Raw genomic sequence first — 72,089 nt, 5'->3', positions numbered from 1 at the left:
GGAAGCCAGTGAAGGTATTAGAGACCAAGAAATGACTAAACAAAATATAAAGAATGAAAAAGTAGAACAAAAGTGAACATGTTATAAGAAAAACAACTTATTTGGAGAACATATCAAAATGAGAAAATACAAGAATTATTAGACTACTTGAAAGCTGTGACAAAAAAACCCAAAAAAACTCTTGACACAATAATGCAAGAAATAATCCAAGAAAATTGTCCTGGAGTGATAGAACATGAAGGGAAAGTAGGAATAGAAAAAATCCACTAATCACCACTTCAAAGAAATCTTGCATGGAAAACATAGGAATATTAGTGCTAAATTTGTAAATGAAAGAGTTAATTTTCTAAGAAACAGACAAAAAATTCAAATATGCTGGAGTTACAATTAGAATTATACATGAGTTATCAGTAGCCACAATAAAAGACATAGTTCCTGCAATTACATACACACATACACTCATACTCACAAACACATATATTGACATCAGAAGAACTAGTCATGTGACCAAAAATATCATATTCAATAAAACTATCTACAGCATTAAATGGATGAGGAAAAGGATATTCAAAAAACTTGCAAATTTTCAGGACTTTGTTTCAGCCAAATTTGAACTTAATAGAAAAATTTAGCATATAAGAGTCAACATAAAAGATTAATTTCAAGGGACTCAACAAGGATGACTTTCTTATGGTTTTTTACATGGAAATGTATACTATATGTTTAAGATTTATATCAGTAATTGCATAGTTTAAAAAAAAAAAGTTGGGACAGACCTGAGTATGATCTGACTCTAACAAGCAAAACTGTCTAAAAAAATTTTTTAAATAGTAATTATGTTATATGAATGAGGTACAAAGAAAGAACCAACATAAAATTAGTGGGGGGAGGAGGACTGGTAGTTCTGAAAACTTACATGGGGAATAGGTCAAATAAGGATATATCTATATAAATATATAAATAAATATATATATAAACATACAATACATATATAATACATTTATAACATAAATATATATATATATATTTACCTACACATATGCATACATATAATTATATATGTATGTGAGGGATAGAAAATCCTATCCAAAAATGACTACTCAGAGATCACTCATAGAAAGGCAGAATTATTTATTAGAATCTCGAGAAGCAGACCCCATCCTGGTCTGTGAGCCAGATTCACAGCAGGAGAGAGCCACTCCTTTGAAGATGCTCACAACTTTTATACATTTCAGACAAAGAACCTCCAAAATCCCACCCTCCATAGGTTGTGATTGGTCATATTTGGTCAGTGGAATGCAGCTGGCAATGTGATTTATAATCTCTTCGGCCACGTATAGGTTAATCCCTATTTGGGCAAAGTAATGCAGCCTAGGCCTTCACATGACTGGGGCCTATAGGCCTGATTTTATGTTAGCTAGCAGTCTCTGATCAATATGTGCTTAGTCTGTAAGTTCTTCATCATAGCTTACCCCACACAATGTATATTATACATATATATATACACACACACACACACACACACGCACACACACACACACACACTGTGAAAGGTATAGCACCCTCCAAAATCTATAAAGAAATAAGGAGGGAGGGAAAAAGATAAGGTGGGATATAGAAGAGTATCTAGATTTATGGCAGTGTGATAAGGTTTGGAGACTAATGGGAACAGGATAAAAAGGGAGGGAAATGGTGATGGGAAAAGAAAAGGGAGTGATCTTTAGATGAAGGGAAATTAAGTATTGGCAAGACAAGTAAAGGAGTAGAACTAAAGTAGAAGAATTAACAAATTAGGGAATAAGAGATACATACAAACATAATAATAATAATTTTCTAATAATTAATTAGAAAAGGATTAGTAATTGTTGATCTCAAAGTCAAACTTAAATCAAGAGAGAAATATACATTATATATGCATATTAATATTGTATTAAATGTATGTCTACATATATATTAATACTTATATATATATTTATATGTGTGTATGCAAGTAGGCATAAGTATGTGTATATTTAAATTGTATGTGTGTGTGTGTGTGTGTGTGTGTGTGTGTGTGTATAAATACACCTGTGCTCAACTGTAGCCTGCTTGGAGGAGTTGAAGGGAGATGAAAGAAGATAAAAAAGAATAAAGTAAAAATGCACAGCACAGAACAAAGGAATAATCTACAATGAAACAAAGAAAAGGTAGACAATCTTGAATATATAATCTTTGCTATTATTATATAAACTTTCTTGAAATGGAAATTAATTGTTACATATTTTGAATCCTTCCTAATGTTGTGCTGGGCACATGAAAATATATTTTTAAAATTTTCCTTTTCTGTCTTTCTTTTTTCTATTTTGTATTTTTCTTATTTTATATTTAGTTTTAAATTTTAAAAATTATTTGTATACTCAAAACAAATAAAAAGACATTTTTGCTTAACTTAATTTTTTAAAAATTATTTTTAAAAAGAACACTATCTACCAGGTGAAACAAAACTGTACTCTCATGTAAGGATCCTTTAAATGGGCGGCCACAGTGCAACAGGAGATTGAATGGCCCAGAAGTAATCTCTGTGGATATTAGGACTGCCCTTTGGGTGGGATCCTGGCCATATTGAGATAGCTTCGTAATGGGTGATGGCTCTCTCGCTGGTTGGCTTTGTGGTTGGACCTCACAGGCCCTTTATAAAGCCTACTGCAGACAGCAAGTAGCTCTCTTTAACCTGGCTCCCTAGCCTGGGGTAGCCAAGCCAAGCTGATGGATAGCGGAGAGAGGTAAGGAGTTTGGTAGTGAACACGTGGATCTTCAGGCCAGGTGTTCACTAAGGAATTAACAAGTCAGGGCAGTAAGTCAGGGCATTATGTGAGTAGGTATAATAAAGGCTTTTAAGATTACATGTGGCTGTTCTTGAGTGTGCTACTGGTTATTAAACTATAGATTCAAGAAATCATGGCCAGAGACCTTTGAAGGCCTCAGAGGAGGCGAACTGGGTAGAGTTGACACTGCAAAGGTCAGTGGTCAAAGGTACTCTGTTGGGCCTAGGACAGAGTGGTAATAGTAACGGCTAGGAGGGCATGTTACACTCTCAGACTGTCCTTCTAGTGCTGATGTCTGCTGCTGATCTCACCTTAGTTACCACTAATAGCTAGCATGTCTATAGCACCTATTATGTGTCAGGCAGGCCAGGTAAATGACACAGTTTTTAGAGTGCTGAGGTCCTGGAGTCTTGAAGGTTCATCTTTCTGAGTTCAAATCTGATCTCAGCTACTTTCTATCTGTGTGAACCTGTTTGCCTCAGTTTCTTCACATACAAAATGAATTGGAGAAGAAAATAACACACCACTCCACTATCTTTGCCAAGAAAACTCTAAATAGGTTCATCAGCAGTCAGGAATGACTGAACAATATGTTCACGACTGACCAACCAGGTTCTGTGCTAAGTATTTTGCAAATATTTTGTTGGATCTTTGTTAGCTAAGGCTATGCCCCAGATGATTGAGTAAGGGACAGGACACACTGAGAAGGTTCCAGGGTGCAGGCTGATGCCTCCCTAATTGAGAATGAAGAAAGGCCAACATCAGATTTCTCCCAGGGCAAAACTGTAAGTGCTGAATGTATCAGGCAAAAACTAACATTTACACAAGTTTTTGGCTTATAAAGACACCCTGGGAATATATATGTGTGTGTTGAAATTCTAAACTTAAATCCAGATAAAATGAACAATTCCATGTATGGAATAGGAAAGTTATACATGAAAATATCAGAACTCTATTAATTATATTTTATTTTTCTTCTTAAGTGTGTGCTAATGTATGCAAAGCCTTCTGGAAGCCTTAAATTACCTTAAATCACAACATATTGATAATGATCATGACATTGTTTTGATCTGATAAAAGCAGATAGATAGCTGGACTAAACACAAAGGCACTATAACTTTTAGGAGATTGCCATTTGATTATATAAATTAGTATTATTAAATCTCCAGGTATTTCTTCCCCCTACCCCCATATTAACTATATAATCTATTTTGTACTTCTGCAAATGATTTTTGGATCTAGAGTTTATATTGATTTCTATTAAATTTCATTGAAATGGACAGACATGAGATAGCTCTGACCAGATTATTAAATTTAAAGCATCATTTATTAGCCAGCCGATGACTGACCCCACTAGACAGGCTAGTAGAGATTAGCCTCGAACCTTTAGTGAGGTACACTTTTAAGTGAGTTTACCACATCCTGGTATAACCTTGCGGTTACAAATTTTGGGAATCACTGACACGGTTTCTTGTTTACAATGGAGAAATGTCTGGAGGAGAGTGAGTACACTGTCAACATGTTTTGCAATGTTGTGACTTTGTTAGACACACACTTCTCAGAAAGTCTAGGGTCTCATGAACCCAGGCTGAACATAACACTTCCCTTTAATTTAGTTTAAGCAACATTTTCCTATAAGCCTGAGGCCCCTTGACTCAGGGATAAGGGGGCCAGTCTTTTGTCCATTTCATCATCATGTTAGATTCAACCCAATTATTCCTGTCTATCAAGGTTTATAGCTAAACCAGTTAGTACTGTGTGGGATGGCAAGCCCTAACTCAAAACGACTACTCAGAGATTTCTCAAAGTGAAGAACAGAAGCTGTATTAGGATCTTTTGAGAAGAGAATAGTCACTCACTGGAGTCTCAGAGAGAAGAAGGCCAATTTCACAAAGGCCGAGAGATGACTTAAATAGTCAGAAACCACAGGAACCTGTGACTCTCCCCTCATTTGCTTAATTTTCAATGACTGCTTAGATGGAAGTAGGGAAGGTTTGCTAAATTCTAGTCAAGCCAATATTGCAGATGTGTTTGAGCTGGTATAAACACTCTATTGTAAGGTTGGTACAAAGAATTATTTTTCCCAAACCCATCAGACCTTTATAAACTAAAATTTAGATTATAGGTTCAATCTACCGTAGTTAATGATCTTATAAGAAACTATATAATCCCTCACAATAAGGATATTTATTTAGAGGTAAGACATCTGAGCCAGAGGGGTTAATGGTTTCTAAAATAACCAAGGAAACTTAGCTTACCTCAGGCTTCCTCAATCAACAAATAGAGAGAGCTAGTTTAGAGACTTCTTGAATATCTCCAGGCCATTAAATAATTAGTCAGCTTCTTCTCTAAGCAGTTGAGAGAAGGTCAAGGGGTTTATCTCAGGTATTTCTTCTAGAAAAGCAAGTCTTTTGCTCTTCTTCCCAGAGCCTTAATGATTAACAGACCCTTAGTTCTGGATCTTGAATTATCGAAGTGATTATTCTGAGAAGTCCTCAGTTTCCTGTTTCACTCAGTACCATGAGTTGAATTGGATGCATGCCACAAAACAGCAAAACTTCTTACAGAATTACAGAGATAGCAGGGCCATTAGAGATTGTTTAGTCTAATAATCTCATTATACAGAGGAGGAAGCAAAAGTCCAGTGAGAGGAAAGGACTTCTCTAGGTCACTCATCTATTTAGTGGCCAGATCCAGATCAAACTACTGGTCTCATGAAGCCCCAAACAGGAAGATCAGTGTCTTTCTTTCATGCTGAATTTTACTACATCGTCCTAGGACTGGATTTAAGAAAGAGTTGAATCTAAGCATCCTCTAAGCCTGCAGTACCTTCTCTACCCATCTCCTTTCCTCAAAATTTAGGGATTAATTCCTGGCTTCTTTTACCAAATTTTTTCCTCTCTCCTTCCTTGGTTTTATCTTCTTCCCACAAGGTCCTTACTTGGGGGAGAGCCACTAGTTGACCTCTTTCATATTCTGGATCCAAAATCAATTGTGCTATTCTTTTACATTTTTAAGTTCAAGATTTCTTTTTCTTTTGTCAGTCCTAGTCAGTAGAGTCAATAAACATTTATTATATGTCTATTATAGACATATAGTAGCTAAAGGGCTGAAAATACCAAGACAGAGAGGAAAAACCAATCCCTGATGCACTCTAGGAGTTCACTAAGGGAAACAATGGGGCAAACAAAAGCAACCGAATATCTACAAACAAGCCATATACAGAATAGCAGGAGATAATTAACAGAGAGAAGGCATTAGAATTAAGAGGAATCAGGAAAGGCTTCCTGTAAAAAGTGGGATTTTATCTGAAATGTGGAAGAAGCCAGAGAGTCCAGGAGGCAGAGAGGAGAGCACTCCAAGACATGGGGAAAAGTAAATGAAAATATTTGGAACTGAGAGATGGTTTAAGGAGCAGCAAGGAGAACAATATTACTGGATAGAAGAATGTATGGAATGTGGTGCAAAGTGTAAGAAGGCTGGCAAGGTAGGGAAAGCTGGGTTATGAAGGGCTTTGAATTCCTAGACCTATCATTTCATTCATGTAGGGAACTTCTAGGGCAGGACTTCTCTAGTAATGTCTAGTTTCACATTCTCTGAAACATTGGGATCTAAAGAGCTTAAGAAGGTTAAATGGCCATGGTCACACAACCAGCAGGCATCAGAAGTGAGACTGGAACTCAAGATCTATCCACGAAGAAATCAATCCATTTCTTGCTTTATGAGGTTTTACTAGTTTTGAATTAAGAAAAACAGGCAAGCATTCAAAAGAACAAACTTAAAAGGTAAAGTAAGATAGTAACCAATTCTTCAGCATTGATTCTAATCTTCCTTTCCCTCTTTGGGTACTTTTAAAAATTATTTTTCCTTTTTAATTGTGTTTTGTTTTTCCTCCTACTACTTATAAAGACAATTGTAAGCATTTAATTTTTACAAGATTTGGAGTTTCAAATTTTTCTCAGTCCCTCCCTCTTTGTCCCTCTTATTAAAATGGTAGCCAATATAATATAGGCTAACATTTGCTATCTTGTAAAGTATATTGCTATTTTAGGTGCAATTGTGAAAGAAGAAAAAGATCAAAAGGAAAAAAAAAACCATGAAGTAAAGTAATGGAGTACCTAGAACCAATAGTAAAGTAAGAGAAAAACACACAAAAGAAACTTTACTTTTGATCTGCATTCAGAATCTATCAGTTCTTTATCTGGATAGTCATAGCATTTTGTGTTGTCTGTAGAAGGAGCCAAGTCATTCCTGGTTGATCAACATACAATGCTGCAGATACTATGTACAAGGTTTTCCTGATTCTGTTCATTTCATTTTGCATCAATCAATTTTTCCAAGTTTTTCTGAAATCTTTCTGTTCATCATTTCTTACAAAACAATAATATTCAATTACATTAATATATCACAGATTGTTAAGCCATTCACCAATTGATAGGCATCCCTTCAATTTCCAACATTTTGCCATTGGGAAAAGGGTTTTGACTATAGTTCCAAATTGCTTTCCAGGATGATTGGATCAGTTCCCAACTTCAACAACAGTTCATTCATGTCTCATTTTTTCCCACATCCTCTCCAACATTATCATTTTCCTATTTTGTAATATTAACCAATTTAATAAATGTGAAGTGGTACCTCAGAATTGTTTAAAATTGTATTTTTCTAGTCAAAAGTGACTTAAAACATTTTTCTTGACTATAGACAGCTTTTATTCCCCTGAAAATTGCTTGTTCATATCCTTTGATCATTTATCAATTGAGAAATGGCTTGCATTCTTATAAATTTGACTCAGTTCTCTATATGTTTGAGAAATTAGGCCTTTATTAGAAATATTTGCCATAAATATTGCTTCCCAGCTTTTTGTTCTCCTTTTAATTTTGATTGTATTGTTTTTGTTTTTTTATCTGCAAAAGTTTTTTTTAGTTTAATACAATCAAAATGATCTATTTTACATTTCAAAATGCCTTCTATCTCTTATTTAGTCATAAACCTGTAACTCACTTAGCTTCTCTTTAAAGATTTGGATGGATATCAAGGGTTAGTACTGATATTACTGAATTGTCTGTGGTATCTTTTAGCAAGATGCAGTTTACTTCTTTATCTCTTTTAATTAAGTCTATATGTGTTTTTCCTTTGTCTAAGATCAAGCCCTCTACCTACTTTTTAAAAAAATTTCAGCTGAAATATAATAGATCCTATTTCAGGCCCTTACATTTACTTTGTGTGTGTCTCTCTTCTTCAAGTATGTTTCTTGTAAACAATATTTTGTAGAATCCAAGGTTTTTTATTCACCCTATTATCCACTTCTGTCTGAGAGTTCATTCTCAGTCACGATTATTATATATTTTCTTCCATCCTATTTTTCCTCCTGTTTGTCCTCTTTTTTTACCCTTTTTCTCCTTGACAATGTTTTACTTCTGCCTTTTCTTATCTGCCCTCTTTTCTGTCAGTCTCCCCCTTTTAATTTTCCCCCTTTTATTTTCCTGTCTTGTAAAATAGATTTCTATATTCAGCTGAGTGCTATATTATTCTTTCTTTGAAACAATACTGATGAGAGTAAAGTTCAGGTGATGCCAATCATCCACCCTTCCATTTTCCCCTTCACTCTAATAGGTTTTTCATGCCTCTCATGTGAAATAATTTATCCCACTCTATCTTCATTGTTTACTTAGTATATTTCTCTTTCTAATCTCATAATTAATTTTATGACATTCCCTCAAATTAAGCTGACATCTCTATGTTTATTTTTTCTAGCTATTTTATTAGTGGTACAATTTTTAAGAATTACAAACAGCATCTTTCCATGTAGGAAAACAATTCAGACCTTTTTATTTTATAGACTTCTCTTTGGGTCTTCGAATTGAAGATCACATTTTGTGTTCAATCTGGTCTCCCCATGTAAGCTTGAAATCCTTCTAGTTCATTTTTTCCCTTGAAATATTATGTTAGTTTTGCTGGATAGATAATTTTTGCATTTAGTTCTAGCTTCATTGCTTTCTGGAATATTATGTTCCATGATCTCCATGCTGCAGTTGCTATGTCCTGTGTGATCCTGATTGTGGTTCCCCCATATTTGAATTTCTTTCTGGCCTATTGCAGTATATTTTCCTTGACCTGATGGTTCTATAATTTGAATATAATGTTCCTTGGAGTTTTCATTTTGGGGTCTTTTTTCTGAGGTGACTGGTGGATTCTTTCAACAACTATTTTGCCCTCTTATTTTAGTATATCAAGGCAGTTTTCCTTGATAATTTCTTGAAAGGTGCAGTTCAGATCCTCCTTTTGATTGTACCTTTCAAGTAGCCCACTGCTTCTACCATTATCTCTCCAAGAGCCCAGGTCAATTACTTTTCCAATAGGGTATTTTAACATTTTTTTCCTATTTTTTTATTCTTTTGAATTTTTTTGATTTTTGCTATCTTATAGAGCCATTAGCTTTCACTTGTCTGATAACTTAAAAGAAGTTATTTTCCATAATTAGCTTTTGTACTTCCTTTTCCATTTCACAATTGTACTTTTTTAGGGAATGGTTTTCTTCAGTGAATTTTGTATCCCCCTTTCTATTTGGCCATTCTATCTTTTACGTAGTTTTTTTTCAAGCAATTGACTCTTTTTTCCCCATAATTGTCTTGTAGACCTCTAATTTCTTTTCCCAATTTTTCTTCTATCTCTCTTATATGATTTTAAGAGGTTTTTTGAGCTTATCTATGAATTCTGAAAGTCAAACCATGTTCTCTCTTTCATTGGGGTTTTCCCAACAGGTGTTTTGACATCATTGTCCTTTTCTGAGTCTGTGTCTTGATCTTCCCTGTCATTAAAATAACTTTCTACGGCCAGATTATTTTGTTGTCATTTTTTGCTCGTTTTAAAATCTTTTTTCTTTTCAATTTAAGCTCTTCTGTCAGGCTCTATCTTAGGCTTCTTGTTCCAAAGCTAACAGACCCTGATTGTTTACCTAGTATTGCACTAATGTTGCCCTAAGCCTATGGGAGACCCTTAAAATTGGTGCCTTTCTGAGGGGTTGGGGTCTGGTAGCTTACCTGGAAGTGAGTCAATATCCTAGTTCGGTGTCTGGCATGTGTTGAGGCCAGTGGGGTGTTTCTGTGTTTCCCTGTGATTCCCTGAAACTATACTGAAGCAAGTGTAGGTCTCCCCAATGGAGTCTGTTTGTCAGGTCACATGGTGTTTCTCAGAGTTGGGGTCTGCCCATTCCTACATGTCTATGCATGGAACACTTCCTAACTTGGACTATGATCCCCTTTTACTTGAGTGAGACAGATCTTTCTTGCCAATCTTCCCTGTTATGTGGGCTAAAAGAGTTTCACCCCATCTTTTTTTGTGGTTCTGTCATTTATGAATTTCCAATAAGCCCAGGAATGAGATGAAGATGCCCATTATTACCACTATTATTCAATATTGTACTAGCAATGTTAACTTTAGCAATAATAGCAATATATTAATGTACAGTTTGATCATTCCAAGGACTTTACCTTCTGGGATACAAACTCACTATTTCACAGAAGCTGCTGGGGAAACTGGAAAGTAGTCTGGCAAAAAATAGGCATTAACCAACATCTCACACCCAAAACCAAGATAAGGTCAAAATGGGTTCATGATTTAAATATGGAAGGTAATGACATAAGCAAATTAGGATGGCAAGAAATAGTTTACCTATCAGACCTATAAAGAAGGGAAGAATTTCTGAGCAAACAGAAGCTAGAGAACAATAAGAAATGCAAAATGGATGTTTGATTATATTAAATTAAAGTGTTTTTGCACAAATAAAGTCAATGCAATCAAGATTAGAAGGGAAGCAGAAAGCTGGGAAACAATTTTTACAACCAGTGTTTCTGACAAAGGCCTTATTTCTAAAATGTAGAGAACTAAGTCAAATTTATAAGTATACAAGTCATTCCTCAATTGATAAATAGTCAAAAGATGTGAACATACAATTCTTAGAAGAAAAATCAGTCATTTCTAATCATATAAAAAAAATGTTTTAAATCACTATTGAAATTAAAACTATTGAAAATTAAAACAATTTAATGTACCACCTCATAACTATCAGGTTGGATAAGATGACAGAAAAGGAAAATGATAAATGTTGGCAAGGATGTAGGAAAATTGGAACATTAATTCATTGGTAGTGAAATTGTGAACTGATCCTGAAGAGCAATTTGGAACCATGTCCAAGGATTATAAAACTCTGCATATCCTTTAATCCAGCAATACCAATACTGGATCTGTATCCAAAGGGATCATAAAAAATGTTAACGGACCCATATGCACAAAAAATGTTTATTGCAATTCTTTTGTGTGGAAAAGATTTGGAAACTGAGGCATCATCCCTCCTATCAGTTGAGGAATGAATGAACAACTTTTGTATATAAATGTAATGTAATATTATTGCTGTACAAAAAATGATGATCAGACAGATTTCAGAAAAAAAAAACTAGAAAGACATACATGAACTGATGTTGGATGAAGTGAGCAGAACCAGGAGAACATTGTACATAGTAACAACAATATTGTACAGATGATCAACTTTGACTTAACCCTTCTCAGCAAAACAATTTGTATTTGTTTTGCTATTTCTTTTTCATTGAATGAAACTGGATTTGCATTGGATGAAATAGCTGCCAAAAAAAAAAAAAGGATTTTATATATATATATATATATATATATATATATATATATATATATATATATATATATATATATATATATATATATTGGCTTTGACTTAGCAGTTTTTCAAAAACACTTCTTCACATAGTGGACAGAAACAATTGTACATATTCTGAGGTTCACTTTGGAGTTTCATTAGTAGATCCATGAATCATACTCATAAGAATTGTGCTCTCACTGGCCAATCTCACCTTCAATTCTATTATATTTGGCAATTATGAGGTCATTGATAACTCCCAAAAGAGCAGTTTCAGCTAACTGATGAGATAGAGTAACATACTATAGAGGGTTTAACAGCAACAGTAGAGATACTGAATGCAGATGGCTTTTTCAAGGATTTTAGTCAAGATAAGGGAAGAGAGATATGGGACTATGCCATCAGGAATGGTCAAATTAAATGAAGTTCTACAATTGCATTCCCAGGGCTATGTCCTTGCTCCTGCTCTATTCTTTATAAGCAATTTGAATAATAGATGACAAAAATATCTAGCATCACTTGAAACAATGGATCCAACTTAACACAGTAGAATTTAAAAGGAAAATATAAAGTGCTAAAGAAACTGAATTGAAAACCATAATTTTACAAATATAAAATGTAAAAGTTGTGGCTAGAATATAAAAAATTCATGTAAAAAATTAATGTTCTGAAGAACTATAAGCTTGATGTGAATCCATAGTGTTATAGAACAACCGAAAAATATAATTCAGTTCTTGCCTTCATGATGAGAAGAACATTGTTTCAAATAACTCTATATTTAGAATATAAGGAATAGGTTTGGGCAACATGTGTTAGGAAAGACATCAACAACATCAAGAGTACAGAAATGAAGGGGACCAGAATTGAAATGAAACTGGAACTCATCAAATGTTTATTGAGCATAATATAATAATATATGTAATATAGTATAATAATAATATTATATAATGTCACATATTATATAATATTACATAATAATGTGTTAGCTTCTGGAGACGACAGCTCGATACAATAATGTATAATGATTCATCAAATATTTATTGAGCATAACATAATAATAAATAAGGTCCTTTGCAGGTAGATGGTATAGTAGACTTAGAGTGAGGAAGACTTAAATATAAATCTGGCATCAGATACTTCTAAGTAGTGTGGCACTGAACAGTCCACAATTTCTGCTTGCCTCAGTTTTCTCAACTGTAAAAAGAAGATAATCAAAACACCCAGCTTCTCAGGATATTGTTTAACATAGAGCTTGGCACATATGAGGCACTTAATACTTGTTTCATTCCTCTTTTTCCTGTAGAAAACCATAACATATAAATAATGGCTAACAGAATTATCTATTGTTTTTAAAAGAATTATGCAGTATTAGAACTGATGAAAATGCTGGACTTCATCCAGCCCAATCTCCCTTCCACAGCCCTTTTTTTTAATCAATGAAGGAAGTAAACTTGACTTTGATTTCTGGCAAAATTCTAGAATGTGTTATTAAAGGGATAATCAATGAACATCTAAAGAAGGAATTATAGGCTTATAGATCAGAGGACTGATGCTGATAACTTGGATTTTATATTTAGATGTAGATATTTTAGATTTTAACTAAAGAGTTGACAAAAACTCCTCAGGCTACTCTTATAAAGGGAGACAGTAAAACAGGTAAGATGGTTTTGAAACTAGTTGAATGGGCAGATCTAAAGACTATTAGTCATTAATAATTCAATATAATCTTTGAAGGAGATCAGAAGAAGAGTCCCTCAGTCTTTAACATATTAGTCAGTAATTTAGATAAAGGCACAGATGATATCTTTATAAAATTCATAGCTCACTTAAAGTAGGGGATTAGAAGGAGATAGTTGACCCATGGGGGGACAGAATCATCATACAAAGACCTTGGACTAATAAGCTAAATTTTTATAAATATATTATTTTCACATTTTGTTTCAAATAATCCAACTTTCCAAGATGAGGGAAGTGTGTTTAGGTAATGGCTATTTAAAAAATTTAGTAGATTAAAAGCTCAGTATCAACCAAGAATGTGATATGACAGCCCCCAAAAAGCCTGAAATGATTTTGAACTATGTTAGGAAGGGCCAAGCATTCTGAGAGGTAATTACTCACAGATTGATTCATGGTCATATTGTTTCTAGAATTGTATTCTGTCCTTGACACTACATTTTTGGAAGGACATTGATGATGTCCAGTGAGGCTGGTGAAGGCAGTGAGGTGACACAATGGAGTCAGGGAAACCTTGGTTTAAATCCTACCCTCAAACACTTAGCAAGTCAACATCTCCCAAATCTGTTTCCTCATCTATGAAGTGAAGATAATGATACTTTCCTAGATTAAAAAATATATGGATAAAATTAAATAACTGATCCTGGGCAAATTACTTAAACTTTCTCAGCCTGTTTCCTCATTTATGAAATGGAGATAATAGTAGCTTCCCAAAAGATAAAGTGACATTTGTCCACCTTAAAATGCCATCATTCTATATAAAGAAAAACTGAAGGAGCTGGTAATGTTTAGCCTGTAGAAGCAAAAATTCCACAAAATTATGTGGAAGTGTATTCAGGCTTGTGCTTGACACAAACTAAGAGGTGTGAATACAAGTGACAAAGAGACACATTGTAGGTTTGATATCAAGAAGAGAGCATTTAGTCCAAGTTTTCACATCATCCATGAGTTAAGTCCAAGGTCACAGTGCTAGTAAGTATCAAAGGCAGGGTTTGAATTGAAGTCTTCCTGCTCCAAGTCCCACATTCTGTGAATCATGCCAGGTACTTCCCTCACAATTGTAGCTGTCAGAAGGTAGAATGGTCTGCTTGAAGAACAGCAGATTTCCCATTACTGGAGCTCTACAAGCAGATGCTAGATAACCACTTGTTGGCCATTTGGGGAGGAAATTTTGTTCAAGTACAAGTACAAAGCTGGTCTTTGGTCCAACAGACATTGTTCTTATCATTCTTTGTCCATCATTCTTGAAGAGAACCATGACACCAGAAAAGTGGTGCCATGATTTGCAAGAGAAGTGGATTTCAAATGATGGTAGGCTGTGCAAAATTACCAATCTCACTTTCTCTTGCAGAGTTTTCTAGGTTCAGGGGCAAGATATAAATCAGTATCACTTGGTCCCAAAGATAGTGAGAGACTTTGGCCTTTTTATGATATGATCTTTCCCAGGTCTCAGTTTGACTGAGGCAATACTCTTTCAGTGATTAAGGCTTGTGATAAGAAATGAGGCAAAGAATGACCTATTTTATCTTATCAAAATGACTTCCTAATAATTAAATCTACCCAACAGGGAGGATTCTGGGGAAATGGTGGAGTAGGTAAAAAAAAATTCTAAGCTTTCTAGATTTCCCCCACAAATAAAACAAAATTGTATCTCAGAGCAAACATAGACTAGTGAAAAACAAACAAGACTGGGTCAGAACAGGGGTTATCCTAGGATAATCTGAGAAGACCTGAAGACCCCTGAACTAGCGTTTAATAGAAATGAAGTATAAAGGGTATAGTACTCTGCAAAATATATAGAGAAATAAGGAGGAAGGGAATAGGATGAGGTGGGATATTGAAAGGTATATAGAGGTATGGTAGTGGAACAAGGTGTCTAGACTAAAAATGGAAAGGGGATATAGAGGGAAGGAAAAAGTGACAAAGAATAAGATAAGGCATAGAAAGAAATCCCTTAGATTAAGGGAAATTAGATAAAAGTTGTGTAGATTAATGGGAAAGGGATAAAGAGGGACAGAAAGGATGGGGGAAGAAAACAAGGGGAGAATCCATGAGTGGAGCCAAGGCAAATTAAGGAGTAGAAATAACTAAAGTAGAAGAGTTAGCAGGGATAGGAAATAGGAGACATACATAAACCCAATGACAAGAATCAGGAGTACAATTTATTAGAAAAAAAGTAGGGTTAGTAGTCATTGATCTCAGACAAAGTCAAATTTAAAGAGTCAATCAAGAGAAATCTACGTTATATATCAGCCATATCAATATGGCTTTAAATGTATGTTTTTGCATATGAAAATGTATATGTATATATGAGAATATATGTGTTTGTGTCTAGGCTATGCAATTAGGTGAATGTGTATAAGTGGGTGTATGTGGAGGAGTCTATGTATGTGTGTATATATATATATATATATATACATATATATATATATATATGTATATATATATATATATATATATACAGAACACACATATATGTCTACTTACATACATATATACAGACATATATCCTTGCTTAACTGTAGCCTGTTCGGGGGAGACGGAGGGATGAAAGGGTAAAAAAAAAGAATGAAATAAAAAGTGCTCAACAGAGAACAAAATAACAACCTATAAGAAAGTAAAGATAAGCAGTCATGAATAAAATATCTTCTATTATTATATATGCTTTGTTGAAATGGAAATTTATTGTTATATATTTTGAATCGTCCCTGACATTCTGCTGCATATGTGACAATGTTTTATTTTGTTTTTCCTTTTTTTTGTATTTTGTTTTTTCTTATTTCATATTTTTGATTTTAGTTTAATTTTATGGATTGGATGGATTTGGGTTTGAGGTCATAGGGGATGGTGACAGAACTAAAGGAAAGGGAATCAATTTAATTTTAAATTTAAAAAAAAAATTAGACCTGCCCAACAGTGGAAGCAACTCCCTGGGAAGTATGAGAATAGCTATTACTGACCACTCCCAGGAAGCCTCTCCTTGTGCCTGATCTTTGTCTTACAGGATTGGGGTACAGATGAGATAATAAGAGTGACAGTCATTTATGCACTCATTTTTTGCATAAATATGTTTTGGGAACTTGCTAACTTTGGGAATGGTGGATAAGTCCTTAGATTCTAATCCCCAACAATCATTCTTCTGACTACTTCTTCCTAGTCTGTCCCATATGGTATCTGCCTTCTTCTGGCCTTCCTGTTATAGTGGATGCCCCACTATGTGTCCATTCCCCACTTCCTGCTATATATTTATGTCTCTGATCCTCTCCTTCTCCCTGTCCTCTCTAGAATAATATTGTGTGTGTGTGTGTGTGTGTGTGTGTCAATTGGGGTTAAGGTTTCCCAGGGTTACAAAGCTAGGAAGTATTAAGTATCTAAGACCAGATTTGAACTTGGATTCTCCTGCCTTTAGGGCTGGTATTCTATCCATTTTTCCATCTAGCTGCCCCCAGGCTCATATGTTTTTCAGAACTCCGCTGGTTTCCTGTTCCCAGACTTCAATTGGGGCCCAAATAAAGATGGGTTGGTCTTTGGCTTAAGAATGGGCTAACCCTATGCCCAGGTAACCTACCAACATGAGTGCTATAGGGGAGCTCTTAGGATTCAGGAGGAAGGGGTAAAAATCCCCCATTAGCTCACTGGCCTAAAATGGAAGACAAGTGTAAGGGCTTTGTCAATTATGGGAGGAGGATCCCAAAATCAGCTGAAAGGAAAAGGGACAAAGCCTTTCTCCTCTCTGAAATATCCTAGATCTTCTAAAAGACAATGACCATTCTGCACAGAGTTATGAATAACAGGTAAAGCAGGTAAAATAGATATGAAGGAGTAATGACAGTCTTAAGGGGAGAGAGAGGTATTTTTTCTTGGCTTTGTTCAAGACTCTTCTGGGAATAGGTTCTGGATACCTCAGAGACTCTTGCAGTTCTCTCCTAGGCAGTCAGTCCAGGGCCTAGAAGGAAGAAGAGGACAGTGAACATCTGGCACTTTCCTTGGTGCAATATACCCATTAAGAGGAAGCTTGAGATAGATGGAAAAGAATCAACTGGGGCAACCACACCCATCAATAGAGCTTTGGGCTTTGGAGAAAGGGTGGAGCTGTTTGGCTAGGGAAAGTGGAGTTGTGGAGATCCTTGATAAGCAAGACCTGAGGGTTGATTGGCTGAGACATTAATGGGCAGGAAAAAAAAAAAACTGAAGTGGGTCTAAAACTTTATAAGAATTCAGACCAACAAATCTCACATCCTGGCATGCCTGTGGTGTCATGAAGATGTGGGGTAAGTGATGGTTCAGATGGCATGGTAGAGAATGGGTAACTGGGGAGGGACTGTTAACAAAGAATGGGACTATCAGAATAGGACTGAGGGAATAAAGGGATAAAACAGGACATTGGGAACAAGGGAATGGCTAGATCAAGAGGACAGAGAAATTTGGAATAGATAGATTTGGGCTTGAAAGTCCTAGGGAATGGTGATGGAACCAAGGAAAAGAGATTATAAGGAATAAGAAAGCAAATTTAGGGTGCTAGATTAGGGGAGCTATAGACAAGATCATAGTGAAGTAGTAGTAAAAAAAAAAAGAAAACAAAAAGTTACTAGAATTGATAATATGAAATAGATTTGAGAGAGCTTAATAGTTCAATTGGCACAAAGAATTTATGTGATAGGCAACCACTACAAGTTAAAAAGGTTTGCTATTTCATTTTATGTGAATAGCTCATGGGTTCAAACAAATACAATTAGACAAGGTAGTCATATTGAATGAACAATTTGCTTTAGGGGAACATCATTTTTTCTTTGTTATTCTTCAAATTTTTTTTCCCAATTTTATTTTATTTGAAGAAAGAGAATAAGAAAAACAGAAAAAAAGAAAAGGAACACAAAACAAGATGAGAGAAAACAAAAGAGAGCATTGTCATGTGCCCAGCAGACTATCAGGGAAGATTCAAAATATATAACAAATACCAGTTCAAGAAAGTGTATTATACTACATTATATATAGCTACATTAGTAGACAAAATTATATTCACGAGTGTTCATCTTTACTTCCTTGTACATTGTTCTTTTGTTCTCTGCTATGTACCTTTTTTACTTTATTTTTCCCTCTTTCATATTTCCCCACCCCCAAGCAGGCTATAGTTAAGAAAGGACAAATATATACACACACATATATCCTCACATATAGACACACACATATCTTTCGTATTCCTGCTGACCTTTTGCTTTAATTCTGGTCCTAATTTGCCTTGCCATTATTTAACCTTCCCCCACTCATGGATCACTCCCTTGTCTTCTTCCCTCTCCTTTGTTTCCTTGTCTACCTATTCCTCTTCTCTTATTTCTTTATAGATTTTGGAGGGTGCTATATACTTCATAGTATATATGTTATGTTGTCTATTTAACTCATTCTTGATATGAGGTTTTCAGAACTATGAGCTCTTCTCCCCCCTCTAATGTCTCTGTGTCTATTCTTCCTCTGCATTTCATTTGTATGACAAAATTACTATTTTTACCTTTTCTGTGTCCCAATCTTTCTTTTGAGCTGTCATATTGTTGATATCAATCTTAAACATATGGCATTCATTTCCCATGTAAAAAGAAACATAAACAATTTGTCTATATTGAGTTCTTTGAAATTGATCTTTGATATTGGCTCTTAAATGTTAAAATTTCTATTAAGTTTGAGTTTGGTTGATAGAAAGTCCTGAAAATCTGAAATTCATTGTTTCTCATTCAATATTATAGATAATTTTACTGGATATGATATTTTTGGCTATAGACCTAGTTATTTTGATTATTGGCAAATATGATTCCAGGATTTGCAGTCTTTTATTGTGACTACTGATAAGTCCTGTACAATTCTAATTGTAGCTATAGCATATTTGAATTTTTTTTCATGTTTCTTGCAAAATTTTCTCTTTGATCTAGGGGTTTCAAAATTTGGCAATAATGTTCCTATGTGTTTTCCACAAAGGATCTCATTGAGGTGGTGACAGGTGGATTTTTTCTGTTTTTATTTTCCCCTCATGTTCTATAATTTCAGGATAATTTTCTTAGGTTATTTCTTGCATTACTGAGTCAAGGCCCCTTTTTTGATCACAACTTTCAGGCTGTCAAATTCTTATATTTTCTCTTCTTGATCTTTTCTCCTAATTTGCCATTTTCCATATAAGATGTTTCACATTCTGTCCTATTTTTTTTTCATTTTTTATAATCTGCTGGTATATAATCTTGGTCTGTCATAGGTTCACTGGCTTCCCCTTGCCCAATTCTAATTTTTTTACATTTTTTATTATATACATAAACATATGCATGGGTACTTTTTCAGCACTGACCCTTGCAAAAATTTCTGTTTCAACTTTTTCCCTCCTTCCCTACACCCCCTTCCCTAGATGGCAGGTAGTCCCATACATGTTAAATATGTTAAAGTATACGTTAAATACAATATATGTATACATATTTATACAGTTAGTTATCTTGCTGCACAAGAAAAATTGCCAATTCTAATTTTCAAAGAGTTATTTTCATTTTTGAGACTCTGTCTCTCCTTTTCTAGTTGGTCAATTTTTATAATCTTGTTTTTCTTGGATGGTTTTTATTTTTTTTCTCAATGTCTTTCATTTAATTTTTTAAATTCTTTTTTTGAGTTCTTCTATAAATTCTCTCTAGGCAAGAAGCCATTTGTACTCTTTGGGGTAGAAGCTTATTTTGTACTTCAGTGTCCTCCCCTGAAAATGAACCCTGGTCTTCTCTGTTCCCATAGCATGTTTCTATGGTGGGGTTCTTTCTTATTTTCCTGTCCACTTTTTTAAAAAAATAAAAGGTATTAGTGTAAGAACCTCTAATCTTAGGGTGGGGATGGTGTCTCTGGCTTAATTTCAGCTATTCCCTCTGTCAAGAACCCCAAATCAAGAGTTCCACCCCCCTGCAAGTGCCAAATCCAGCAGCTTTACTGTTCCAGTGCCTCTGCACTCATGGGTGTGCTGGTTTCTTCTTACCCAAAGTCACATCCTGAAGCATAGCCAGCTGGCATTCCTAATCAGCTGAGATTTCCTTAGTCTTCCCAGACTCACACCCAGATTCCACAAGCAGTTGAAGAGGTGAAAATTTCTATGTTTACTTCTGAGGCTCCAGCCACACCCAGCTTGCCCCAGGGCTCCCCCTTAGTGTTTTTGAGGAGCTATCCCAGAAGTGATTGCACTTCACACAGGTTAACCCAAGCCCTGGATCTTTCTTCAAATATTCTTTGATTGTTTCAGGAGTATCCCTATTCTACCCTGTCTTCTTGATTTTTCAGGAGTCTATATTCACCTTGGCATGCAAATTTATTGTATTTGTGGGGGAAATCAGAAAAGCTTGAAATTTACCATTCTACTTCACCATTTTCCCAGAATCTCACCACAAGGAGAGCTTAAAAGCTGTCCTAACTTAGATGCACCTTCTGAGAAATTTTGGGGAATTGCTCTGGAATGGCGTGCTACCAACTATTAAGTTGTATCATATGGTCTATTAATGGTCCATCACTGACACCTTGATTCAAACTCAAAAAAATATATATCAATTATAGTTATGGTCCCAAGAAATTTTTTCTCAAATAACCAAGTTCCACATCAGAGGCTTCAAGTCAATTCATATCTAAAAATATAAACAATTTATGAAACCAATGACCATTTTCCCAACCACTGACCTTTTACATATTCTTGGTGACTTACAAGGCTAGAAAACAGAATAGGGTTCTTATAACATATTTTATATAGCAAAAGAATCCACAATCATTTATATAGCCAATACTCAGGTTAAAATCTTACTTTAGGCATTTAAGAAAGCTGTAGATCATGTTGATTAAACAATGGATATGCCCTAAATAAACGTTAAATAATGCCAGGATGATTTGCTGAAGACAGATGACAGAAGTAATGATTTTGAAATACTCATTTTCAAGCAATTTGCAACTAATCAAATTAAAAACATCTTACAAACTTCTCTTTTCTATTTCAAAGTACCTCATACCAAAAAAAAAATGCCACCAAAAAAGTGCTAACAGCAAAATTTTGTAATTTGTGATGGATGTCTGTGTCATAAAAAAAGGTCTCATTCTCAGATATAACCAATACTCCAGCATCCCAAAGAAAAGTGGGGTAAGCATTTTACACACAACATCCTCAGAAAAAGACAAGCGTATGTCAGGATGTCCCCTAATTTAAATATTATTAAAAAGAGATCAGTGCATTTTAATGCACTGAGATATTTGGGTTTTCAGGGACCTCCACTGCAAGTTGAACCTAAAACATAATGGAATGACCATCCATTTCAATTTTTCTGTTCCTGTGACAGATTCCATAAGAGATTTGGTGCCATTATGAAGTGGTAATGAGATAATAGTAAATAGATTTGAGAGAGCATAATAGTCCAACTGACATAAAGAACTTATGTCACAGGCATATGTCACAGGTTACAAAGGTTTGTTATTTTATTTTACATGAATAGCACACATACTCAAATATGACTAGACTCATACTGAATGATCAGTTTGCTTTTGGGAGAACCAGACATTTTATAGCTCAGGGGAGACAGAGGAATTGGGGTAGGGGTAGGATGTAGGAAGTAACAATGATATACTATAATGCTGGAGAAACTGAGGCAAGATAGAGATTAGAGAGTTTTTAATATTTTATTAATTGGAGCGTTTAATTGACTGGACAGGACTCTAGTCTCAAAGTATCCAGTGATGAATAGGGGAATGAAAAACTTTTATAGCTTTTCAGACAAAGAAAAGAAGAAGAGCGGGAAAAGTTAGAACCGTTTGGTTTTGTCAGGGTGGGGGGAGGCTATAAATTCTTACTAAAAGCCAGAGTCAGAATGTTTAAATAAACAGAAGTAAAGATGTCAGTGAAGTATCCGAGATAGTCTTATCTTTTGGAATATTTTAGAGAAGCAGTGTCATAAATTCTTGAGGGCAGAAAGTCTGCCAGGAAGTCTGATCTGCTTCTCATCTCCCATTGACATTTTATAACCTTAGAGCAAATGCTCCTCAGCCTTAATGAACCAGGGAGGTTTTACAACTTAAGGGACTGAGGCAGAACAGTTAAGGAAACTGAGATAGAACAATTCAGGGAAACTCAGTCAGGACAATAAGGTAAACTAGTGCAGGGAAACTGAGATAGAACAGCTCAAGGAGACTGTGGCATAACATTCCATACTCTCTCTCCTAAATGTTCAAATCTTTGAACACCTTCCTCTTGATACCCAGGAGGTCTTAGCACCATAATTTTGACCGACTCCACTTGGAAGCGGATGAGGCGGACCAGAGTAGAAAAGATGCAAGGACCTATGGCAAGGGCAAGAAGAAGGAGAATCAAGGGTCCTGCAATAGATGTATCAAGTGTTGTTAGCCAGGGGGAAGAATTAAACAGTGACTGGTACCAGTTCTTTCCCTGTCCCTGCTCCAGTCGTCTATTCTCAAGATTCTTACGAACCAGGGCTAGACTTTCTCTGATCACCCCAGAGTTATTAGCATAAAAACAGTATTCCTCGTTTAGGGCAGCACACAGGCCTCCCTGTTGCAGAAATAGTAGGTCAAGGCTCTTATGGTTTTGGAGTACCATCTCAGTCAGGGAGTCAACTTGGCTTTCCACTTTCGAGATGGATGTCTAGATCTGAGTCAGGTCTGTAGTCATTTGTGCACTTAGCTCAGCATACCCAGAACTGCCCTTCAGAAGGGCTTCAGTGCTGAAGGCGTTAGTGCCTGCCAGCCCAAGCCCTACTAAGAGGGGAAGGAACGGCAGAGCCCGTTTCTGTCTGATTGTCTCCATGGGGGAAAAATGGGACTGGAAGTGGCTCCATCTGTCCCCTCCTGGAAGAACAGAGAGGCTGGGGAATACCGTTATCAGGACCCAGAACGAGTCTGGCTTTCTGAGGAGAGTGGCAGAATAAGCACACCTGGTCAGGCCATCCCTGCAGGCAAACCATGAACCTTCAGGGGCTTGATACCAAACTGCAACATCTGATGAGGAAGCTGAAATATTAATCAAAGAACTGGGGTTACAGAACTGAAGGAGAGGGTTAGAAAGACTTGTGGAAGCAGTCACCAGGCAGGTTCCTATACCTTGGAAATTCCCAAGAGTGATTTTAGGCTGCTTCCAGGTACAGTTAGACTGAGAAGTGGTTCCATCCGCTTGGCTTGGCTAGGCTACCCCAGGTTAGGGAGTCAGGTTAAAGAGTGCCAGGTTAAAGAGAGCGACTGCTGTCTGCAGTGGGCTTATAAAGGGCCTGTGAGGTCACACACACAGCCAACCAGCGAGAGAGCCGTCACCATTAGGAAGCTATCTCAGTATGGCCAAGCTGTTGATGGCTGTACCTCAGTATAATCTACTTCCCATCTTTCCCCAGGGACATGTCCCTTAAGCCTGATTCCCACACGGGCTTCCTTAATTCTTTGCATATTTACTCTAGCGCAAGTGTTACATCTATGAATGTAACTTCTGATCAATTGGCTAACATCCTTTATATAATATCTGCCCAATAACTGATACATTTTCTTTTTACCCAAATGAGTGAAATCATGCAAGTCCTTCACCAGCATCCTACTTAATGCTTGTGGAATAAAAATCTTGTCCTCTATGTACCACCAAGCTCCCTCCCTCTGACCTCCCCTCTGAGAAGCGAAAGAATCCTCTGAAGGGGAGTATGCAGGTACTGGAGGAAGGGGAGTGATTGCCAAAGGCAAGGAAGGGGGGGGGGGGAGATGGCGGCTTGGCAAGCTGCTGCATCCGCAGCCCGATTCCTCACTGCTTCCATTGTTTCACCAGATTGGTGAGCGGAGCAATGAATAATAGAGACAGAGAAGGGTGACCAGATAGAATCCAGCAAGGAAAGTATCTCTGCCTTATTTTTAATTTCCCTCCCAGCTGATGTCAACATGCCCCTTTCTTTGAAAAGAGAGGCATGGACATGAGCTGTTGCAAAGGCATAGTGGCTGTCAGTATAGATATTAGCTGATTTGCCTTTTGCTATGCACAAGGCTTGAGTTAAAGCCACGATTTCTGCTTTCTGGGCAGATGATCCGGAGGGCAGGGAAGAAGACCAAAGGGTAGAGAGAGAAGGATAGTCCACCACTGCTGCCCCAGAAACATGGGTGTCCCCCACAACAAAACTGCTCTCATCAGTAAAAAGGATCAGGTCAGGGTTTTTCAGCAGGACATCAGAAAGGTCAGGCCTTGCTGACTGAGACTCCTCAAGGAGCTGGAAGCAGTCGTGCACGGGGACCGGGTCAGAACTAGGATCTGGGAGCAAGGTGGCAGGGTTCAGGGCAGACGATTTACAGAAAGTGAGGTGAGGATGGTCGAGAAACAGGGCCTGATAGTGAGTAATGCGAGTGTTAGAGAGCCACCTGTCAGGGCCTCAACAGAGTGAGGGGCGGAGATAGAAAGAGACTGGCCCAAGGAAAGCTTGTCAGCTTCCTTTACTAGGAGGGCAGTCGCTGCTATGGCCATAAGACAGGGGGGCCATCCAGCTGCTACCGAATCCAAACGCTTAGAGAGATATGCAACAGGCCATCGCCAGGGCCCAAGAGTTTGAGTCAAAACACTCTTCGCAACACCTCTAGCTTCTGCCACAAAAAGATGAAAGGGCTTTGTGATATCGGGAAGAGTTAGGGCAGGGCCCTGATAAGAATGGTCCTGAGACAATCAAAGGCAGCTTGCTCCGCAGAGCCCCACACTAGGGGACCCTGTCCAGCTGTGACAGAATAAAGAGGTTTTGCTATCTCAGCAAAAGAAGGAATCCATAGGCGACAATATCCAGCTGTTCCCAAAAATTCCCGAACCTGTTTCTTAGTAGTGGGGACTGGAATAGATAGGATAGCCTGAATACGTTCAGAAGACAGGGAACCGTCACCAGACTTGAGAACATACCCCAAATAGGACCCTTCAAGAAGACAGAGTTGAGCCTTTTTAGTGGAGACCCTGTAACCTAAAGATTGAAGAAGTTGCAAAAGGGCACGGGTTGCCCTCAAGCAAAGAGACTCATCAGGGGCTGCAAGGAGAAGGTTGTCTACATATTGGATCAGAGAGCAATAAGAATGCTCCTTGTGGAAGGACTGGAGGTCCAGATAGAGAGCTGCTCCAAACAAAGTTTTGTAGGAGAATTTTTAAAGCCCTGAGGCAGTCGAGTCCAAGTAAGCTGACCTGAGAATTCCCCTTGGGAATCTATCCATTGAAAAGCAAAGAGAGGTTGACTGACAGGTGCAAGGGGTGTGGAAAAGAAAGCATCCTTTAGATCTAAAACAGTATATACAGTATGTGTAGGAGGTAACAAGCTGAGTAGGGTATACGGATTCGGAACTGTGGAGTGAATAGTTTGAACCCTTTTGTTAACTTCCCTAAGATCCTGAACAGGGCGATAGTCCGAGGACCCAGGTTTCTTAATAGGAAGCAATGGGGTATTCCAAGGAGACTTACAGGCTACTAAGATACCAGCTTCTCTCAATCGGTTAATGTGAACAGAAATACCTAGGAGGGCTTCCCTAGACATAGGATACTGCTTAACAGAAATAGGAGAGGCAGTAGCCAAAAGCTGCACCACCACCAGTACATGATGAGCAATTATTTTCTGGAGAATTATTTTCTGCCCACACTTGAGGGAAATCAGCTTGCAGCTGAGAAAGAAGAGGGGAGTGAGCAGGACAGGGCGATGCAGCAGGGGAAGCCACTAAGATATGTTCAAATTGGAGAGGCAGGGTAATAAGAAGATGTTTTGGACTAGGAGGGTTTAAGGTTTAGAGAAGCCTGGTCTTCAGAAAAGGAGATAGTTGCCTGAAGTTTTCAAAGCAAGTCTCTACCAAGCAATGGGTATGGGCAGTCTGGCATAACCAGGAATGAGTGGGTTACTGTGCCACGTCCTAGATGGACTGTGCGCTCAGTAGTCCAGGGATAAAAAACAATTTTACCAGTAGCCCCTTGTATAGAGATAGATTTTAGAGATACTGGACCCAAAGATTTTGTTAAAGTGGAGTATGTAGCTCCAGTATCCACCAGGAACTCAACAGGCTGACCCCCATTTTGTAAGCATAACCTAGGTTCTCGGGGGTCTAGAGAGAGAGAAAGAGGACCAGGGCCGCCTCAGTCTGTCCCATCTAGAGCAAGGACATTCCTGGGATGATTTCGGTTTGGGCATTCGTTCTTCCAGTGCCCTGTTTTCTTACAATAGGCACACTGGTCTGAGCCTAATGACTGCCGCCCACGGGGCTGGGAAATATTCCCAGGGAAATTGTTTGCTTCTCTCATGGCTGCCACTACTGCCTTGGCGCACTCTTTACCTGATGTCTTAGCTGGTGTGTCTGGAGTATTAAAGACTTTCAGGGCTATCTCGACTAGTTGAGATATATTCATGCCCTCAAATCCTTCCTGCTTCTGTAATTTTCTGTGTATGTCTGGAGCAGATTGACTAACAAATGCAATATTCACAGATCTATAGTTCTCGGGAGCTTCTGGGTCAATTGTGCTATAAGTTCGGTAAGCTTCATACAACCTTTCTAAAAATGCTCCCGGGGATTCTTCTGCACCCTGAGTAACTTCAGAAATCTTGGTCATGTTAATAGGCTTTCTAGCTGCAGCTTTAAGACCCTGGAGAAGGTATCTGTGATAAGCAGAGAGCCCAGTACAACCCTGCTGGGAGTTGGGGTCCTAGGAAGGTCTTTCAGAGGGAATACTGGCTTCAATCTGAGCACGATGCTCTTCTACAGATCCTCCTCCAGGTCCCAATACAGCTTTCCTGGCCTCCCTTTTAATTTTGTCTCAATAAGTTCACAACTTAAACAATTATCAGTTTGCTTTTAAAATACCCAATACATAGAAAAATATCCAAAATTGCATATTGTCCTTATCAGAAACCTTTTCAAAAGGACAAAGAAAAAACCCATTATTTTTGAGGCTCTTTAAATAATCTCAGGATGATCCAATATAATCTTTCTTAAAATAGCAATTAAACTTTTAGTATGGATCACATTTATGACCCATATTCCTCAAACAATAAAACCCATTTTGTATCAAGAACTCTCTCTCTCTCTCTCTCTCTCTCTCTCTCTCTCTCTCTCTGTCTCTCTCTCTGTGTGTGTCTCTCTCTCTCTGTCTCTCTCTCTCTGTCTCTCTCTCTGTCTCTCTCTCTCTGTCTCTCTGTTTCTCTGTCTCTCTCTGTCTCTCTCTCTCTGTCTCCCCCCCCCCCTCTCTCTCTCTCTCTCTCTCTCTCTCTCTGTCTCTTTTTTCATCCTTCCATTAAAAACTTTCCTTTCCTTCTTGCAACATATCTTAAACAATCTTCAACAACTTTCCTAGAGTTCCACTGTTAAAATAAATCAGTGGGGGTGGGGGGAGTGAGTAGAATTTTTCCCTTGGAAGACAAAGAATCCTATTCCTCCCTCCCCTGACCTCTTTCTTCTTATTCCCAAATACATTTCCGATACCTTCTCATTTCTTAATGCAAACCTGCATTCCTCTTTCCTTTGTCCTTCAAAACCTTTAACTCAAAACTCCACAAAACTCATACACGCAACAGGTTAACAAATAAAAAAATCAGTCCCAGAGTTTGAGAGAGAAAAGAAATGCTTTTAAGAATGGAAGTCCTTCTGCCTCTCTCATCTCCCTTAGAGGCAGAACAGGTTTGGGGAGAACCAGGGTTGGCTGGACAGATCCCGAAGCATTTCATTCAACTCCACCTCTAGAAGGCGACAGAGAGAGAGAGGGAGAGGGAGAGGGAGAGGGAGAAGGAGAGGGAGAGGGAAAGGGAGAGGGAGAGGGAGAGGGAGAGGGAGAGGGAGAGGCAGAGAAATGGGAGAGGGAGTAGGCAAAGGGGCAGGAGTCAGCACTTCTGTACTGGACATACCAAGCCCCAATGTGCCGGCAGGAAAAGAAATGGAGGTAGGGGAAGAAACAGAGGCAGGGTTAGACGGCGGCAGAGAAAGAGAAGGGGAGAAAGGCCCAGGTGGTGAAAGGCCGGGTTCAGGATTTCCAGGCAAAGGAGGATACATATCTGAACCCAAATAAGGTGGGGGAAGGGGATTATCTGAGGGATCTTCCAAAGAGTCCTGTAGGACTTTTTTCTCTGTTTTTGTTTGAGCTGCTGGCAGTTTGCAACTTTCCTTGTCTGTCCTCAGGGACTGTGTGACCAAAACTCGAATACCATTTGTCATGGCCACAGCCCTCAGCCAGGAAGGGGGGTAAGAGACAACTTGCAGCCAAAAATCAATATAGGGGTACTGATCTGGATAGCCAGGCTCACCTGCGACTACTCGGTGCACTGCCTAAGCTATTTCCCTATCAAAGGAGCCTTCAGGGGGCCATCCTACCCCAAAAGAAGGCCAGTCCTACTGGCAAAACAGTTTCAGTTTAGCCATTTTCCACGATATTCCATAATCATGATATTTAAATGTCTCAGAAAAATGACTAAGAAGACATTCAAGTGGAGTTATTGTTTTTGAAGCAGAGTTCCCCATGATAATGTGGCTGAGTTGATAGATATAAGGCTAAACCACCAGAGGAAAACTAATATGCCCACCTGGCAGTTACTATTACCAGTCTATCCTAGGCCCAACAGAGTACCTTTCACCACTGACCTTTGCAGTGTCAACTCTACCCAGCTCACCTCCTCTGAGACCTTCAAAAGTCTCTGGCTACGATCTCTTGAATCTATAGTTTAATAACCAGTAGTGCACTCAAGAACAGCCACATGTAATCTTAAAAGCCTTTATTATACCTACTCACATAATGCCCTGACTTGATGCCCTGACTTGTTGATTCCCTAGTGAACACCTGGTCAGAAGCCCCCGTGTTCACTACCAAACTCCTTACCTCTCGGCTATCCATCAGCTTGGCTTGGCTTGGCTACCTCAGGTTAGGGAGCCAGGTTAAAGAGAGTGACTGCTGTCTTCAGTGGGCTTATAAAGGGCCTGTGAGGTCACACACACAGCCAACCAGCGAGAGAGCCGTCACCATTACGAAGCTATCTCATCATGGCCAAGATCCCACCCACAGGGCAGTCCTAATATCCACAGAGAATACTTCTGGGCCACTCAAATCTCCAGTTGTGCTGTGGCACCGCCCATTTAAAGGGCCCTTACAGAAAATTCCTATCTTTGAACAATTGCTGTTTCTAACAGAATAGTCTAACCTTTCTGTCCCTTATGTCCAATTACCAAATTTCTCAATCACAGTTCTTAAAATGTAAAACTTAAAAGATTAACAGTTCCTAAAACTTAAAAATAGCTCTTACATTAACAAAACAGACAAATCACATAGAACATAGAACATACATCACTGAACACAGAACAAAACTCACACAGAAACTGCAGTCACAACATTAACAACACAGAAGACAGAAAACAACCCAGAGGATATCTTCCAGCGTCCCAGAATGATACCCTACTCAGAATTTCGATGCCTGTCGGCATATTATTATTCTGAGCTTACAGATGCTATAGCATAACCAGACAGAACAGGCAGACCAGGTGTCTAAACGACACAAAATTTACTCTCCCAAGAGTCGAATCAATCAATGGATCTGAAGGCGTGTCCATGGCTGAAGAGCTGCTTCTTTTCCCAGAGACTCTGGAGAAATCCAGAGGGCTGATTTTTCTAGGAATAGACTCAGATCCTGAGCTGCCCCAGGCCTTGATGACCAAGAGGTCTTTAATCTCTAATCTCTAATCCCGTCCTCAGTCTCAATTATCTAGCGGGGGACCTCCAAAATGTAATGCTGGAGAAACTGAGGCAAGATAGAGATTAGGGAGTTTTTAATATTTTATTAATTGGAGAGTTTAATTGACTGGACAGGACTCTCGTCTCAAAGTATCCAGTGATAAATAGGGGAATGAAAAACCCTTTTATAGCTTTTCAGACAAAGAAAAGAAGAAGAGTGGGAAAAGTTAGAACCATTTGGTTTTGTCAGGATGGGGGGAGGCTATAAATTCTTACTAAAAGCCAGAGTCAGAATGTTTGAATAAGCAGAAGTAAAGATGTCAGTGAAGTATCCGAGATAGTCTTATCTTTTGGAACATTTTAGAGGGGCAGTGTCATAAATTCTTGAGGGCAGGAGGAGCTAGGAGCCAGAAAGTCTGATCTGCTCCTCCTCTCCCATTGACAATTTATAACCTTAGAGCAAATGGTCCACAGTCTTAATGAACCAGGGGGGTTTTACAACTTAAGAGACTGAGGCAGAACAGTTAAGGAAACTGAGATAGAACAATTCAGGGAAACTCAGGACAATAAGGGAAACTAGTGCAGGGAAACTGAGGTAGAACAGCTCAAGGAGACTGTGGCAAAACTTATATTCAGATATTGAGACTGTTTGGGATAGTTTGGGAAAACTAAGTTCCTGTTAAGTGTGTCTCAAAGGTTGATGTGACCATCTTTAAAGATTCTAACTTAGTCTCAAAGAGGATGATCTGTTTAAGGGTTTTATCCTCACATCATTGAGACAATAGAGGCTGGATAAGAGTTTATTAAGTTTCAGACTCTCATCATTCTATGCAAACAGAGAAGTCTGGACACTGACCTGATCAAAGCTGACAAACTCATTTTTAGCAGTTCCTGAGAATAAGCTGGTTCCTATGCATCAATAGAAAATGCTGGGGCTGGTCCTAGGTGAGACATGGAGGTTACGGCATAGAAGTTAGGGGGAATAAGGTCAGAGGGATCAGGAAAAGAGCTATAGAGAATAGAGAGTGTGCTACACTGCAACACACATTGGCCTGAGCCCTGGGGTCTAGATCTGTTTCTATTGCTGACCCACTTTGACAGTGGAAAATACTCTTCCACTCTCTGATCTTCAATTTCCCTATCTATAAAAGGAGAGGAGTCAAATTATCTAATCTCTAAAGTGTCTTCCAGCTCTAATATTCTGCACTCTAGAAGTTGCTTAATGAGAATGTGGGGCTAGATATACCCAAAGATGCAAGATACCCGTTTCTCAATTTCCTGCTTTTGAGTATCTTTATCTGGACAGAAAATTTTACATTTTATTCTCCTATCTCTACCTCATGGCAGAATTCGTTTTCAAATGTTATAGGCCTAAGAATTTCCCATAAGAATTCATTTTCAAATGTTATAGATTTAAGATTCACCTACTAAGAAACAGGTGAAACATTAATGGAAAATTGGTAGTGTGAATGATTTCTAACAATAACAGGGCAGGAAGTCAGGTGTCCTTCCTTGCTCCCTTCCTAATATGTTAAATGATCCTGGAGAAATTATATAATCTATGTTACAGTCTCCCTATGCATTAGATTTAAGAATTCATTAGTTAGTTGTCATCTTGTGAGAGTTATACATGATTTATTACTTATTATTAATTGGACAGCAAAAAGGAAGTAGCAATTTCTTTATGTGTGGGATGGTGTGCTAGACCCCCTTACCCAAAATGACTACTTGGAGGCAACTTCAGATACAAACAGAAAGCATTTATTTGGTCCTTGCCAGGAGAGGTCCAAGCATACCAACTGAGCAGTCTAGCATGGTATGTGGCACACGGCAGAAAACAGGGAGTGAATTATATAGCAAAAAGACTTGAATTCATTGTATGGAGTGAAAAGGAAGTAACTATTGACCAATGGTCAGCAATGCTGTCTACTTTCTGTTGGGTCACATAACTTCCTGAAGCTTAGACATAAGGTCTGACTTTTTTTGTCCTATGGCCCTCTGAGAAGAGGGATTACCAATCCTGATACATTTCTTCCACTAGGCCATCCTTGCTATCTCAGCCTTCAGGCCTATCCCTCTCTTCAGTATCAACTGTAACCCACCTTCTACCATTTAGAACCAACACCTGCACATCAGTGGAAGTTTTCAGGAACCATTTTAGCTAAGAAATCTTGAACTATTCTAGTGATTAAGTGTATAAGCAAATAGGTGATAGCATAATGCTGCTTAAAGCAATGAACAGGAATAAGAGACCCTGCTTCCACCAATTCCCACTATTTGTTTTGGAAACTCTGTCATCACAGACCAACAGATTGGCATCTGGCATCCAGTGTTATCTGTGGAACTACAATACTGTCAAGGCCAGGTGGACTGAGGGCCATTATCCCATCATTTCTATGTTAATCAGTCCAACCCAAAGTCATTTGGGATAAAGAGACAAAGGTCTCATCTTCTGGAGCTGCTTCAGGCTGATAAGGGGCGTAGAGCTGGCTCTGCATAGGGGGGTCCAAACTGTGGAGGGGGGACAAATTATTTATAGGTGGCATAAGCAGCAAGGTAGAGGGGTGCTGAGTGTTAGAATCAAGTATCAGACAATTTCAGGTTGATCAAGTAGTTGGAATTTCATAGTTTGGAATCTGGAAGAAACAACTCACAAGTAGATTAATAATGCAAGGACTAAATATGAGCAAAAAAAAAAAAGAAGAAACAAAGGTGGAGTTAGTATGGGGGTTACTAGAGAACCCCAGGAACTCCAATCAGAGAAAGGGGAGAGAGGAAGAAGACTATGAAGAGGGGGAAAAAGATGAAGCTATCATGAATGTCTCTCCTTCAGACAGCTTTTCCTAGAATAAATACCAAAAACATTTCCTCAAAATTCCTGCTTTTGTTTTTTCAAAAGCATAGGGGTAAAGGGTGGAACAGCATGTCCTTAAGTGAGTATGATCTCCTTTAACAAAAACTCTAGAGGCTTTTCAGATTAACAAGGGAATACTTTTACCTAATTAGTACAGGTGTTAACAAAACCCAAAAGCAGTTTGAATCCCCTGCCAGGGGACATATGAGCAAAATCCATCTGCCAATCCTCCACTAAGTAAGTACTCCTCTTCCAGATAGGATTCAGGACGTGGGATTTAATAGCCCTTTCAGAATTTACTTGCCTGGAAGCTATAAGGAAGTGTAAAAGTCAAGGGTTGGGAAATTAAAGGTGCCATGGTCAGGAGCATAGACAGCTGAATATGCAAGTCTGTTTCCCTTGACCTGAAGTGAATCCCTCTTCTATTGTCCTTTACAAAATATAACAGAAACCTCTCTAAGTTCAAAGACAGCTTGTAGTAATTGTTCCCCTGCATATATACTGGGGGAGTGTTTTGTTATCAAAATAAATAAATCCCCTTTTTTCCATATAGCCCCCATGAGCATGTAAAACAGGAAAGGCATATTTAGAGTCACTATAGATATTCATTCTCATTCTTTTCCCCAATTCTAAAGCTTTGGTATAGGTAAAAATGCTCTGAACCTAATAGGAGATTAGAATCTCCAATGATTGGCCTAGGGAGAGCCTAGAGATTTCCTCAATTGGATGGTTATGGCAGCTACTGCTTTAAGGCAGGAGGATCACCTAAAGACACCAAGTTTCTTTGAAAAATAAACAAAGAGCCTGAAATTGGTCTCAGGGACTGAGTCAAGACCCTTAGGACCTGGTCCCACCTTTCAACTGTAGAGTACAGGCTAGTTCCCTGGAGGATCTTGGGGTTAGCCAAAGTCAGGATAAATTAAAGTCCTTGGTCTTTAGGGGGAGAAGTGAAGGAAGCTGGAAAACTGCCATGAGGCTTGCCAAAGCTCTCTCCTGGATTCTGGAGTCCTGAGTCATCAACCTCTCTCCTCCTCCTCCTGCTACCAAGTGACTCTGCCTATCTCCCTCTCCCTCTAATCCTTGCCTTTGGTTATCTTAACACAAATATTCAGCAAGCACCCACAGTAAGAAGAGCCATTTATCCAAACAAATGCTAATAGAGTCATTATCTCAATCGAATAGATAATTAGCCTTAAGTGCTCTGTTGTCTGATTCAAGCATAGCTTTTTTGGAATTTCAGCCCTCTATATTCATCAATATATAGAGTAAAAGGCTTTAGGTAGGGTTAAGATAGGGGACAGGTCAGTTTAGCTTTCAAGTGCCTAATAAGATTGTCTACTTCCTCTCAACATTGAGCAAAAGGAAGGTTGGAGGTAATTCATGAGCCAAACACTTAATAGATTTAGGTAAATTGAGCCTTCAGACAAAGAAACTCTGCTCTAGGAAGCTAGAAAGTTAAAGGTTTTTTATGGCAATTTCCAGAGAAGGTTCCAGGACTGGGCTACAGATCAAGATATCATCTACATACTTGTATTGTGCTCATGGCTTCTACTGACCACTTGCTCTGATTATAGAAATTTCTTATAAGAAGAAAAAGCAGAGACATAAAATTGATCCTTCAGGGCCTCAGCTTGAGAGCATATACATGACAGGATAAAGCATCCTTAACTGTTTGACAATCAATTATGCAGTAACAATTCTATCGCATAGCCAAACTCAGGAATAATCATGTGGGTTTTTATTCAAAGAAACACAATTCAGAAACTGAGTCAGATGGATCCCTCCTTAAGCAGAGGCCAAGGTTGTCCTTTCAGCTCTTGTCCAGATATCTACCTGTAACAGTTCAGGAAGGCATCCCTCTGAGTAATTTATAGCATTTTCCTCAAGTGTTGGGTTACTGACTTAATGATTTATCAGGCAATCATATCCAAATTCAAAACTCAAAACAATATTAGTTATAGCCCCAAGGGATTCCATCTCAATAGCAAATTTCACCAATACACACATATATACACATATATATTCACATTTATTATTATATTCCTCATACAAGGAGACCATTTAAGGAGAATTAAATATTAAATAATTTTGCTGAAGACAGATGGAGACCTTGGTAAAAATAATCATTTTTGGAGAAGTTGCAGTTTAACAAACCTCTTAAAAGTTTCTTGCATTGCTAAGTAGTAAAATCTTTGATAAGCATCAAAAATTACTTTGCCTTCAGGCAAATAACTATACTTATTGATTGCTTCAGTCAGAATAAGATCTATTAAAGATCTCAACTTTAAAAGGCCAAAGTCTCCCAGTACATCCAAAGACATCTCCAAATATCCTGATCTTTACCTAGACCCTGGACCTAGATAGTTCTAAAGGATAAAAGGAGGTTGGTGACTTTGCACAGACCTCCTTCACTTAACTCCTATTTACTTGCATGTTATGGCATCACCTCACTGAAGTCATGGTCTTTTTTGAGAACAAAGGATAAATAATAGCAACAACAATCTTCTCACTCAACTTCCTTTCAAAATCTCCCAAACATTGAGCTTGCCCTGGCAATATATGCATATACCTCATTATCGATGTAAATTAATTTATCCACAGTATTCAAGATTTCTCCATTTGTTATAATGGACATTACATATGGATTTTGTGGTACTGGCTGATCAAGTACCTGTGTCTTGTATTAATTGTTAGAGCAAAATTAGTACAAACAGCAGAGAATTGATCCATACTTTGTTGCATGTCAGCTTCAGAGACTACACTGACTGCACAATTTTTTGCAAATAATGCACCAACTCTTCTTCCACTTTAGTTGGATGGTAAGTTCTGTGGAATTCTTGTTTTTTATTTAACAATGTCTGAATTTCCCTATCATTTTCATCATACCAGTTTTGATGTTGGTGAGTATTCTGACCCAGATGAGCAAATGTCCATTCCTTTTCTGCTCCACTATTGCCAATTGTGTTTTCTCAACTTTCTCACCAAGTTGGTAACAAATTGTTCTCATTCAAAAAAGGGCTCTCACCTGTTGCCATTAAGTCTTCTAGTAATCATTTTGCCTTGGGATCTTTGCTTTTGTTGAATGCAAAGATTTATCTTGAAGAGGATAAGTCTGTGATCAGTCCAGCACACTGTGCTACACATTGCTTTCATCACTCTCATATCCTGTCTGTCTCTTCTTACAAAGATATAGTCTTTTAAATGCCAATGTTTGCTGCAAGAGTTCATCTAAGAAGTTTTATTACATTTAGGTGTGTTAGTGCTGAGAAGATCATAAGATACTCAAGTTTTCAATAGTAAGTAAACGTGACTGTTCCTTATCTGACTCCATTCTACCCAAGTACTCCCTGCCATGTCTGGTAGTCTCAGCTTACTCTATTAATAAAATCATCCAGAATTATAAGATTGTCTTCATTTGGCACATTGATGATAAGAATATCCAGATTTTTCATAAAATTTTTCTTTGATCTCATCAGAATTCATCATGGTGGGAGCATAGACACTGATGATGGTGACATAGCATTTACCTGCAAGTGGCGATCACATTGTCATAAGCCTGTTGTTAATTCACAACAAGCATAGAAGCTTGTTGACTAGAGTAGTTTTAAAATTTATAAACTTAAAAAAGAAAAAGAAAATGTTACCATGTGCATAGCAGAACATAAGAGAAGATTCAAAATATAAAGCAATATATTTCCATATAAAGAAAGCCTATGGAATAAATATTTTACATTGTGTTCAACCATATTAACTTTGATTGCAAAACCTACCCTAGTTTCATGGTGTTCCTTTCCCTGTGGTCACTCCAAAAGCATATATTCAATTCTGACTTCAGCAAGCTGGCCTTCATTTGCCAACCTTTTTTCACTCAGGGCTGTTATTAGAATGTATTATCAGTTGAATTCTCTCACAAGAGTTTTTCATCTTTCAAATCTCCTGGATTTTGTTTTGTTTATTTATAAATATGTGCACAGTCCATGTACCAGTGGTGAGTGGAATCATTTTTGAAAAAAATTTTGTATGTTTTTATGTTTTGACTTCTGGGTGATATCCCCTGCTCTACCTTGGAAACCAGACTAGATTTATTTTTTTATTTTATTTTTATCACATAATCTCATTCTTTTTTTTTTAATTTTTATTTAATTTTATAATTATAACTTTTTTTTTGACAGTACATATGCATGGGTAATTTTTTACAACATTATCCCTTGCACTTACTTCTATTCAGATTTTTTCCCTTCCTCCCCCAACCCCCTCCCCCAGATGGCAGGCAATCTTATACATGTTAAATATATTACAGTATATTCTAGATACAATATATGTGTGTAGAACCGAATTTCTTGTTGCAAAGGAAGAATTGGATTCAGAAGGTAAAAATAACAGTTTACACTCATTTCCCAGTGTTCCTTTTCTAGATGTAGCTGATTCTGTCCATCATTAATCAATTGGAATTGGATTAGCTCTTCTCTAGGTTGAAGATATCCACTTCCATCAGCATACATCCTCGTAAAGTATCATTGTTGAAGTGTATAATGATCTTCTGGTTCTGCTCGTTTCACTTAGCATCAGTTGATGTAAGTCTCTCCAAGCCTCTCTGTATTTCTCCTGTTGGTCATTTCTTATAGAACAATAATATTCCATAACATTCATATACCATAATTTACCCAACCATTCTCCAATTGATGGACATCCATTCATCTTCCAGCTTCTAGCCACTATGAAAAGGGCTGCCACAAACATTTTGGCACATACAGGTCCCTTTCCCTTCTTTAGTATTTCCTTGGGATATAAGCCCAGTAGTAGTATGGCTGGGTCAAAGGGTATGCACAGTTTGATAACTTTTTGGGCATAATTCCAGATTACTCTCCAGAATGGTTGGATTCTTTCACAACTCCACCAACAATGCATCAGTGTCCCAGTTTTCCCACAGCCCCTCCAACATTCATCGTTATTTGTTCCTGTTAGATAAACAGACAATTTTTAGGGCTCCTTTTCAAGCATCATGAGGTAAACAGTGTGGTTCTTAAAAAGATGCTCAGACACTAAAAGGATTGGCAAATCCTACTGCTGCTTCCAGTGAGAAGATGATCCTATGACCTGAGGTTATGATATACAGGGTTGTAATTACAATTTCAAGCATATTTATACCTGCTGCTTTGTCATTTGTCTCTTTGTTTCTTTGAGATAGGTAAAAATAGTGAAATGGAATGGGTGATATCTTTTGATTAGTACATAAATTGTATTTAAGTGAGGTAAAATTGTATGAAGTCATCATCCTCACTCTCTCTTCCAGAGTCATCACAGTCCAGTGGCTAGCCAGATAGAGTCATTTTGACTGATGATGACTCAAGAAGCAGTGGGTAACCATTGCATCTGCGTTGTCTAACCAAGTTCTAAACACTCCACAGTACCTGCTTCAGTTTCCTTCCTAGCCATAGGAACAAGTTATTCTCATGTGCCCATTCCACCAGGGAACATCTTTATTTGCTTGGGGTGGATCCTTCCCTAACTCACTGATGGGTTTCAGACTCCTCAGTTATCCTCAGCCAGGTTTAGTCATCTGCTGAAATGGTTACCGGGGTATAGTCACTGTGCATACTATAGCTTCTTGGAGACACAGGTAAGAGTTAGTTGGATCTACCAAAGGTAGAAAGTAGTCCTGAAAAGGGCTCTGCAGCCCTCATAACAGATGTACTAGACATCCCTGAACAAATTCTATACCCAACAGTTTGTGGGGCAGTAGATAGAGTGCAGGATCAAGGGCCAGAGAAATGTGGGTTCAAATCCGCCCTTTGACATATTTGAACTATGAGACCTTGAGCAAGTCACTTTAACTGTTCTGAACCTTGTATGGGAGTTAAAATTGTCTTACCTACAATAAAAGAGATTGAGCAGAAATTTGAGTCAATGGAACTTTATTAAAGTGTTCATGATCCCCTCTAATGAAGTGGACCTTAGATCTTATTCATAGTCTTATTCATAACCCTATTAAGGTTAGGTATCTAGTCATTCCAGAACAGCTAAACCAAATACAGAATAGTTCCATTAATTGATGTGTGATATGTAAGCTAAAAATAAGTAATATGTCAGCAGGGTCACAAGTTGGGTGAAGCAGGAATATCTTCATATCAGATGAAAAAGCTTCTCTTTAATTTGGGCAAGAGGAAACAGTGAAGCTATCACAATCAGAGACCTTAATGGTCAAGTGCTCCTATTGGACAAGTTATTGGTTTGGAGGTACAAAAATATTTTGGGGGACTTTCCATTTAGCTGTCACCTCTGCCAAAATGGGCTTAATCACCACACTATCATAAGGCAAAATGGTAGAGGGCCTATGGTTAATTTCCTATAGTTAAGCAAATGAACTTAGAATCTGAGCTCACAGGTTTGAGACCTTATATACAGAATTTTAATATGATTCTATCAAATTGATTAATAATTATTTTAATAGAATAGGAGTCCAAAATTAATTACATCCCTAATTTTGTTTCCTCATGGAGAAAATGTGGATAATAATAGCTCATATTTTACAGGGTCGCTATGAGATGGAAATGAAGGAAGATCTTTGAATTTTAAAGTACTATGGGAAGAGTCCTGAAAGGGTTAGTGCATTAAGACAACTCAGTAAAGAAGAAAGGACTTAGAATCATAGAACATGAGTTTAAATTCTTCTTCAGACATTTATTGGTTATGTGACTCTGGACCAATTGTTTAATTTCTCTTCGATTCAGTTGGCTTATTTGTAAAATAGGAATAATCATAACTCATCCTTCACAGGATGATTGTGAGGATCAAATTCTATAGTGTATATATATATATACATATATATACATATATAAAATTTTCAGTTATTATAATCCCCATTCTGTAGATGGAGAAACTTTGATTTAGAAGCAGTATTCAAATTTAATCATGACTCAAAGTCAAGAAATATTTCCATTTCATTTTAACCTCAATAAAAATAATGAGGAGCCTAGCCCAGGGCAAACTAATTTGTAGGAAGGGAATGTCCCGGCCCTGGCCTTTCTGCTGCTTTCCATCTTCAAGACATGAACATTTTGTCCACAGGTGTCCTGACCTTTGCCTTCATCCTAGCCATTTCTAGTTGCCATGGCTATTTTGACCTTCTTCAGTGTTTCCAGGACCCTGAATATGAAGCTATTCTGAAAACTGCCCAGGAGGGACTTGGTACCTCTGCCTCTAAGAAGCATATCCTGGTGGTAGGAGCTGGGATGTCTGGATTGGTGGCAGCTAAGACCCTTCAGGATGCTGGACACAAGGTAAGGAAGCAAATACCCATCTACAAACATTTATCAACTACCTACTATTTATCACAGTCAGACTGTGAGTTTCCCCAGGACTTCTCTGACTTCCTAAAAAGGTGTGCTCCAATAGTGTGACATAGCAGCCAGAGAAAGAATACAATCCTATCTATGGAGTTCTTTCTTTTGCTCCCCTCTCCAAACTATAAACTCCCTAAAGGCAGTACCAGGATCTTCTTACTCTCCAAAGACATGCTCTATTTTCTCCCCAGACCAGGGCCAGGATTTGATTCTTCTCTTATTATTTTTGATCACTTCTCTTTCTTTTTCTTTCTGTTTCTCTATCTCTGTCTCTAGCTCTCTGCTTCCTTTCCCCATCCTTCTTTCTCATCTCCAAGCCTACACATAAGTCTATAGTATAGATAAGGTTAATTAAAAAAAAGAACCAACAATGCAGGGCCACAGTGTCAAGTAGTTAAAAATATGGGTTTTTATTCCCAGCTCTTGCTGTGTGACTTTAGGGTGTTAGGGGTCACTTGTTAGTGGTGGCTGGGATCTAATTCTGACCAGCCGAATAGAATGTGTCATGGAAGAAGACATGAATGATAGAACGAGACAAGAGGCAACTCTATGTTAGTGAATATTTATGATTTATTACATTCTCTGTAATATATATATATACATATATATGTATGTATGTTTTCTAAGCATAGCAAGATTATTGTAGATTAAAGAAAAGCATACATTCATTTGCAAGCAATACCTGCATCTATAACTATGTTTTATAACCTTCAGACACTTATATCTGATTGTCAGGGTCATGGTAGCTCCAACTTGTCTGCTAGCTTAACTTAGAAAATAAAATAACAGTAAAGTCTGATTTGCAACTCCTTAACTCTGTAATACCAGCTATAGAGGCTGTAAGAACCAAATACTCTCTTAACTTCTAAAAGTGTGCTGCGACACAGAGCTGCAGAGATTGTGAGACCCAAACTACCTTCCTGTGCAAAATACCTTTTTTAACTCTTTACAGTCCTTCTAGATTTCACACTTTATGGAGTCCTTAACGTTAGGGAAAATACTTACTCTTCTGAGACTCAGACCTCACATATCTGAGAAGAGAAAAACCAGAAATGGCCTAAGCCCTATTCTCAGGAAACAGTCTGAAGAAAACAGAACAAGAAGCAAACCCAAACTCTGTCTGGGAGAGAAAATGTGATCTGGGGAAGAAAGTGAAGGAGCAGACCTGTTTTCTACTGTCAGAGAACTCAATTTCAGGAGACAAAGAAGTTCCAGTTTTCTTTTTTTTTTTAAACCTTATATCTTGTGTCCCTCAAATATTCTCATTGGGCAAATTTGAAAACACTTTGAAAACTAAGTTCTTGAGTGCAAAAAAACAATTATCAGACAGTAAGATCTGGGGTATGGGGTTAGATTGGATAGCTTCTAATGTCCCTTACAATTCTAAGCTTCTGTACAGAAGAGCAGTGTTTTGTTTTTTGCGGTAAAGGATGACTTCCTGGAGAAGATAGTCCTTGGGTAAGAGTTTTACAAGCAGAGGGGAACAAGATGTAAGTAGAAAGACATAAATACTTGAACTTCTCCTTATAAGTAAAGTTTTAAAGTCAGTTTTTTCTCTGATTTCCAACATATATCATCACTTACCATCTTCTAGATCTTCCCCCAATGCTTACCCTAAACCAAACGTACCACTACCACCTTGAATCTGCAGATTACTGCTAATCAACCAAAGTCTTTCATTAGTGAAGCTTCTCATCTTCAACTTCATCTTGGAAGGTCAGGATCTTCCTGCTTTTCAAATAGGGCAATTGAGGTCCCCAAAGAAAAATTGTCTAAATCAGTGCAAAATCAGAGCTTGAGCCCAAATCCCATGATTCCCAAAACAATGCTTTTTCCTATATCATATCTAACCACATTCTATATTTCTTATGAAAATACACTCCTTAAGGGCAGAGAATGTCTATTTAATGTTTATGTCCCCAATCACAAACACATATAATAGGCACTTAATAAATATTTGTTGTATAATTGATTAGATTAGTTCATGCTGACATTAAGGGAATGAGGACTAAAGGAAATAGTCCCTCATTCTGGGCTTTCTCTTTCTATTCTTATGTACTTCCAAATAGGATTACAGGACACAGAAGAGTTTCTTCCTCCCTATAACATCGTTGTTCCATCATGATGGCATACCTTTATCTCAAGCTGGGGAGAATGGAAGGATGAGAGGGTATGCTGTGGGTAAACTCTTGTCTTAAGGAGTCACTCTTCCTGCATCTAGGTGACAGTCTTAGAAGCCAATCACAAAATTGGAGGAAGAGTGACAACATTCCGGAGCCCAAAGAATGACTGGTACATTGAACTGGGTCCTATGAGGTTGCCAACCAACCACAGGTAAGACCTGAGGTAAAGGACTAAGGTATAGACTGAATATAACAAAGATGACAGGCTTCAATTTAGACATTTCTTCCCAGTAATGAACTTTCCACAGTCCTACAAATACTCTTGAAAAAGAGATTAATGTACCTATCTGGTGAAGGAGAAGATTAGTTCAGAGATGCCATAATACCAAAGATCCCAAAACCAACTTAATGGCAGAGACATTGCAAAATACTATGGTGTCCTTTATATATTGGACCAAGGCTATCCCTGCTTGCAAAAGGGTTGCCACCAGGGTCTGCCCAGAAGGCAAGTTATACCAGGTGGTCCAGATTTGGTTTTGAAAGTGAGTTGAACAGAGCAATGCATCTGAAGATCAGAAAAGAGTCAAAGAGTCCTGGAGGAAGGAGGTAAAGGAATAAAAGAGAAAGAAGGGATAAGGAAGAGGGATGAGAAGAAGAAGAATCAGACACAGAGGAAGTGAGGGCAGCAACGGGAGTGGTGGTGATATAGATAACTGGAGAAGAAATCAGAAAAGGGAGGTTTGAGATTGTAATCCCACAACAGGAAGGAAAACACTCTTCCTAGTAACTTGGTCTAGTTGGGGAAAAAATCAAAAGATCTAGGTCTTAGTCCCAACTTTGCCAATTTACTGACTTTGTGACTTTGAACTAATTAGTTGTCCTCTCTGAACTATGGTTTTCTGATCATTAGACAGCCATGTGTCACACTGATAGCACAATCTTGGACCTAGAGATAATATTCATTGAATGCTGGCCTCAGACACTTTTTACCTGTGTCACCCTTGGCAAGTCACTTTATCTGTCTCAAGTTACTCAGCTATAAAATGGGAATAATAGCAGTAGCTAGTGGCACATAGCAGGTATTTAGTAAATGATTGTTAAAATATGCACCTTTCTCACAGAAGTGTTGTGAGAAAAATCCTTGGTAAACAATCAGGTAATATATAAATGCAAGTTATGCTTGAAATCTTTGAATATCAGAGCTGGAAAAGAGGACCTTAGAAATAATGAACAACCCTCTTTTCCCTCATCTTATGGGTGAGAATACTAAAATTCCAAGAAAGGAAATGACTTGCTAAGGTTTACTGAGGGAAATAATTAATGAAAGATGTTGGATACAAATCTAGTCTATAAGTTTTCAGAACCAAGGAGAGTTACTACCTGCAGAATATAATAGAGAAGGCTGTGCTGTGTATAATTAGTGTCTTTTAACTATATCATGAAGGGTTTGCACTAAATAGCCTCTAATTTCAGTCCTTCCAGCTCTAAATCTATGGGCCAAAAGATATTGCTTGCAATGTTTAACAATCCTTAAAGTTGTTATTATTATAGTTAGTTGTTATTGTTATTGTCTTGTGATTTCTGACACCATTCTCGAATATCACTTACTCCAAGTATTTTCTTTTCCATTTCTGTTCAAATTATTAACTCATAGAAACTATAGTTTCCTACCCAACTTCCCTTCACCTCTTCTTATCTCTCTCCCCTCTACTCACCCAATGAATCCATTCCAATCAATCGCATAGCCTAAGGAAAAGGAAAGAACTCTGGACAGATAGCAGGCATGGGTTCAAAGTTCCAAACCACTAGCTTGTTGTGTGGCTTTGTGTCACCCCCTTCCCTTTTCTGGGTCTGAGTTTTCTCCTCTGTACAATGAAGAGGACTGGACTAAATGATATCTAAAGTCCTTTCCACCTCCAAAAAGTTATGAGTGTATGGTACATTTCCTTAAATTAGACATCTAGAAGAGAAAAGAAATCATTCTAAAACACAATGAGTTTTCACACCATCCAGAGGTTAGAATTCAAGAAGAATATATTTATCAGAGCTCTTTGGAGGGGGCAAGAGTGGTGGTTTTGATATTCCTTTCTGGGGAAACCTTTACTATGGTTGAGCCACAGGAAGTGACTGTAACTAGTGGGGCTCTCTTCTTTTTGTATCCCAGGCTGGTCCAATTCTATGTGGAGATGCTTGGTCTGAAAATGAACACCTTTATCCAATCTAATAACAACACCTGGTATTATATCAAAGGCCAACGACATAGAACTTCAGATGTGTTGGCCAACCCCGACATCCTGGGCTACTCTGTAAAACCTGAGGAGTCAGGCAAGATGCCCGGTGCACTCTTCAAAGAAGCAATAGCTAAGGTGAATAACAGACCACTAATTCAGCCACCTCCTAATCCCACACCTGTCAATCAGATGCTAGTTTTCTGGGGAAGCTAGCAGTCTAACCAACCATAACCTAACTCAACTCATTCCTGCTTTCCCATCAGGCTTCATCTCCAGGATAACTGGGTACTTGCGTGCATTTGGGTCCTATGTGTCTCATGCCTACATACTCCAGAGCTCTTGACATTTTTCTGTGATTATCCCTCTTGAAATAAGTGGCTCAAGCCAGAGGGCATCTATTTCTAGAAGGCCCTTAGAAAGTAGACCTTTGCTAATTTTTTAGGTTATATGACAGATAGCTATGAGCCATAATTATAATGCTCTGAATTCTCTGTCCTGATGTATAACTAGAACTGGTCCTGTTTCATCCTTTCTATTTTTCCTTATCCCTAATTCAGATCTTCCAGCTACTTACTCCATCTGCCATCGCTTCCCTCCCATTCAACTCTGCCATGCTCTCTCTTTTTTGGAAAGTACAGAGAGGAAGTGTTCAGGCCAATGGCTGTAATAAATCCCAGGTGTCGTGGCCACTCCACTCACCCATAATACTTTTTCCTTCTAGGTGGTGGGAAAACTGAGATATCATAACTGTAGTCACCTGTTGTCTATGTATGACTCCTTCTCTACCAAGGTAAGGGTTGTGGGAAATGGGAAAGAGGATGTGGAATTCTCCACCTAGTTCAGTCCATATCTTTTCCCTTGTTGTACCTCTTTTCTCCCATTTCCTGCATCTCCTCTACTTCCTCTGCTGTTCACCCAGGCCTACCTTCTAAAGGAGGGGCAGTTGAGCAGGGGAGCTGTTCAGATGATTGGAGATATCATGAATGAAGATGCAAGCTACTACAAATCTCTCTTGCAGTCCCTGATAGATGAAATTACCCACTTCCAAACAGATGGGTAAGTAGAACATGAACATGAAATTCACATGGGGATTTAAGATATGGGATACCATTGTTACCATTACAGGAGCCAAATAGGCTCAGGATAACTCTGCTTTCAAATATATCTGCTACTTTTCCACTATTATATTCTATTACAGTTTCATCCCCAGCCTGGAAAAGCCTACTATGTGCCAGACTGTGCTAAGTGCTTTACAAAATATTATCCCATTTGATTTTCGCAACAAACCTAAGGAGTAGAAAAAAAGAGATTCTGTTTCTCCCCACATCCAATACAGCTCCTTGCAAGAAGTCAAGGGATCTTGAGTGGGGCAATAGTAACAATAGAAAATTGTGTATAAAGGCATCTGCTTAAACAAAGCACAATAGAGGTCCAAAGGAAATGTCATTATACAATTGGAAAAATGTTGAAAGCTTTATGTAGGGGTTGGCATTTTAAATCAAGGAATAGGAATGAGAAGAAAAGGGAGGGAGAATATTCTAGGAAGGGAGATTATTCCAGGCAGGGAGATAGCAGAAATAAGGACATAATAGTGGAAAGGGGGATAGGTATTTTTGGAGGCAGAGAATTGTCCTGTATGTCTAGAGCACAATATGTGTAAAGAAGGAGTGGAGAAAGTTAAGTTGTAAAGCACTGAGATAAATCTGAAAAGTACCAGGAGTATTCTTAGCAACATAGGTATCTTAATGGCCTCATGCATGGTGGGCAATTGTTCCCCCTTCTTCATAAGCACTAAGCATTAGAGGGTGATGGACATGTTGGTAGGGGACATAACAATAAAAATTGTGCCAAGTTATGGCTAGCCTTGAACACCAGGATAAGGTCTAACAGGATAAGGAATCCTGAAGTAAAAAGATGAAGAAGGGGGAACAATTGCCCACAATGCACGAGACCATCAAGAGATCAGAGATAAAAGGTTCATAAGATTTAGATCTGGAAGAGACCCGAGAGGCCCAGCCAGGACTCCTAATCTTATAGAGGTAGAAATTGGGGCTCAGGGGTTAAGTGACCTTCTTCACAAGATTACATTGATAGCAGTCAGCAGAGAATGTATTTGAGCACAAGTCTTTGACTCCAAAGTCAGTACCCTTTCCACTGCTTCAATATTCCAGAATTAGGGCAGAGAAATGGCTGAGATTCTCCTTTCAGCTACCCCATATCTGCATCTTTTGCCAGTACCCCAAGCTGACTCCCTCCTTTCCTGTTACAGGAAAACCTCTGATCCAAGGGTATTTAACCTTTTCTGGTATGGGGAAGCCTACTTATGCCTCTTCTAAGAATAATAGTTTTAAATGCACAAAAGACATTTGATTGCAAAGAAAATCAATTATATTGAAATATGTCTATCAAAATATTTTTACATAAAGTGTATGGATTCCAGATTAAGAATACCTATTCTAATCAGTTACAGGTTTTTCCTTTTCTGGGTTTATTTGTATTTTAAAATTCAAGTCTTCCTAGAGCAATGCTTCAAACCAAGAAACATACTGATGATAACAGCATTTTAGGCTCTATACCAGGCAAATTAGGAACATTAAGGGACCTTTGAGATCTCCTCATAGGTGGCCACATCTTTTGTTTCTCTAGACGAGACTCTCACTATCCCTGTCCTCCTTTTCTTCTTTTGGGACAGCTTTGTTGAAATCACTGGTGGCTTTGATCAGCTCCCCAATGCCCTCTACCACACCTTGAAACCTGGCACTGTCTCACTGAGGACAACAGTGGAGAAGGTAGAAATGCTTGGGCCTCAGATCAAGATTACCTACCAGAGGGGAAGATCTTCCTCAGGCAAGTCCATCATCACAGGCGACTTTGCCATAATCTCTTCATCAACCAGCGCCACACGCCTCATCCAGTTTGAGCCACCACTCTCCTTGGCCAAGCAAGAAGCCCTCCGCTCCGTTCATTACACCAGTGCCACCAAGGTGATCCTGGCCTTCAAGGAAAGCTTTTGGGAACAAGATGGCATCAAAGGTGGGACATCCATCACAGACCTGCCCACTAGATTCATCTACTACCCCAGCCATAATTTCTCTGGCAACATAAGTGCCCTTTTAGCCTCCTATACTTTGGGTGATGACTCCACCTTTTTTCTGGGAATGAAACATAAGAAGTTGGTGGACTTGGTGCTGGGTGACTTGGCAACTATCCATCAGAGGTCTAAAAAGGAGCTCCAGGATTTATGTGAGACATCTGTGGTGAAACACTGGTCCCTAGACCCATTCACCCTGGGTGCATTTGCAGAATTCACCCCTTACCAGTTTGTTGACTATTCAGAAACACTCTTTGAACCTGAGGGAAACATTCACTTTGCTGGTGAGCACACTTGTCAGCCCCATGGCTGGATAGACACAGCAATCAAATCTGGGATCCGGGTAGCTCAGAGGATACAGGCAGTCATTGATGCTAATGCTAACTATGATACTGATGTGACTTTGGATGAGAGATCAAATTTCTTTCAAGGAAATCAATGAAAAGTTCTAAAGGGCCTGCTTTTCAGAGAGTGGTCCTTGAAAGGTTAGAAGAAAGAAGGAAGTAGAAATGAGAGGTGGGAACTATGTGATATAGTATAGCGTAAGGACTGGCATACAAAGAAAATAAGTCGTTAAAAAATATTTATGGGAAATTGCCCGTAAGTTTACAGGCAATTACCCATTACTAATGACAATGCTCAGTTCTAAGAAATCAAGAGTTAGAATCTAATCACATAAATAAGCACAAGGCATCTTAGAGGCTGTCTAGTCTGACCTATACCTCCCTAAAAAATCCTTTTTCTTTCTCCCAAAAGTATCAAGGGGACTGAGTTCTCATCGATGGTCTCTGTGCACTGGGTTTGAAGACAGGACAGAGCAAAAGCTTGACTCTCTGGCAGAATTCAGTGATAAAAGAATTGTGTAAAAAGGAGAGGGTAGATCAGTAAGAACTCTTCTAGTGATCCTGAAAGCAAATGATTGAAATATAGCTACTCCCCAGGCCTAGAGTTTAATGGCAAACATCTTTCCTAGGATCCATTCTGCCTAACAAATGTGAGTTGAGAACAACTTAGTAAAGCTCCTTGAGGAGTCTTCAGCTACTTTGTGTGACCTCAGAGCAAAGAGATAAGGATAAGAGATTTTAACATTTCTTTGCCATGGGAACAATGACAAGTGTGGGATCTAAATCTATCTGGCCATTCAATTCACCTCTCCAGCAGGAAAAAAAAAAAATCATTATCTCATTAAATGACATGGTATAATAAATCAGCAAATATGTCTTCCAAGGAATGAATAAATCATGTCTTGCATATATGTGCACTGTTATTTTTTTCAAATGTATATAATTACTGGTATGATCAATAAAATACAAATTGATTTAATCTCATTAGTGACTTCAGTCAATTAACAAGCATTTATTAAACACCCACTATGTACCAGGGACTTTATTGTGCATGTGGGGAGCGGTGATATAAGGACAAAAAATAGAACCACTTCTGCCCTCAAATAAATAATGTTGTAACAGGGGAAACATATACACATATAAGTACAAAATGGTTGGTTGTTGTTGTTTGTTCTCTAAGTGGATCAAAATTACATTACTATGTTAGACTCAAGTTACACTATATTTGACTGCTCTGAAGAAACCAATAGAAGCTTGGAAGGCTCTACCACAGATAAGGCACATTTGGGATGGAGATGTCCCTGAATTTGTGCATCTCACATTTCTTTTGAGCTACTGAAATTTTGCTTTGCTTGTAGAGCACAAAGATGGTGCTGTAGATCTTCAGCCACTGAACTTTTGATAAATTATTTAACTTTAAAAAGCTATAAGCCAAGACTAAAGTGAAGGGATAGTTAGTGTGTGATGTTTTGTTCACAGATGATTGTGTACTCACTGAAGCTTCTTGTACTAATTTTGGTCTAACGATTAACATGAAGAAAGTAAAAATTCAGTGACTTATTTTGATGTCCTTGTTAAAGTCATCTAAAATATTTCTGAAAACATCATGCTAAAAATCATCTAGTTTCACAGCCTAAAAATGACTTTTAAATTTTAAATTTTCCCTGACAACCATAATCAAATGCAAAGCCTTTTCTCTTCTATCTTCATAATGCATCTCTTCTTCACTCTTTGTCTTTCCACTCAGGAGGTTACCACTCTAGTTTTTTCTCTCCTCATCTCTTATGGCAGCAGTCTTAATTGCATTCCCAGCACTGTCTCCAGTTCATTCTCCACATTGCTGCCAAAATAATCTTCCTGAAACAGAAAGCTAACTATATTATACACCTGCTCAAGACAGAGGCAGAAGGATTACTGCAAGCATTGCATCAAGGATTGATACATAATTAAGCAAATGATAAACATTTTTGACTAGAACAGAAACTGAGAAAAAGGAAAAACTATCCGGATTTAGACTCAGAGTGAGTGTTTTGATTCAGAGCCAAGTTTTCTAGTTTCTAGTTTGAACTTCTGATTATGGACAAGTCATTTAACTTCCCTGGGCCTTGGTTTTTTCATTTATAAAATGAGGAGGTTAGACTCATTGACCTCTTAGGTCTTTTCCAATTCTCAGTTCCTGACCCTATAATCTTAGGAAACACGGCTCAAAAGAAATATGGGAATTCTATTATGAAAGATTTTAAATGCCAGATGCAGGAAAATCTCTCTTACAAATGACAGGAAGGAGCCACTGAAGATTTTTAAGCAGGGGAGATCCTCCAAATGTTTTTGAGTATGAGGATGCTTTGTTTAAGGTACAATAAAACTGAAAGATAAGAATAATAGTTACACTGTTAATTTATAATTGATTGTGATCATATAGATGATCAAAAGCTACTCTAAATCCCATCTTTCCGTAGGCTGACTCCATGCCTGGATAACATTCTCTCCTTACTTTTTCCTTCCTCTAGAATTCTTCCTTTGAGGCTCAGTTCAAATGCTATCTCCTATATAATGCATTTTCTAACTCATTCCTTCTGCTCCAGAAAAGACTTTGTTTCCACTGTGTAAATATTTTGTATTTGGGGTATAGGTTATATTTAGGGAAGACTAGCACCTCTGGTGTGAGGGCTGCTTTCCATATTTGGTGGATGATCCACCCTGATCCAACCAACTCTCACATGTGTCTTCAAAAAGCAGTAACCTTATGTCAATAAGCTATTTTGGCAGATGGGCCAAACTAATTTGAGAGTAATGAGAGATCACACACCTGTTGGTAAGTTAGTGGGTGTCTATCCCAACCATGTGATGACTTCGCCTGTTGGAATGGGTAGATGAGAGCTTTATATTCCAATGGCTAGGAAAGTGGCTCAAAGAGGTGCTATGAACATTTAAAACTTGGTTAGATCTTGAGGACACTAAAGTCATCCACTGCATCCTAAGTTGTTACCAGTTTGATGAGCTCAAAGAAAAATTTTATGAAGACCTAGAGACCCTCATCATCAATGTACTGAAAGTGGACAAGTTTATCATTCTGCCTGACTTTAATCCTAGAATAGGTCCAGACTTCCAAATATGGCAGGCAGTCCTTGGGAGGACTGAAGTAAGGAACAGCAGCAGGAATGTTCCCTTTTTGCTGAAAATTTGTGCATCTTTTGATCTTTTCATCACCAACATTGACCTCCATTTACCTAAATGCAATAAAACTTCACGGATGCATCCTCATAGCAAACATTGGAATGTAATAGACCATGTCATTGCAAGGAGATGAGATGGACAGGATATGAGTGGTGGTGATGTATGGCACAGAATGCTGGACTGATCATAGACTTATCCTCTCTAAGATAAATATTTGTCTTCAACAAAAGCAGTGGGCTTAAGAGAATATGACTACCAGAAGACCTAATGTCAACAAAGTTCTTATCTGTTTTTCAGTCTTGTCAACTTTTCCATGGAGTTTTCTTAGCAAAGAAACTGGAGTGATTTCCCATTTCCTTCTTCAATGGGCCTCTATTTTACAAATGAGTGACTAGAGAAAATGGGGTTAAGTGACTTGCTCAGACTACATATATAATAATCTTCTGAAGCAAGATTTAAATTTGAATTCAGATCTTCCTGATTCCAGGCCTAGAGCTCTGTCCATTGTACCACCTACCTGTCCCTAGTGATCTGGAGAGTAAGACTTGAAAGAGACTCTCAAGACAGCTAAGACTCATTCTAAGACAAAAATGGAATTTATTGGTGCATGCCTAGTTAAAAAGTGGTCAGAAAATCCTCATTTGGAATCAGGAGTGGTATGTTTGTTTTACTGGACCCATTCTTTGTATCACAACTATATCCTATTATGTAGCTAATATCTATGTTCTTTTATTGCAAGCTGCAAGATTTGTTGATATGAGCATGTACCCATTGATTTACACAGAACAAAGAAGGGAAATAAACCATTTCCTCTAAATAGAACTGTACTGCAAGATAGTAGACTAATATGGGGACAAAACAGGAACCAGAAAAATCTCTTTGTAACTGAGCAATCGTCATTTTTTAAGGTTTTAAATAGCATTTTATTTTTCCACTAACATGTAAGGACAATTTTCAGTATTCATGCTTTGAAAGATTTTGAGTTTTAATTTTTTTCCTTCCTCCATTCTCCTGCCCCTCCCTGAGAGAGCAAGCAATCTGATGTAGGTTATGCATGTTCAAAAAATGTTTCCACATCGGTCGTGTTGTGAAAGAAGCAGCAGAACAAAAGGCCAAAAAATGGGGAAAAAAGTGAAAATAGTATGTTTTGTTCTGTGTTCATATTCCATTAATTCTTTCTGTGAATATAGATAGCATTTTCCATCATGAGTTTTTTGTCTCATTTATTGCTGAGAAGAGTTAAGTCAATGATAGCTAATCATCACAGAGTATTATTGTTACTGTGTTTTCCTGGTTCTGCTCACTTTACTCAGTAACAGTTCATGTTTTTTCCTAATTTTTTTCATGTTTTTTCCTAAATCTGCCTTGAACAATCTTTATCGATAAAAATAATATAAACTATCTGAGGTTCCCCTTAGGCTCACTCATTCTTCTGGTGAGACTAAAATAGGAATTAACAACAAAAAGAAACCAGATTATTAGTCTGGGACATTTCCCTCAATGATTCTGAGTGATTCCCAACTGCATCAGCATACCTTGATCCCCAAATTCAGATATGTTGAAAAAAGGGGTGACTACATAGTTGATAATATACAAACATCTTTTTTCCTATTTTCATTAAATGATTCAACCCATGTTCAGAGTTTTGATTTCAGTGTAAAGTAACTATGTGCATTCTCAGCCCAAAGGTTAAATCATTTATTTATTATAGGGGAGAATCCTATGGGGAGGGGTGAAGCATGAGTTAATGGGTAATGATAGAAAAAGAGAAACGTGCATTAAATAAACATTTTAGAGTATATAGATATATAACTCAATAAAATAATAACAAAATTCATTTAAAAAAGCAAGAGATCTAGGACATAAAAGAAAAATAATGAAAATATAGAGATGAAGAATGTTACAAAAAATCAGTCAATCAAACCATCTGATATTTGGTTTAAAAATAGAAAAATAGGTTAATGGAATAAACTAGAAAAAGTGGATTCAGAAATAATAGAATTTAATAGCCCAATGCTCAATAAAACAGAAAATATAAATTCTTTAGAAAAGAATTCCATGTAAGATAAAAAAAAATTTCTAGGAAAACCAGAAAGTTTTCTGAAAGAAATTAGGCTTAGATCAAGACCGTATACCTTATTTCACAATATATCTTAAATGTATTTTTACATTATACATGTATAATACCTGGCCTAAATATTAAAAATTTGCTATATAATTAGAAAAGAAAGATCTCATATATCTCATATAGCTATGGGCAAGAGATATATTTGTGACTAACAATTGATAGCAGCAATTACCAAACACAATCTAGATAATTTTGATCACATGAAACTAAAAAGCTTCTGCACAAATAAAATTAAAGCACCTAAAGTAAGAAAGGAAACAAAAAGGGGGGTTGTGGAATTTTGTATCCAATTTTTCAAAAAAGAATCTGTTATCTAATATAAATAAATAACCAAATGTGTGCATAAAACTAATAGTTATTTCCCACATAAATGGTCAAATATAACCCTACATAACCCTAAAAGTGGTCAAAAGATATGAATACAGTCTTCAAAAGAATTACAAATTTATTAACCACCTGGAAGAATTCTTCAAATCACTGATAATAAGAGAAATGCAAAACTAAAACTCACTTGCTACAAACTGGCAAAAATGACAAAACTTAGGAATAATCTATGTTAGAATGAATATAAGGAGGTGGGCATATTAATGCATTTTTGGTTGAACTATGAATCAGTAAAATCCAGAAACTATCTGGAATTATGCAAATAAAGGAACTTAAATTGTTGATATCCTCAGAGATTCCAAGGAGGTCATTGATGAGCAGCACAGTAGGGACCCTCCTCACAGTTTCAGGGTAGAAAAGAGTATTTGTGGTAACTTAAATACACTTCTTCTTGGATCATACTACCTTGAAAGAACTGAAAACTTAAAAGTCTCTAGAAGAATATCTGAAAAAAGCTATACAAAATCCATTAAGCTTCAAATATTACACTCTCCATCCTTGAAACATCCCTAATTTAACAAAGATCTCATCCATGTAATAGGTTGGGAAAATGAGCAAACAACTGAAAAAAATATATATATATTTTCATAGAAAGTTACCATGGTGATAAAGAAAATCAACATTCACTCAGAAGAAGATAACAAAATAAAAGTTTTTATATCCAAAACTTAAAGAGCCAATTGTAAGTCTTTTGGAAGACCAAAGCAAGGCAAGGTTTTAGGGGACTTAGCAAGGTCAGTTCCTCAGCTGATAATACATATTTGAGCTCCCTTGGATTATTTACTGAAATTATAACATTTGATGTGACTGGAATGCATTTTGAAACAAAAAAAAAACAGGATAAACCTTGACTAATAGAACAAGGAAATGTCAGTCTTGGTTATACTTTCTGTGCTTTTCTGGCTTTTGTGTTAATGTATAACAGAAAATTATTCTTATGATGGAGTATAAGAGGTAAGCTGTAAGAAATAAAGTCAGTTCCATGCTTTAAGCTTTAACTTGTCTGGCCCCATTAATTTCATTAACTATTTCATCCTGTGCTTGTTTCAGTTGCTGGCACAAAGACTCAAAGACAAATAGGAATTGATCTCAGGCCATGGAAGAACATAGAAGTGATTTTGAAAATCAAGTAAGAAAGGTAGAGGAAAACTTGGGAAGAGAAATGATAATGATGCAAAAGGAAATACAAATATATATATATATATATATATATATATATAAAGAAGAAGAAGAATGCCTTAAAAAGCAAAACAGGAAAGGAAGTACAAAAACTCCCTGAGGAAAATAATTCCTTAATAATTAGAATTGAGAAAATGGAAGGTAATGGCTTTATAAAAAAATCAAGAAACAATAAAACAAATTCAAAATGAAAAAATAGAATACAATGTGAAATACCTCATTGGAAAAACAACTGATCTGGAAAATAAGATCCCCCAAAAAGAGAATTTTTAAATTATTGGTCTACCTGAAAGCCATGATCCAAAAAAGTAGCCTAGACATCATCTTACAAAACATTATGAAGGAAAACTGTCTTGCTATTATAGAACCAGAGGAAAAAATAGAAATCAAAAGAATCCACTGATCATCTCCTGAAAGAGATCTCAAGATGAAACCTTCTAGGATTATTATAGGCAAATTCCAGAACTCCCAGGTCAAGGAAAAAAATATTGCAAATATCTAGAATGAAACAATTCAAGTATAATGGAAGTATAGTCAATAACACAATATTTAGCAGCTTTTATTTTAAAGGGTAGGAAGGTTTGAATATACTATTCCAGAAAGCATTGGAATTATAATTACAATAATCCACCTAGCAAAACTGAATATAATCCTTCAGGGTAAAAGGTGGACATTCAATGAAATGGAAGATGATGAAAAGACCAGAGTTGAATAGAAAATGTGATTTTCAAATACAGGACTCAGGAGAAGCATAAAGAAATAATCAAGAAAGAAAAATCATAAAGGACATAATTAGGTTTATATGTTTACATTCCTACATGGAAAAATATGTGTAACTCATAAGAAATTTCTCATTATTATGACAGATAAAAGCAGTGTATGTGTGTGTGTGTGTATAGAGAGAGATTTATACCTATATATTTATGCTTAGATGTATAAAAATATTTACAGCAGCTCTTTTTTTCAGAGCAAAGAACTAGAAATTTAGGGATGCCCATCAACTGGGAAATGGTTGAATAAATTGTGGTATATGATTATGATGAAATATCATTGTTCTATAAGAAATGATAAGCAAAATGCTCTCAGAAAAATCTGGAAAGTCCTCCATAACTCAAGCAAAGAGAAATGTGTTGGGTACAATATAATAGTACTGTTGTGAGCTATGAATGACTTTACTATTCTCAGCAATGCAGTAATCCAAGACAATTCTGAAGGACTTATGATAAAAAATGCTATCCATACCCAGAGAAGGAAATTATTGTATCTGAATATGATTTGAACCATACTTTTTTATTTTACCTTATTTTTGAGGAGCTTCTTTGGGGAAGGAAATCTGTTTTGTTTTGTTTTTGCAACATGACTTTTACAGAAATGTTTTGCATAATATTACAGGTACCTTCTCAGTGGGGATGGGGTGAGGCAAAAGGGAGAGAATCTGGAACTCAAAGTTTTAAAAATAAATGTAAAAAATTTCTTTACATATAACTGGGGGAAATGAAAATATTTTTAAAAGGAAATAAGGAATGTGAGGAAAGCTAAGAAACATGGAAATATCCAAATGAACTAATGGAGGAGTGAAACAAATGGAATAAAGAAAATAAAACACATAATGTAGGTGGAAAGTATAACTTCAAAATAAATCAAAAGTGTAGCTGGAAAGAAGAAATATGTGAAGACACCCTCATCCCATATTTTTGCAGAGGTGGGAGATCTATGGGTATAGGACGTTGTGGATGCTTTTGCAATGTATAGATCATTTTTTTTCCTCATTTTTTCCCTGTCTTCTGTTTGTATTTAATAACTAATTTTTGTTAGATAAGATAACACTTTGAGAAGAAAATGAAAGGGATCCTGGGAAAATTTTGATGATATAGAAAAATAAAAGATATCAATAGAATTACACAGAAGAAAACAAAAAGTTCAAAAAGGGACACAAATAGGTTAATTTTATTACTACTGTGTTAATTTAATATATACTTTTGGAAAAACAAAGTAACTGTTTACAATTTTATAAATCTTTCTTTTGTCATTTTTGTATACTGAAATGTTTATGTTTGTTGATATTAAGCTTATAATAAAAATTTTAAATAAAAATCAACTTCCTGTTAATCATCTTGTTCTGTTTTTGTCTCTCTGACTATGGGAAAACCATTTAATCTTTCTGAAAAATGCAGGAAAAGGGGTTAATTTGCATTTGTAGAAGTTCCTCAACAATGAAGAATGCTATATTAATGAAATCACATATCAGGTCCCTATTCCTATCCATAACAATACATTCTAAGATTATTCCCTTAACAGAGAAAACAAAAGCAAAATAAAATTAGTCTGTGATTTCCTGGAGGGCAAGAACTGTCTTTTGATTTTCTTTGTAACCTCAGTGCTTAGTTCAGTATGTGGCTCAGAGACTATACTTATTATTTAACTGCTTGATGGACTGAGTTAAGATATTCATATTCTCTCTCTTACTAAGTGTAAGGATGCGGTTCCTGCAGTTACAATTACTAGTCTGCCCTAGGCCCAACAGAGTACCTCTGACCACTGACCTTTGCAGTGTCAACTCTACCCATCTCACCTCCTCTGAGGCCTTCAAAGGTCTCTGGCCACAATCTCTTGAATCTATAGTTTAATAACCGGTAGTGCACTCAATAACAGCCACATGTAATCTTAAAAGCCTTTATTATACCTACTCACACAATGCCCTAACTTGATGCCCTGACTTGTTGGTTCCCTAGTGAACAGCTGGTCAGAAGACCCACGTGTTCACTACCAAACTCCTTACTTCTCTCGGCTATTCATCTGCTCGGCTACCCCAGGTTTGGGAGCCAGGTTAAAGAGCGCCAGGTTAAAGAGAGAGACTGTTGTCTGCAGTGGGCTTATAAAGGGCCTGTGAGGTCACACACACAGCCAATCAGCGAGAGAGTTGTCACCCATTACAAAGCTATCTCAGTATGGCCAAGATCCTACCCACAGGGCAGTCCTAATATCCACAGAGATTACTTCTGGGCCACTCAATCTCCTGTTGCGCTGTGGCCCATTTAAAGGGCCCTTACACTAAGGATCATCATTTCCATCTGCCCTTATCTATAGAACAGTCTCAAGAAACAGTAATAACAATATACTCCAAAGATAAAAAGTAGCAGCTTCAGATGACAGTTATAGAAGTAGACTAGAACCCACATAACAAGAGGAACTTCAGAAGTAAAGGAAATGCTAAGAGAAAGCTAAGTAATAAATAATATTTGTTTTCTGAGAGATATAGTCATTACATTGGAAATGATACCAAACTTAAAACATGAGTTACTAAAATAATTATTTCTTCTGCTGGTAGAGGAGTCTGTCTCTGTTTTACATATGAGGGCTGAAAATGTTTCCATGGATTGAAATTTTTTCTTTCATTATTCACCATGTCATTGTCTTAATTCAACACATGGCTTTTTTTTTTATCAGGAATAAAAACAACTTTTAAATTTATTTTATCCTGAACTTAAGAAATAACACAAGTATTTCCATAACCTAGGAGAATGGCAGGAGGGAAGAGAAGGAGACAATGATTGCCTATGAAACTGCAAATCTATCCTATACAACTTGTGGAATAGACCACATTTAGTCTCCTTAGTTCTCTCTCTATGAATGCTAATAGTATTTTCCAACCAAAATTTATTGGAATTGCCATGGATCACTAAATTGCTGAGAAGAACCAAATTTATTATAGTTGAACATGACTACTGTGTACAATGTTTTCCTGATTCTGCTCACTTCACTCAGCATCAGTAAATGTAAATGTAATGTAATCTTTCCAAGTAATGTAAATTAAATCTTTCCAAAAGTAATGTAAATCTTTCCAAGCTTTTCTGAAATCAGCCTGCTCATCATTTTTTATAGAACAAGAATATTCCATTACTTTCATATACCATAATTTATTCAACTATTCCCCAGTTGATGGGCACTCACTCAGTTTCCAATTCTTTGTCACCACAAAAAGAGCTGCTATAAAAATTTCTGTATACATGGGTCCTTTTCTTTCTTTTGTGATTTCTTAGGGATATATACCCAGCATTGGCACCACTAGATCAAAGGGTATGCAGTTTTATAGCTTTTTGGGCACAGTTCCAAGTTGTTCTCCAGAATGGTTGGATCAGTTCACAATTCTGCCAATAATGGAGGAGTCTCTCAGTTTTCCCATATCCCTTCCAACATTTATCTCTTTCCTGTCATTTCCCACTGTAAATTGTATATCTACTCTGTTCTACTGATCTACCTCATTTCTTAGTCAGTACCAGATAGTTTCCATAATTATTTAATAATAATTTTTGGAAAATCCCAAATAATCAACTTAAAATTAGTTTAAATGATTAATAATTTTAGGAAAGTAGTAGAATATGAATTAAATCCATATGTTGCAAACATTTCTACATATCACAAATAAAAACATGTAAGAAAAGATAGTAAGAGGTATCCCATTTTTAATAACTCTATATAGTATAAATACCTAGGAGCATACCTGACAAAACTAACTCAGGAACTATATAAACAAGACTATAAAAATTTTTATACAAATAAAATCAGATTTAAATAATGGGAGAAATATTAATTGTTCATGGGTAGAGTCAATATATAATAAAAATGACAATTTTATCTAAACTAATTTATGCATTCAATCCCATCCTAATTAAATTACCAAAAAAAATTTTTTTGCTGAGTTAGAAAGAATAATAACAATGCATTTGGAAGAACAAGAGGTCAAGACTATCAAAGGAAATATTTTTAAAATGTAAAGAAAAGGAGTTTAGCAATACCAAATCTTAAACTATATTATAAGGTAATAATTGCTCTTTGATTTAAAATTCCTGCCTCACCTGTTTTTTTGATAATTCAATGGATGGTGACTCAAGGCACATTTACACGTTGCTGACTACCCATAATGGCCTACATTGAACCTGAGATATTAGGCATCTTATACATTGATAAACATCTGTAGCACTGACCTACAATCTTTCTCAGATTCATCTGAGAAGACTAAAGGGAGACTGTCTCTAGATGAAGCCCCAAAAGGTGATATAATCTGGACCCCATCACACAAGGCTCTCCTAGAAGAAATTAAAAGAGATCTTTAAAAAGAGCTAGAAGAAAAATGGGGAAAGAAAATGAAAACTTTGCAAGAAGGTTTGGAAAAGGCATATAACTCATTAAATGGTAGATTTGATAAAATGGAAAAAGAAAGCAATTCCCAGAAACAGAAACACTCCTATTTTACTCCTGTGAAACAGAAAAAGAAAATAACTCCTTAAAAAACAGAATTTGTGAAATGGAAAAAAATTCTATAGAACAAAACAACTCATTTAAAAATTCAATCGGACAAATGAAAAAAGAAGTAAAAAAAACTAAATGTAGAAAAGAATTCGCTAAAATTCAAAACTGAACAAATGGAAATGAATGACTCAAGGAAACAACAAGAATAAATCAAGCAAAACAAAAAAAAATAGGAAAAAAATGTAAAATACTTACTTGGGAAAACAACTAACCTGGAAAGTATATCTAGGAGAGACAATATAAAGATTATTGGACTCCCTGAAATTCATGATGGAAAAAAAAATCCTAGATACTATCTTTCAGGAAATCATCAAAGAGAACTGCCTGGATATCAAAGAATCAGAAGATAAAATGACCATTGAAAGAATTCACCAAACCTCTCCCAAAAGAGACCCCAAAATTAAAGTCCCAAGGAATATCAAGACTAAATTTCAAAACTATTAGACCAAGGAAAAAATATTACAAGCAGCCAGAAAGAATCAATTCAAATACCGAGAAACTACAATAAGGATTACTCAGGACCTAACCAGCTTCCACTTTAAAGGATTGAAGGGCCTAGAATCTGATATTCTGAAAGGTGAAGGAACTTGGAATGCATCCAAAAATAAATTACCCTGCTAAACTGAGCATTTTCTTTCAGGGAAGAAGATGGACATTCAATGAAACTGTTGAATTTCATTTATTTTTGATGAAAATACCAGAGCTAAACAAAAAACTTAACCTTCAAATATAGGACTCAAGAGAAGCATAAAAAGGTAAAAAGAAAAAAAAAACTCTTGAGAACTGTATTTCTGTTATGGGTATACATAGAGAGTACATTTATAACTGTAAATGTGAATGGGGTGAACTCTACCATAAAATGTAAGCAGATAGCAGATAGATTAAAAGCCAGAATACTACAATATGTTGTTTACAAGAAACACATTTAAGGCAGATCGATACATACAGAGTCAAGGAAAAAGGTTGGAGGAGAATCTATTATGCTTCAAGTGAAGTAATAAAAGCAAAGGTAGCCATCCTGATCTCAGATCAAGCAAAAGCAAAAACTGATCTAATTAAAAGGATAAGGAAAGAAACTATATTTTGCTAAAGGGTACCATAGATAATGAAGCAATATCAATATAAATAGTCAAAGGATATGAACAGACAATTTTCAGATGAAGAAATTAAAATCATTTCTAGTCATATGAAAAGGTGCTCTAAATCACTATGGATCTGAGAAATGCAAATTAAGACAATTCTGAGATACCACTACATACCTCTCAGATTGGCTAAGATGACAGGAAAAGATAATAGTGAATGTTGGAGGGGATATGGGACAATTGAGACATTAATACATTGTTGGTGGAATTGTGAATGGATCCATCCATTCTGGAGAACAATTTGTAACTATGCTCAAAAAGTTATCAAACTGTGCATACCCTTTGATCTAGCAGTGTTTCTACTGGGCTTATATACCAGAGAGATCTGAAAGGAGGGAAAGAGACCCAAATGTGCAAAAATGTTTGTGGCAGCCCTTTTTGTAGTGGGGCAAGAAACTGAAAACTGAGTGGATGCCCATCAGTTAGAGAATGGCTGAATAAGTTATGGCATATAAACGTTATGGAATATTATTGTTCTATAAGAAACAATCATCAGGATGATTTTAGAGATGCCGAGGGAGACAACATGAACTGATGCTAAGTGAAATGAGCAGAACCAGGAAATCATTGTACATGGTAACAAGAAGATTATATGATGATCAATTCTGATGGATGTGGCTCTTTCCAACAATGAGACGATTCAGATCAGTTCCAATGATCTTGTGATGAAGAGAGCCATCTATACCCAGAGAGAGGACTCTGAGAACTGAGTGTACCCCACAACATACCATTTTTACTATTTCTGTTGTTGTTTGCTTACATTTTGTTTTCTTTCTCTTTTTTCTCGGCTTCTTTTTTCCTTCTTGATCTGATTTTTATGCAGAAAAATAACTGTATAAATATGTACACATATATTTGATTTAACATATATTTTAACATATTTGACATATATTGGATTACTTGCTATCTAGAGGAGAGAGTTGGGGGAAGGAAGCAAAATCTGGAACCCATGGCTATGCAGGGGTCAATGTTGAAAAATTACCCATGCATATGTTTTGTAAATAAAAAGCTTTAATTAAAAAAAAGTAAAAAATAAAAGGAAACACAAATCTTATTTTTTAAAAAAGATAGGGTTTAAAATACTCCTCATCCCTACTCCCCACTATTTTCAGACCCTCTCTCTATTATTATTACAGGTCAACCACTTTTTCTCCATTAAAACTTATTCAAATCTGTCCAGATCCTAGTTGTTATCTCTGGATTTCCAAGTGATTCTTCCTCCTCCCAGATATGCTTAATATTTCTCTTAAGTCTTCTTCTCCATTCAGTTCCTTTGCTTTTTGAACACTTTGGTCTTCTGGTTCCTCTCCCTAAATAAATCACTTGACCTCTGTTCTCCACTTTTTCCCAGATATGCATAAAAATTGTCATTCCTCAGTACCTTACCCCACCCACATCTTACCAGAATGTTCCTCAGCTGCCAGAATTCCTAGTTCCCTCTCCATTTAAGGGCATCTCAGGCTCAGTGCTCAAAATGGAACTTATTCTAGTTTCTCCATTTCTATTCCTTCTTCCAGATTCCTTCATTTTTGTTGATAGCAGCAATATCCTTCTAATAAACCAAGTTTTAAACTTTCAAATTAGTCTTGATTCTTTGTTTCCTCATTCTCCACATCTAATCAGTTGCTAGTTTTAATCCATTCTATTTCTATGATATCACTTATATTTGTAATCTTCTTTATATGTATAAGGTCTCTGTCCTAATGTAGAATTTTACATCACTTCTTGCCTAGATAGACTTGCTTCATAGCCCATCTCCCTGCCTTAATCTCTAACCTTTCTAGTCTATCCACTATCAGTGCCAAATTGATTGTCCTAAGACATAGACATGACTATGTCAACTAACTCTTTAAATTTAATGTCTCTTTAACCTTAACATGCTAACTGAAAAGGAAGTTAGCTATCAAATCCAACCTCTTTCTTTTATAGATTAAGAAACTGAGGTCTAGGGAAGTGAAGTATCTTTTACAAAAGTACTAAGCATAAGAGATCTCTATGATCAAACACAGAATTCTCAGCCTGGCAATTCAGAGCCCTCTACTATCTGTCTCTCCCCTCTCAAGTCATATTTTAATTCAATTTAATTGAAGGAACATTTGTTAAGGCTTGTGCCTAAGGTTGGCATTTCAGCTATTTCTCACATATGATAGATTGCCTCTGATCTTCAGGCCTTTTTACAAGCAATCCTCCTTGTATGCAATGTCTTTCTTTTTCAGTTTTGTCATGAAGAAATCTTTATTTCTTTCAAAGCACAAGCTAAGTGTGTGAAGTTTTTCCTGATGGTTTTAGTGACTGGAACTTTTTACCTTCTGAAATTATTCAGAATTTATTCTCATTTTCTTACTTAGGTACACAGTGTTACAGCTTGCCTTCTATACTCAGTAGACTATAACCTCCTTGAAGTTTGGAGCTGCTTTTGTTTTATCATTCTATTTCCATAGCCATTATTATTGTTATTTTTAAGTTATTTCAATTATGTCTGAGTCTTAATGACTAATTCGGGTTTTGCTTAGCAAAGATATTGTAGTGATTTGCCATTTCCTTCTCCTGCTCACTTGACAGATGCAGAAACTAAGGTAAACAGAGTTAAGCAAATTGCCCAGGGTCCTCCAGCTAGTAAATATCTGAAGTCAGATTTGAACTCACAAATATGAACTTTCCTGCCTACAGATCTGAAATGCTACCTATTGTATCACCCAATTATCCTTTCTATTATTGTACTTTATACAAATTAAGAGCTTAATAAATATTGCTTAATTGATTTGTTTATACAACAGATATAATGACAGATTCCTGGGACCAATTAGATAGTGTGAATATTATATTCTCAAAATTTCCCTTGTAAATCAGTTTCTGTGGATGATCGGAACTAAAAAGAGTAGGCTAGAGACAGGAGAATCAGGAGTCAAACAGAAGTTCAGTGTCAGGATGCTGGATGTCCTATGCCATTCATCTAAATTTTAGGAAAAAAACAGAAACATCATAGAGATGGTCCCTTCCCAATGTCACTTCAGATGCAGTAGGCTTGGTAATATAAAACTTACAAAAACAGGTAGAGTTCCAAGTTCTTAAGGTTAAGTATTTGGTTCAAGAAGGTTACTCTGTAAAAGTCATAGGATCATAGATTTAGTGTCAAAGTGGAACCTCAGAGATTGTGGTAGGTCCAAAATCTGTTTTATTTGGATTAGGCTTGTTTCACTTTAATGAGGCAAGGAGGAAAATCACAGGATTTGATTAGTCCAGAGAATTAGAGACCAAACTTCTGACTTGAGTAAAGAAACCAAGCACATGGACTTGAGGGTCTTTAAGCCTAACAGAATGTCTATCACCTTAGAGTCAACATATTTCTTGGGTCTATGGGTACCACACTTACAGATGCAAAGACAAAGAAAGACATTTTCTTACCTCAATCACTGATACATTTTTATTGAATTCTTGTTGTTGAAGAAACTTCTCTTTGTTGAATGTTATGTGACCCACAGCTCTATAATTGTGCTCCAATTCAAAACAGAAACACTGGATGCCATAGAACACAGTTCATCTCATCCAGGAGGTCTTAATTAGGGTAGGAAGTCTGTGACCTTAGATAGGTTTTCCTTCTGGCAGATAAAACTGCCATGTACAATCATCTAGACATAATATTGACCTACAAAATTTAAGAACATTCTTTTTAATAGTTGTCATTACACTGAATACTCATAATTTCTAATCTTGAAAAGTTCTTGAACTATGAGAACTAGTAGAAAGAATCAAATATATATATAGGAACATAGTGAAGTGCATGCGCCCCAAACAGTAAATATTTAAAAATTGGATCGGGATAAAGATTTGTCCCAGTATGCTATCTTTCTGAACTCCATCAAATATAATTTAAGAACAATAATAATAATATGGTATAAAAAGCTCCCAAAAACATAAAAAAAACCCAGAAACCTAAAGGGTGAAGTTAAGATGACAGAGCAGAAGAAGCACTCAGCTGAGCTCTCCTATCAATTCCCTTCCAAACAACTTTAAAATAATACTTCAAATCAAAGTCCAAAGTGACAAAGCCAAGAAAAGAGCAGATTGAGACATTAAGTCCAAGACAACTTAGGAGTCTGAAAGGAGAAGTGTGAGCTACAAGGGTAGAAGCTGAACCCAATTCCCAAGTAGATGCCACACAATTATTGGAGGTAGATAGTGACAATAAGAACAAATCATAGAAATGATCAATGATTTCATTAAAGAGAATGACAATAACATACCAAAATTTGTAGGATATATTCAAAGCTATATATTTTTTAAAAAAGCTATGTCCCTAAATACATTTTTTAAACAGAATAAGGATCTTGGACATGCAACTAAAAAAAAAAAAAAGAAAAGAAACTAGAAAAAATAAATTAAAAATTCCCCAATAATATCAAAGTAGAAATCCTGAAAATAAAGGAGAGATTAATAAAACTGAAGATAAGAAAAATTAATAAATAAAACTTGGATCTAATTTTATGAGGATGGGGGAATCAATAAAAGAAAAGTTATTGGTTAATCTAATGCTTAAAAAGAAAGAAGACTAGATTACCTGTATCAAAATAAAAAGTGTGAAAACATCACTAATGAAGATGAAATTAAAGCAAATTTTAAGAACTACTTTCTCCAATAATATGCCCATAATCTAAGTGAAGTAGATTAATATTTACATGAATATAAATTGTCCTAGAAGAAATAGAATACTTTAAAACCCCTATCTTAGAAAAAGAAATTGAACACGCCAAAAATGAGCTTCCTAAGAAAATTGCCAGGACCACTTGTATTCACAAGTAAATTCTACCAAATTTATAGAACAATTAATTAAAATACTGGTTAAACATATATTAATTTTTTAAAATACACATTTCTTTATGAATCATGAGGGGAGAGAAAAATAAGAACAAAAGGAAAAAACCATTAGAGGGAGAAAAAGGAAGAAAAAAGTGAATATAGCATGTGTTAATTTATTCTCCATAGTTCTCTCTCTGGATGCAGATGGAATTATCTATCCAAAGCTTATTGAGATTGCCTTGGATCACTGAACTGCTAAGAAGAACCATAGTTTCATAGTTTATCAGCACACAATCTTGCTGTTGCTTTATACAATGTATTCCTGGTTCTACTTGTTTTGCTCAGCATTAGTTCATGTAAATTGTTCCAGGCCTTTCTAAAATCAGCTTGTGCATCATTTTTCATAGAACAACTGCCATTACATTCATATATCATAACTTATTCAGCCATTCCCCAATTGATGTGTATCTACTCACTTTCCAATTCTTTGCCATCACAAAAAGGTTGCTTCAAACATTTTTGCACACGTGGGTCCTTTTCACTCTTTTATGATTTCCTTGGGATGCAACCCCAGTAGAAACACTGCTGGATCAAAGGATATGCACAGTTTTATAGCCCTTTGGTTATAGTTCCAAATTGTTTTTCAGAATGGCTGGATCATTTCACAACTCCATTAACAATGCATCAATATCCCAGTTTCTTTACATCCCCTCCAATATTTATCATTATCTTCTTCTGTCATCTTAGCCAATCTGAGAAGTATGAGATGGTACCTTAAAGTTGTTTTAATGTGCATTTCTCTAATCAATAGTGATTTGGAACATTTTTCATATGATTAGAGATGGTTTTGTACATAGCTTAATTTTAAAATATCTAATTGTGAAAACTGCTAACCATTATCTGAGCCTTTGATGAGGGATGATCTTGCTGGTAGAGAGTCTTGCTGCTCACTAATCAGGGTAATGGATCTTGATGGCATGGGTGCCTCTGGCATTTTCTTAAAATAAGATAATGAAGTTTGCTGCATCAGTTCACTTTTTGTTTTACTTGAACACTTAGAGATCATTACAGGGTTATTAATTAGTCTAATTCTAATATTGTTGTAGCTCACAGAATAGGGAAGCTCAAGGAGAGGAAGAGAGACTTAGAATGGCAGGTTGGAAGAACAGTCAGAACACACACCACATTTATCAATTAAATTCACTATCTTATTTGCACATGGTCCAAAACAATTAGTGGTAGCACCAAAGATTACTAATCACAGATAACTCTAACAGATACAATAATACTGAAAAAAGTTTGAAATATTGTGAGAAACATTAAAATATGGCACAGAGATATCTCATATGACCATGATGTTGGTAAAAAAAGAAAAAAGGCCCTGATAAATGTGCTTGATACAAGGTTGCCACAAATCTTCAATTTATAAAAACCACAAAACTACAAATTATAAAACAAGTATACTATACTAGAAGAATTTTTTTAAATTCTGCTTCTTATTCAAATGCTTATGTCTCTTGCTTATGTCTACTTCTGATCCCTCAGCTCAACTATTAGTAGTAGTATTAATAGCTAACATTTTTATAACAACTACTATGTGCCAGCTGCGGCAGCTAAGGTAGAGTAGAGTTAAGTAGATAGAGTGCTGAGAGCTTGGAGTCTGGAAGATTCATCTCTCTGAGTCCAAATCAGGCCTCAGACACTTAGTATCTGTATGACCCTGAAAAGTCATTTAATCCTGTTTGCTCAGTTTTGTCACCTGTAAATGAACTGGATAAAAAAATTAAAAACCACTCCAGTATCTTTGACAAGAAAACCCCAAATGGGATCATGAAGAATCAGACATGACTAATCAACTTGTACCAGATACTATGCTAAGTACTATACAAATATTATCTCATTTTTTCTTTACAATAACTTTGGAAGTTAAGTGCTTTCCAGTAAAACAGGGTGACCAGGGTGACTCTGTAATTCCTTCCTGCTCTGTAATTAGGTAAGAGACAGGACATAATGAGAAGGGTCCAGGATATAGGCTGATACCTCCCTAGTTGCAAAAGCCAAGGACAGATATGTCCCTGGGGTAAAACTAAAAGTACTCAAAGGATCAGGCAAAAACTAATATTTATATAGTTAATGCTTTCAATGTGGTAAAGTAGGGCATCTGAAAGTCTAATGTTGGCATAGAGACAGAGTAAGAAAACAGGGTGGGAGAACAAGACCCAATACCCCATGTCCAAAATGCAACAGAGGATTCCATTGGACAGCAGAGTGTAGACTGATTTGGGGAAATGGGATGAGGGCCCCAGGCAAAAAAACACTTGGGGCATGATAGCAGCCGATTCCATACCCAGAGAGTGTCTAGAAGTCTAATACCCTGACATGACTAATTAGCCAGGAAGCCATCTGATGGGAGAAAGGGATTACACAATCAATCAATCAGCCAGGAAGCAACCTGATGAGAGAAAGGGATTACAATTAGGGAGGATAGAGTTGTATGCAGCTGGGACAACTGAGATACCCCCTGGAGAGGTGAAATCTGTTCCTCTCCAGCCTATAGATCCCTTGCCTCCAGGCACAGTAGGCTTGACCATTTCACCTCCTGAGAGTACTTACAAAACAGTGTTCATTCATACACTGATGTGGGAAACTGGGGAATGTGTAGATAATATCCCAGTCACTAACACAGACAATGTGTGACTTATCAACCAGGGGAAGTAGTAGCATTGGGTTTATTGATACAGACCCCTAATAAGCAACCTGGTGATAGTCACCCACATTCTGACTCCAAGCAGCAAAACCCAGGAATATACTGGGCAGCAGCTGTGACAGCTGACTGACCTATGCTCACTATCTATATAAATGGCATACCATTAGAAGGACTGGTAGACCCTGGTGCAGATAATACAGTCATTAGAGGTGCCAACTGGCCCAATCACTGGCCAAAGATTAAGGCAGACACCTACATCTCTGGCATAGGAGGATCAATAGCAGCTGAGGTTAATGCTATCCCTTTGAGATGGACTTTTGAAGGCGAAACAGAAGTTTTTACTCCTTTTATAATTAAAAAAATCCCCATCAATCTGTGGGGAAGAGACATTTTACAACAGTTAGGGTTAAAAATGAGTACTCTGGTTTTTCAGGCTGTGCCCACCACTGAAAGAGTCTGGCAGTTATGGTGTTTGACTCATGGACATCAAAATTTGTAGGACTTGAAAGCCCACAGGAATCATTGGATTTTCTGAGACATAAGACTGTTGCGGGACTTCAAAACCTGTAAGAATCATTGGATTATTGTAGGACCTCAAAAACTTGTGGGGATCATTGGATTCTCTGACATGTGAAGCAATGGACAATAGATTGGTTTTGGACTATCTCTTGGTTGCTGAAGAAGGTGTATGTGTGACTGTTGTTTACATACCCTCCTTCTAGGACTTCTGCAAATCTTTTATAAGACGTGTTGATTTATATTGTTTGTTATATCACTACTTGCATATACAATTCATGTTTGTTACACCACATCGAGCCTGCACTGACTGTGCGGAGAGTCATCACTAATAGCCTGTGCGTTATTGCTATGTGCTTGTGTAATATCTCCCATGCTGATAGGTTTGTGCATACCTGTCTCTAATAAGATTCTTCAGCCCAGAAACCTGCTAGCAATCCCCACTTCCCTTTGGTGCTTTTCATCTCCCTTCCTGAGATGTCAGGGAGAGTGTGATTATCTCCTTTTTAGTGTTTTCATCTCCCTTCCTGAGAAGTCGGGGGGGGGGGTGTGATCACCTCCTTTTTGGGGTTCTCACTTCCCTGAGAAGTCAGGGATGGGGTGACCACCTGTTGTTCTAAAACAAAAGAAAGCAGGAGATGTAAAGGGCTACAACTGAGCAGATGCAAGGTAACCTAGCACTTGAAGCTAATTACCAATTGGACAATTCTCTATTAACATGTTGGAGGATGACCCTACTTAACTATCTATGGCTCAATCAGTGGGTGTGGACAAAGAAAGGGGAAGTGAGATCAGTAGGTGGAGTAGGAGGAGGAGATTCATTCTTTGGTGGTAGAGAGAGAGGAAGGAGGTGGAGAGTGTCCTATATCTAATCCCCTGAGAGTGACCCCAAAAGAATAAGAATAAAGACTTTTGTTTACCCTGACTCTGGTTGATTATAAGATATCCAGGGTCACAACAGCTTTTCACAATGACTGGATCAGTTCCCAATTCCACCAACAATGCCTTAGTGTCCCAATTTTCCCACATTCTTTCCAACATTTATAAATTTCTTTTATTTTTTAATCATATTAACTAATCTGATAGGTGTGCAATGGTACTTTAGAGTTGTTTTAATTTGCATTTCTCTAATCACTAGTGATTTAAAACACTTTTTCATATGCCCGTAGATAGCTTTGATTTCTTCATCTGAAAACTGCCTGTTCATATCCCTGGACAATTTATCATTTGGGAAATGACTTATAATCTTATAAATTTCACTCAGTTCTCTATGTATTTCAAAAATGAGACCTTTATCAGAGACACTTGCCAGAAGGATTGTTTTATAGCTTTCTGCTTTCTTTCTAGACTTGGTTGCATTGTTTGAAGGTTATTTTATACACAATATGTTTAGTTTAACATAATCAAGATTATCTATTTTACATTTCATAGTGCTTCTCATGTCTTGTTTGGTCATGAATCTATAACTCACTTAACTAGAGAAATGAATTGTTAATAAAAAGGAAGTTGGTAGGACTTTTCCAAATAATTTATATAATATTGGAATTAATTGTTCTTTAAATGTTTGGTAGAATTATTTGTTAGAACCTAAACAACCTAATTCTAAAGAATGTGTAATCAAACAACAATCAATAATTTCATCCAAGAGAATGGCATATCAAAACTTATGGGTTCTAAGCTATTCTTAGGGGAAATTTTATGTCTCTAGATATTTACATGAATAAAATAGAGAAAGAGGAGATAAATGAGTTGAGCATACAACTAAAAAGACTTAGAAAAACAACAAATAAAAAACTAATTAAATACCAAATTAGAAATTCTGAAAAAAATAGAGGAGAGATTAATAAAATTAAAAGCAAGAAAACTGCTGAACTAATAAATAAAACTAAGAATTGGCTTTTTGGGAAAAAACAGAAACAACAAAATTGATAAATCAAAATTTTTAAAAGGAAAGGGAAAAAAAAACAAATTATCAATACCAAAAATGGAAAGGGTGAACTTAGAATCAATGAAGAGGAAATTAAAGCAATAATTAGGAGCTATTTTGTCCAATTGTACTCCAATAAATCTGACAATGTAGGTGAAATATTTACAAAAATATAGATTGCTCAGATTAACAGAGGAGGAAATAAACTACCTAAATGGTCATATTTTAGAAAAAAAATCAAACAAGCCATCAATGAACTCCCTAAGAAAAAGGAATAGATGAATTTATAAGTGAATTCTACTAAACATTTAAAGAACAATTAATTCCAATATTATATAAATTATTTGGAAAAGTCCTATCAACTGCCTTCACTGGCAAACCAGTTATAGTTATAGTGCTAATAACCAAGAAGAGCCAAAAGAGAGAAAGAAAATTATAGACCAATTTACCCAATGAATACAGATACAAAGATCTTAAATAAAATTATTAATAAAGAGGTTACAGCAACTTATCACCAGATTAATACACTATGACCAAGAAATATAGGATTGACTCAGTCAGGAAAACTATCAGCATAAATGATCATATCAATAACAAAACTAACAAATCATATGATTATCTCCATAGACACCGAAAAGGCATTTAACAAAATATAGCACCCATTTCTAAAAAAAAAAAAAACTAGAGATCATCAGAATAAATTGTTTTTCTTAAAAGGATACCCAGTATCTTTCTAAAACCATCAGGAAGTATTATATGTAATAGAAATAAGCTAGAAACAGCCCTACTAAGATCAGAGGTGAAACAAGAATACCCATTATCACCCCTATTGTTCAATATTGTACTAGAAATGTTAGCTTTAGCAATAGGAGGAGGAAAGAATTTAGAATCAGAGTAGGTAATGAAGAAACAGAACTACCACTCTTTTCAGATGATATGATGATATATTTAG

The 72,089-nt window shown here is 36.8% G+C and overlaps 1 protein-coding gene across 1 annotated transcript; it reads left to right on the top strand.

Annotated features, from left to right (window-relative positions):
• Positions 1–17,433: 17,433 nt before the first annotated feature.
• Positions 17,434–48,845, top strand: LOC141563840 (L-amino-acid oxidase-like). The gene is made up of 7 exons (XM_074305487.1): positions 17,434–17,474; positions 39,807–40,018; positions 42,303–42,415; positions 44,369–44,570; positions 45,157–45,225; positions 45,355–45,491; positions 47,128–48,845. Exons 1-7 carry the CDS (start codon positions 17,462–17,464, stop codon positions 47,966–47,968), a joined length of 1,587 nt encoding a protein of 528 aa, XP_074161588.1. The 5' UTR covers positions 17,434–17,461; the 3' UTR covers positions 47,969–48,845.
• The last annotated feature ends 23,244 nt before the right edge of the window (positions 48,846–72,089 follow it).

The sequence above is a fragment of the Sminthopsis crassicaudata genome, chromosome 3, assembly GCF_048593235.1.
Source record: "Sminthopsis crassicaudata isolate SCR6 chromosome 3, ASM4859323v1, whole genome shotgun sequence".
NCBI lineage: Eukaryota > Metazoa > Chordata > Mammalia > Dasyuromorphia > Dasyuridae > Sminthopsis > Sminthopsis crassicaudata.
The sequence above is the reverse complement of the archived record's forward strand: the minus strand, read 5'-3'. Positions and strand labels throughout refer to the sequence as shown.

What these genes read in the sequence shown, in the direction of transcription:
- LOC141563840 (XM_074305487.1), top strand. An exon ending in AGGTTGCCAACCAACCACAG is followed by an intron (nt 42,416 to 44,368) that starts GTAAGACCTGAG and finishes TTTGTATCCCAG; the next exon opens with GCTGGTCCAATTCTATGTGG. An exon ending in TCAAAGAAGCAATAGCTAAG is followed by an intron (nt 44,571 to 45,156) that starts GTGAATAACAGA and finishes TTTTCCTTCTAG; the next exon opens with GTGGTGGGAAAACTGAGATA.